General features: G+C 31.5%; 3 protein-coding genes and 2 pseudogenes across 3 annotated transcripts in view; 2 read left to right on the top strand and 3 right to left on the bottom strand.

Annotated features, from left to right (window-relative positions):
• LOC113867857 (myb-like protein X) overlaps positions 1–1,180 on the top strand; it is a 2,357-nt gene extending 1,177 nt beyond the window's left edge. The window contains exon 2 of the mRNA XM_027503355.1: positions 1–1,180. This exon is cut by the window's left edge and continues 92 nt beyond it. Coding sequence (XP_027359156.1) covers positions 1–1,149 — 1,149 coding nt within the window. The 3' untranslated portion in view covers positions 1,150–1,180.
• Positions 1,181–23,530: 22,350 nt separating this feature from the next.
• On the top strand, positions 23,531–25,633 carry LOC113866583 (annotated as a pseudogene).
• A 9,250-nt stretch (positions 25,634–34,883) lies between these two features.
• On the bottom strand, positions 34,884–38,702 carry LOC113866582 (annotated as a pseudogene).
• Positions 38,703–60,082: 21,380 nt separating this feature from the next.
• On the bottom strand, positions 60,083–60,901 carry LOC113866581 (serine/threonine-protein phosphatase 7 long form homolog). Its single transcript, XM_027501403.1, has 4 exons — positions 60,794–60,901; positions 60,616–60,709; positions 60,220–60,487; positions 60,083–60,131 (listed from the first exon to the last, which is right to left on the bottom strand). Exons 1-4 carry the CDS (start codon positions 60,899–60,901, stop codon positions 60,083–60,085), a joined length of 519 nt encoding a protein of 172 aa, XP_027357204.1.
• Positions 60,902–70,223: 9,322 nt separating this feature from the next.
• LOC113868043 (beta-glucosidase BoGH3B-like) overlaps positions 70,224–72,089 on the bottom strand; it is a 3,761-nt gene continuing 1,895 nt past the window's right edge. The window contains exons 6-10 of the mRNA XM_027503595.1: positions 71,579–71,822; positions 71,388–71,492; positions 71,106–71,288; positions 70,813–71,017; positions 70,224–70,711 (exon numbers count right to left, since the gene is read on the bottom strand). Of these exons, the coding sequence (XP_027359396.1) occupies positions 70,224–70,711; positions 70,813–71,017; positions 71,106–71,288; positions 71,388–71,492; positions 71,579–71,822 (1,225 nt within the window). The remainder of the gene's footprint in view (positions 70,712–70,812; positions 71,018–71,105; positions 71,289–71,387; positions 71,493–71,578; positions 71,823–72,089) is intronic.

Below are 72,089 nucleotides of genomic sequence, written 5' to 3'. Positions count from 1 at the left end.
GCTGAGGATAAAAGACCAGGTGATAAGAAGGAAGACAAGACTGAGGTAGAAGTGAAGGTGAAGAACAAATCACTAGAGAAAGAGATTAAAGATAAGGATGAACATAAAGAAAACAATTTAGAAGCTAACAGTAGGGATCGTGAAGAGAAAAAACAGAAGGAGAAGGAGGAAAAGGACAAGAAGAAAAAGGAAAAGAAAGAAAAAGATGATAAAGGTAGCTCAAACAAGATGAAAGAGAAAAAAAAAGATGGGAAGGACAGTGAAGAGGAGACGAACAAGAAAGAAAAAGAGAAGAAAAAGGAAAAGAAGGGAAAAGATGAAGAAGTAGACACAGAGAACAAAAAGGAAGAAGACAATGAAGGAGAGGATGGTGATGACAAGGAGGAAAAGATGGATAAAAAGAAGAAAAAGGAAAAGGACAAGGATGAAAAAGTTAAAACAAAGAAGGGCAAGGGAAAAGAAGATGGAGGAGAGGATGGTGAAGAGAAGAAGCAAGAAAAGAAAAAGGAAAATTACAACAAGGATGAAGAACCATTGAAGGAAAAGGGAAAAGTGGATGATGGTGATGATCATGAAGAGAATAAGAAGAAGAATAAGGATAAGAAAGAAAAAGAGGAGGAGAAAAAACAGGAAAAGAATGACAAGGATGAGAAAATCAAGCTAGAGAAGGATGACATAAAAACTGTTGAAGGAGAAGATGGAGACGAGAAGAAGAAAAAGAAGGATAAGAAGAAAAGGGAGGAGGAGGATAAGGGGAAGGATTATGACAAAGATGGGATGAAAGTAACAAGAAGGAAAGAGAAGAAATCTGAAGAGATGGTGGATAAGGAACATGGCAAAAGTGAGGTTGCTTCAAGGGAAGTGGATGGACCAAAAAATGAGGACAAAGAGGTGGAAGATGAGCAAAAAGATGATGCAAAGGAAATCAAAGAGAAGAAGAACAAAGAAGACAAGGACAAAAGTGGAAAGAAGAGAAAACTAACTGGGAAGGACAAGTCCAAGGATCTCAACAAGTTGAAGCAAAAACTTGAAAAGATTAATGAAAAAATAGAAGCACTTCTTGAGCAAAAGGCAGACATAGAGAGACAGATCAAAGAAGCTGAAAAAGAAGGTAATGAAGTCATGGATAAGGCCAAGGATGTGGTATAGTAGCCGTTTAGTATATGCTTTAATAGATGGAAGACCATGTATAATTGTCTGAACTTGATAAATGGTTTTATGTGAGCAAACTTGTCTTTTTGATTGTGTTATAGATGATACTTTTGAGTGAGTTAGGACATGCATTTTGATGCTTCTCCATTGTGATTTCATTCTCAATCTCCCTACTTAGGGTAAAGGGTTGTAACCATGTCATTTCCTGTTCGGAGAACAAATCAAATCTTACAGGAAATCCATTTCTGCAAACTGAGTGCACTAATGGAATGCTATTTGAGAAGGTGAATGACGAATAATTAATTATCAAGAGAAGTTATTTAACCACTGGAAACTGCGTATTAACAAATGTAAATAATTAATAAGTCATGCTTTTATATTGACCTTTTGTAATTTTTCTTTTTGTATTCATTGGATGATGATTGAGTTGTAGTTAAATTATTCCGAGTGATTCAACTGAATCATATCTCACAGGCCACACATTATATTAGGGTAAAATTTATAGAAACATGTATTCATATTGCGTATAATTTTAAAATATAAAAATTAATGGATCGGTAATTAACTGCAAAATTAATGAAGACATTTCAAACACCATGTTAGTAATTTGTATTCTTGAAAAGCAGACATTATTTACTGCCCATATTGTAACATTTGAAGAAAAAAAAAAGGTTTTAAGATTGAAGTTGGTCATGTATCATGCATAGTAGTGGATTTTTTAAAGATAAGATATTTTTAACTGATTTTAATAAATATTATTGTTAAATTTGTTACACAAGTTATTATTTTAAAAATATTAAATAAATATTTGAAAAACCTATTATTCAAACACGTCCTGAATCAAAGAGATAAATTATTTTATAAGTCTTTAACATCAATTCTTTGGTCAAAATGATGCATAATTTTTTAACACTTTGTAACCATGAGTTTCTTAGTGACCCAAACGAACAAGTAAATCTCACATTTATTAGCTCCTATAAATATATGATAAACCCTAATAATTTTGAAAGAATGAATTATCCTCTTAATTTTACTAATAAGAGGATATAGTCTATAAGATTTCTTCAAATCAGTATGATGCAAGTAGATTGCCAAAATAGAGTCCATTTCACCGAATGCTCTTTTAAATTTGAGATATCTAATTAAGCGAAACTTGGTTGGCAAACCCCATGACTCAACTATAATCATATTACAAAGACTTTAGTTGCTAACAAAATCTTTTAAGATCTCTCTTTGAACATCACGAATAAGGCTAACACAAGTCATTTTCCTACAACAGATAGAGTTGTCCACATTTAATTTTAATATATTATTGGGAGGATAAGACCAAACAATGATAGCTTCAATAATTATAAACCACTTGTAGGAAAAATAAAATTAAAAATAATGTAGTTCATATAGCTTAGCATATAACGAATGACTATTAATTTCCACAATTTCTATTAAAGATCCAAGAATTTTTGTTGTTCCACAACATCTACATTGCATTTCCAAATAAAATATTTTAATGGTTAGATCCATTCATATTACAATATCAAAGATTATGATAAAGTCATTTATTGAATATCTTTGCTGAGAAAGGAGCTCCAACAACCTTGTTTAATCAATTCAAACAATACATTACTAGCTAAATAACAATTATCTCAAAATATGCATTTAATTTAAAGGGTCAAATTGCATATGAAACAATCTACCATAAATTACCTTGTAAAGGAAGGTTCTAATTTGTTCAAGGCTAGAACAACTCCAAATAAACTTAAAAACTTTATTTAGATTCTCCTCGTGATTTTCATTACCATGAATAAGCTTTATAAGTTATTTTAAATTAAAGAACGAATCCAATAAAAAAAATCTAATATATTATTTAATCTAGAAAGAAGAATTGTATAAATAACATCACAAAATTGTTTGGATAAAAAGCACTTAATTTTATTTTAATATCTTTCTATTGGAAACAAAACAAAGCCACATGAAACCTACTAATAATGTCAAGAATGTAATACTCTGTAGTGTTTTTAAGACTAGGAATACCAACCATCTAATAGTGTTTTCAAAATTTTATTTGATAACGCAAAGTTACAGTAATACCTTTCCATATATTAGAAACATTCTAAGTTTTAATAGGACAATTATCTTGACCAAACTTATATGTCACTCACAAAGACCTTAGTCTACAATTTATATGAAAAATTGATAAACTTCCAATCTAATTTTTCTGATTTATTAACTTAATGTAAATCCTTAAAATTGAGCTCTCCATTGTCTTTAGGAGAGCAAATTTTATTCTAGAAATCAAGTAATATTTCTTATGAGATGACAGAGACCCAAATGAAATTTTTACACATTTTATAAATATGTCCATAGATCCTAAAGGATAATATAGGTCTACGTTAATAAAAAAATATTAGCTTAGGTAAGAGTAACCATAACAATGAAAGAAAGGAAGTTGACTTTGTAGGAAGATAATTTCTTTCTTATTACTCCATATAAAATGATTCATTAGCTCTAGAATAGAAAACAGGAGACCTTGAATAAGACTCAATATTAACTATATGTTGGAAACTAAAAGCTTGATTCAACTATATGATATTTTGATAATTAATATTGTTAGAGAAAAAAAAAACCTTTGATTTATCCATATTAATGCTTTGACTAAAAGGATTACAACAATGTTGTAGCACTTTTTGAATGGCAACATTTTGTTGAATAGAAGCCTAAAAAATTAATATAATGTTAGTAACCAAAAAGGAAGATAAGACATTTAGGACCTTCTTAACAATGTCCGCAATTAACTTTATTAGTGGTTTAATCTCTCAAGTCATAATACAAAATGTTAAAGGTAGAGATAAAAAATGTTAAGAAACTCTCCATTCCAATTGAAACACTTAGTAATAGAAGAATTACTATAGTAATAAATAAAGTTAACAAAATGTTGGTCAATTTTTTTTTTTAAGTGTTTTTAAGATTAAGTTTATGATAGGATTTTTCTAATTCTAATTTAACTATCATAAAACCTTTATCACTTTTTTTAAAAAAAAATAATGCACCATTTTTTTGAAGAATAATAATATTGTTAAGACTTTACCTTTCAAGAAAAAAGCTACATTGATTTTCAAAAGGAACAAGGAAATTTTTATTATGTTAGCTAGATTATTAGTTAGAATTTTATAATGTTACAACGTGAGATAGGTATTAATTAATCCTTTATGAAAAATCAACTTTGGGAATTAAGGTAGAGAAATCCTTACAACTTATCCATCACTAGAAAGCTCATTCTTTGTACAATTCCAAGTCCCTCAAATTAGGAAAAGAACATGAACTTCTTAGATGAACCTAAGAGGGTTAGGAACATAGTATATTTTTTTTATAAAAAAAATTTATTTCATTTTTATTAGATCCTTGATGCATTTATTTTTATGGTTCAAAATATATTTAATTGCTTTATTTTCTTATTAAAGATGACAACTTGATGAAAGAATTTATTATTCTCATCTCCCAACATTATTTGTTTCTCCTTAAAATGATGAAAACAATATAATTCCTCTTGATCAATAAATATTTTAATAATCTTGCAAGAGATTTTTGATCCAATTTTGTAGAAAATTATTTTCTTTTAAAGCTAATTTTCTATGGATACCTTTGATAGTCATATTTTAATACATCTTTCTCTCTATGTTTTCGATTTAATTGAGTCTTTTTAATATATTATTTTGATGTGTTAGTTTAGATTTGTGTTGGTAAGTCATTTAGGATTTAAATTTAAATCTTTCTTAATTTCCGTCATAAATTCTTGTTTTGACACAGTTTCTTGAAAAGACCATATCTAGAGCTACACTACTCGGAATTGGACAAAATTGGTGTCCCTGGAAAGATAAGAGAGAGATCTACAACTTCTCTGTTGCGAGAAAAGCCCAGTTCGAACATCTTCAGGCCCGAAACTGCGTCACAATGTTGCGGTCCTGCAATGAATTTTTCAGAATTTGGTTTTATTGTTGACATTACTTAATAAGGGTTTTAGGAACCTCGTTAGGAAGCTGGGCCTTAATTAAGCCCAATTATTTTATCTTTAAATAGGGTTTATGATTTCGCGTGGGGATATTCTTCCCTCTTTTTTTGCCTTAATTTTGAGAATTTTAAATAAAAGCTTTCGTAAGGATTCCTCTCGTCTCCCTCTCTTTTATTTTCGGAAACTTCATCCCCTTCTCTAATTGGTCGAGCAACATGATTATGAAGCAAGGCTAATTCATCAACCGGTTTAAGGTTTCAAAAACTACATTGCATTCGAGTTTCAAAATAGGTTTTATCGAATTCCTCCTTCCCTTCCTCTTTTCTAATTAGGTTAATTATGTTTTTCATGATATGGAATTTTTGTTGCATCCTAAATAGAAAGAATAGGTTAATTTCAGATTTGAATTAATTGGATTCACCTAATTTAATCAATCAATTGTTCTAAATTTTGTTGAAGCATTGGGTTTGCGATTGCGGTTCTTGTTTTGATGGAATTCATAATCTAGATTTAGATTTTAGGGTTGTTGATGCGCATTGAATTAGTGTGATTGGAAATTCGTTGGGATTATATTTGTGTGAATGACGAGAATTGCATTGTAGGGATTGAGATCTTGAATTGGTTGAATTTCATAATCCTTAATTTTCATTTTTGTTATTTTGTCGTTTAAATTCAAAACAAATCCTCCCCCAATCTAATTTGAGATTGCATGATGGAACTAAAAATAAAATGCATTTTATCTCCTTGAGAGATGACCTAGGTTTGCTTCTTGTATTGCACAATTTTTGAGAAAATCTAGCTTGTTTGATACCATTGCGACGTGGTTATCAAAATGGTGCCGTTGCTGGGGACATAAGTCATTTTGTTTTTATTTCATCATTCTGTGATTGTGTGTTTTTGTGATTCACTCTTTTGCGTTTGCGTTTTCGTGTGCATTTTTGTTTGTGTTTTCGTGTGCATTTTTGTTTGTGTTTTGTGTGCATTTTTGTTTGCTTTTTCATGTGCATTTTCTTGGGCGTTTTCGTTTTCGTCGTAGGGATTCTGTTTGTCTATTTTTTTTTGTTTATTACATTTAGTTTTGCAGATTTAATTCGTGTTTTTAGTGTTTAGTTGTGTGATTGGTGCCATTGTGGTCAATTGTGTGTGGCTGGATGCGAAAAACAGAGGACTAGTAGGAATAGAAAACATAGATGCTGCATAATTGCTATCAGATTTTACTGTTCATCGTGCACTGTTTACGTACTGTTCACACACTATTCATGCACTATTCATCTGATTTTGAAAAATTCCAAAAAAAATAGCTAGAGATTGAATTTTGATCTGAATTTTTGTGTCTGCATTTCTTTTAGTGTCTATTAGTGTTTAGAGTTGGTAGATTGCAAAAATCATTTATAGAAAAAAAAAGATACATCTTGGTGGCCGAGAAAATTTTTGCGAAACTTCAAAGTGGCATAACTTTTGCTAGAAAACTCAGAATTGAGCTTATTGCATATGCATTTGGGGTAGAAAAGAATTTCCTATTCAATATAACCCGTTCCGCCGGTTGAGGCTGCCCAGAATTTCAAAAATTGCTTGTTTTCTAAAAGTTTTTTTTCCAGTATTTATTGACCTATTTTTCTTGACTTTAGGCTTCTAGTTCCCATAGCAATTCAATTCAAAAAAATATGAAAATTTTTGTGGTGTTTTCCCATACCAAAAAGAGATTTATCATGGTCTCCCTTCATTCATATCTTGCATTTTGATGGTACTTGCTTTGTAAACTGACTTTGTGCATTCATTGAGTATTTTCTGTTCTTGTTGGTTCTAACCTTGAATGACCAGGGCCAACCCTGTTATATTGCATGAACCTGACCCTGAAATAGAAAGAACACTTCGGAGGATAAGATCTAGCAAAAACAGTGGTAGTGGTAGCTTACTTGGTGATTCTGAAACTATTACTGTTATTCCTGTTGTTAGGGAGAACATGGCTGATAATCCTGAGCTAACTTTGAAGGAATTGGCCACACCTAATGTTGTGTATCAGTCATGGTGTGTCCAATATCCTGAAGATGAAACAACCTCTTATGAGCTTAAATCTGGACTTATCCATTTGTTGCCAAAGTTTCATGGACTTGCAGGTGAAGATCCTCACAAGCATTTAAAAGAGTTCCATGTGGTGTGTTCCACCATGAGACCACAAGGAGTGCCTGAAGACCATGTCAGGATGAAGGCGTTCCCCTTGTCCCTGGATGGTGTTGCAAAGGATTGGCTCTACTTTCTACCTTCAACAATCACCACATGGAATCAAATGAAGAGGTTATTTCTGGAGAAATTCTTCCCTGCCTCCAGAACCGCTGCAATAAGAAAAGAGATTTATGGTATAAGGCAGCTGAATGGAGAGACCTTGTATGACTACTGGGAGAGATTCAACAAGCTGTGTGCTACCTGCCCTCACTATCAGATAAGTGAGCAATTACTAATTCAATATTTTTATGAAGGGCTAACTTTGATGGATAGGAGCATGATAGATGCAGCAAGTGGAGGAGCATTGATGGACAAGACACCACAGGCTGCGAGACAGCTTATTACAAACATGGCAGCCAACACTCAACAATTCGGATTCAAAGGAGCCGCTAAGGGAGAGAATGAGATAGCACTTGGTGCTGGTACTGGTGCTGTTCATGGTGTGGAAAATCAAAGGCTGGAAAACAAAATCAATGAGCTGACCACCATGGTGAGGCATTTGGCAATTGGCCAACAACAAGTGAATCTAGTAAGTGAGCAGCTAGCAAGAGTCTGTGGGATATGTACTTTCACTGAGCATCCTACAGATTCATGCCCTACCCTGCAAGAGACGGATGCGAATGTTTCTGGAATCTACACCAACCAATAGCAGCAATATAGATCTCCACACCAACAGCAGAATTATAACCCGTACTCCCAGACATATAACCCGGGCTGGAGAGATCATCCAAACCTGAAATGGGGGCAGCAGCAACAAGGTCAACAATCTTCATTTCAACCTGCTGCAGGCAAATATCAGCCTCCATTCAGGCAACAGCCACCTCCACTTTCAACACCTCCTCCTGCACAAAGGAGCGAGCCATCATTCCAAGAGATGATGCAACAGATGGCTGCAAACAACCTGCAGTTTCAACAGAACATGCAAGCAACCGTCCAGGATTTGAAGATTCAGGTTGGACAGCTAGCCACTTAAGTGAGTCAGATTCAGTCTCAAGACTCCAGTAATTTGCCTTCTCAAACAGTCATGAATCCAAAGGGCAATGTGAATGCTATTACCCTGCGAAGTGGAAAAGAGTTACCAGCAGTTGTAGCTGCAGCACCAGATTCTGAAAATGAGAGTAGTGCCACTGAAAAACATGTTCCGTTGCCTTTCCCTAGCAGACCAGCAGCAGCAAGAAAAAAACCAGAGTCGGACAATGAGTTGCTGGACATGTTCAGCAGAATAGAAGTAAATATTCCCCTCCTTGACGCCATCCGACAAGTTCCAAAATATGCAAAGTTCCTAAAGGAATTGTGTACCAACAAGAGGAAGCTAAATGGCAATGAGAGAGTGAGCATGGGAAGAAATGGCTCTGCACTCCTCCAGAATAAAAATGTGTCTGCAATCATTCCACAAAACTTGCTCCCTGAGTTGCCACAGAAGTGCAAGGATCCAGGAACTTTCACCATCCCTTGCACTATTGGAGAAGAAGTTTTTACAAATGCTATGCTGAATTTAGGTGCTTCAATTAATGTTATGCCTGCATCTGTTTTTAGATCCTTGTAGATTGGAGATTTGATTCCTACAGGAATTGTAGTCCAGCTAGCAAACAAGAGCACTGTGCAGCCACTTGGTGTCGTAGAAGATGTTCTTGTCAAAGTTGAGGACCTCCTTTTCCCTGCTGATTTTTATATTCTAGAGATGGAGGATGACCTGCCCAGCCATGCTACATTGATCCTTGGGAGACCATTCTTGAGGACGGTGCGAACAAAGATAGATGTGCATGCAGGGACCCTTTCTATGGAGTTTGGTGACAATTTGGTACAGTTCAACATTTTTGAGGCAATGAGACACCCAACAGAAAACCATTCTGTTTTTAGTTTGGATGTTATTGATTTACTTGTTGATGATTGTACAAATTTAGATGATTTGTTTGCTGATTCCTCAGACCTTACTGACCCATCATGTTCTTGTGATGATTCTTCTATGTGTGCTGTTTGTAGTGTTGATGTTGCAGGTGCAGCAGATATGGTTACACCAGTAGATGATTCACTACCAGCAGTTGATCTAGCTCCATCTCCATCAATAGAGCTTAAGCCTTTACCTGCACATCTGAAATATGCTTACCTAGAGGACAACCAGCGACTTCCTGTCATTATAGCTCGGGATCTCAAATCTGATCAAGAGGACAAATTACTGCAGGTCTTGAGAGATCATAGGAAGGCCATTGGTTGGACCCTTGCTGATCTTCCTGGAATTAGTCCTGCCATTTGTATGCACCGAATTTTATTGGAGGATGAGTTTCGACCTGTGAGACAGCCACAGAGGCGACTCAACCCTACTATTCTAGATGTTGTGAAGAAGGAGGTCACAAAGCTACTGGCAGCAGGTATTATTTATCCTATTTCTGACAGTAAGTGGGTTAGTCCTGTGCAGGTGGTCCCAAAGAAGACTGGGATGACTGTGGTGAAGAACCAAGATGATGAGTTGGTTCCAACTAGAGTTCAAAATAGTTGGCGGGTTTGCGTAGATTACAGGAGACTTAACCAGGCAACTCGCAAGGATCATTTCCCTCTTCCATTCATCGATCAGGTATTGGAAAGGCTGGCAGGTAAATCCCATTACTGCTTTTTAGATGGATTTTCTGGGTACATGCAGGTTCATATTGCACCGGAGGACCAGCACAAGACCACATTCACCTGCCCATTTGGCGCATTTGCTTACACTAGGATGCCATTTGGCTTGTGCAACGCTCTGGGCACCTTTCAGAGGTGTATGGTTAGTATATTTTCTGACCTTTTGGAGAGTTGCATGGAGGTGTTTATGATGATTTTACTGTCTATGGTTCTTCATTTGATGCATGCCTAGAGAATTTATCTAAGGTGTTACATAGGTGCATCCAAACTAACCTTGTGTTAAATTTTGAAAAGTGTCATTTTTTGGTCACACAGGGTATAGTCTTAGGTCACTTAGTCTCCAGTCAGGGTATTCAGGTTGATAAGGCTAAAATTGATATCATTGCTTCTTTACCTTACCCCACTTCTGTGAGAGAAGTGCGTTCCTTTCTTGGACATGCAGGTTTTTACAGGAGGTTTATACAGGACTTCAGCAAGATTGCATTACCATTGTCCAAGCTGCTGCAGAAGAAAGTAGAGTTTGTTTTTGATGAGCCCTGTCAGCTAGCTTTTCAGGAGCTGAAGAGGCGGCTGACCACCACACCCATTGTTCAGCCACCTGATTGGGAGCTTCCTTTTGAGCTCATGTGCGACGCATCCAACTTTGCACTTGGAGCTATTTTAGCTCAGCGGGTTGGGAGACTTTCTCATGTTATAGCCTATGCTTCTCGCACGTTGGATGCAGCTCAAGTTAATTACACCACTACTAAGAAAGAGCCTCTAGCTATTGTATTTGCCTTAGATAAATTTCGTTCATATTTGCTAGGCTCTAGGATTATTGTGTTTTCTGACCATGCAGCTTTGAAATTCTTGTTGAAGAAGCTCGATGCTAAACCTAGATTGATCAGGTGGATGCTTCTCCTTCAGGAGTTTGATGTTGAGATCAGAGATAGGAGTGGTGCAGAGAACTTGGTAGCAGACCACTTGAGTAGGATTGAGGGAGGGAATGTTGATCCCTTTCTTATTAGAGATGATTTTCCTGAGGAGCAGTTGATGCAGTTGCATGATATTACTCCTTGGTTTGCTGATATTGTGAATTACTTAGTTGCAGGTGTCTTTCCTCCAGATGCATCTAGAGCACAGATAGCCAAACTGAAAAGTGAGGCTAAATATTATGTTTGGGATGACCCTTATTTGTGGAGATTTTGCAGTGACTAGGTAATCCGCAGGTGCATTCCAGATCAGGAGATCCATTCTGTGCTTCAGTTTTGTCATAGTTCACCTGTGGGAGGACATTATGGATCATACAGGACAGCTAGGAAGGTGTTGGAGAGTGGGTTTTACTAGCCTACCATTTTCAGAGATGCACATCAGATCTCTAGCACCTGTGAGCAGTGTGAAAGAGCAGGGACGGCTATTACACACAGGCATGAGATGCCCCAGCAACCGATCATTTTCTGTGAGGTTTTTGATGTTTGGGGTATTGATTTTATGGGTCCATTCCCTGCATCTTTTGGTTACACATTCATTTTACTAGCTGTTGATTATGTTTCTAAATGGGTGGAGGCTAAGGCCACCAAAACTAATGATTCCAAAGTTGTTGTGGATTTTGTTAGATCCAACATTTTTTGCAGATTCGGTGTGCCTAAAGCCATTATCAGTGACAGGGGAAGCCACTTTTGCAATAGGAGCATGCAGGCTTTGCTTCATAAGTATGGGGTTGTGCAGAGAGTGTCTACAGCTTATCATCCCCAAACTAATGGACAGGCTGAGGTTTTTAATAGGGAAATCAAGCAGATTTTGCAGAAGATAGTCCACCCCAATAGAAAGGATTGGAGCAAATTTTTGGAGGATGCTCTTTGGGCCCATAGGATGGCTTACCGGACACCGATTGGGATGTCCCCTTACAGGATTGTGTTTGGTAAAGCATGTCATCTGCCCGTTGAGATCGAGCATAGAGCATATTGGGCGGTTAGACATTGTAACTTAGAGTTTGAACAAGCAGGTATGAAAAGGAAGCTTCAATTACAACAACTTGAGGAGCTTTGCTTGGAGGCCTATGAGAGCTCGAAGATCTATAAAGAAAAAGTCAAACGTTTTCATGATAGAAATATTTTGAGAAAGGAGTTCAAAGTGGGCCAACAAGTGCTTTTGTTCAATTCCCGCCTAAAACTTATAGCCGGTAAACTTAGATCTAGATGGGATGGTTCTTTTGTTATTACTAATGTGTTTTCCCATGGTGCAGTTGAGATTAAGAATGAAGTTATCGGTAGCATTTTCAAGGTCAATGGACATCAACTCAAGGAATTTCATCAAAGTCCAAAGTTGGAGGAGAAAAATGTAGAAAGCATAGCCTTGGAAGCACCAACCCTTGGACCTTGAGGGAGTTCTTTCCCCATTCTGTATTCTTTGAAATTGTCTTTGTTGTGTTGCTGCATTGAGGGCAATGTGATTTTTAGTGTGGGGGAGTTGAATGCATATTGTGTTGCTATTTTCTGTTTTCGTTTTTCTGGTTTGCTGTTTTCATTTTCTGTTCTGCTGTTTCTGTTTTCATTTTTCATTTTCTGCTATTTCTGTTTTGCTGTTTTCTATTTTCATTTTTTCTGCTGTGCTGATTTCTGTAGATTTCGTTTTCTGTTCTGCAGTTTTTGTTTTCATTTTCTGTTGCAGATTTCATTTTTCTGCTGCTGTTTATAATTCTATTTTCTGTTTTTTTGCTGTTTTGGAGTACGAATTCTGCATGTTTTTGTGCCTCTACTTTTCTGTTTTGATGATGTTTTGTTGGAGTAGTTACACAAATTTTCATTCTTTCCTTTTAATTTCTAGATGTAGGAATTGTGAAAGTTGTTACACCATTTTTAGTTGATAGGTTGCAATACTTGATATGAGTCATTTTTACATTTTTAGTTGAGCAAGTTACTTGAAAAAGGATGAGTTTGATTCATTAATGATAGAATATGAACCTTGTGAGAATTTTGAGCATATTTTACTTCTTTCTTGTGTGATTTCACTCATGTTGCTAGATTACCTTTGGTTTTGCCTTGTATCTTTTTGAAGCTTCTTGTCACATGCATTATTGATATGATTTAGGCCTTCTTTCAAAATGTAACCACTTTGCCAAATTGACTTACCTCGCATTAATTCCACTTGTTTACCCCCTTTGAGCCTTTATAACCCTTCCTTGACTTTAGCTCATTATGAACTATAAAAAAAAATAAAATAAAAAATTAAATAACCATGATGTTCCATAACCTTATGGATTAAAGGAGCTTTGGAATTGTTTTGGGAATGGGTCTTTAATAAGTGTGGGGGTACTTCTAGGGAATGCTTATTCTAAATTGTGGATATTGATGTTGAGTTGTTTGGTATTAAGTGAAAAAAAAAAAAAATTGTGTTGCAAGACATAGGATTTAGGAGATGTTTCAAGGGGTAATCCCTTTGCTTATTTGAACTTATTCCCTATTGCTCCTCTTTTCTCTTTGGTTGTTTAGCCTTAATATCTTTCTCACCTAACCTTTACCTTGGCCACATTACAAGCTAAATAAAAGTCCTTTTGATCTTTAATTGCATGTGTTTCAAGTTGTGGAAATTAGAAGCTTGTCAAAACTTAAGTGTGCTAGTTTTCATGTTGTGATTGAGTGTAAACACTAGCCGAAATTTTTTTTTTTTTGAGAGTTAAGAGCCATATACTACCTTGTGAGGTTCTATCATTGTTGAATCTTTCTTTATTTTGACTTGTCTTCTTGCTTACTCTTAATGTCATTTGTGTCTCATAGATTGTTTGTTGCCTTGATTCTAGAAGTGTTTGTTCTCTTTTTTTATTCTTTGCATTGGAAATTCATTAGAAAGTTTTGAGAATTTTTGTAAGTTTTGCCCCGGAGTGCAAAGGATTAAGTGTGGGGGTATTTGATAGTCATATTTTAATACATCTTTCTCTCTATGTTTTCGATTTAATTGAGTCTTTTTAGTATATTATTTTGATGTGTTAGTTTAAATTTGTGTTGATAAGTCATTTAGGATTTAAATTTAAATCTTTCTTAATTCCCGCCATAAATTCTTGTTTTGACACAGTTTCTTGAAAAGACCATATCTAGAGCTACACTACTCGGAATTGGACAAAATTGGTGTCCTTGGAAAGATAAGAGAGAGATATACAACTTCTCTGTTGAGAGAAAAGTCCAGTTCTAACATCTTCAGGCCCAAAACTGCGTCACAATGTTGCGGTCCTGCAATGAATTTTTCAGAATTTGGTTTTATTGTTGACATTACTTAATAAGGGTTTTAGGAACCTCGTTAGGAAGCTGGACCTTAATTAAGCCCAATTATTTTGTCTTTAAATAGGGTTTATGATTTCGCGTGGGGATATTCTTCCCTCTTTTTTGCCTTAATTTTGAGAATTTTAAATAAAAGCTTTCGTAAGGATTCCTCTCGTCTCCCTCTCTTTTATTTTCGGAAACTTCATCCCCTTCTCTAATTGGTCGAGCAACATGTTTATGAAGCAAAGCTAATTCATCAACCGGTTCAAGGTTTCAAAAACTACATTGCATTCGAGTTTCAAAATAGGTTTTATCGAATTCCTCCTTTCCTTCCTCTTTTCTAATTAGGTTAATTACGTTTTTCATGATATGGAATTTTCGTTGCATCCTAAATAGAAAGAATAGGTTAATTTCAAATTTGAATTAATTGGATTCACCTAATTTAATCAATCAATTGTTCTAAATTTTGTTGAAGCATTGGGTTTGCGATTGCGGTTCTTGTTTTGATGGAATTCATAATCTAGATTTAGATTTTAGGGTTGTTGATGTGCATTGAATTAGTGTGATTGGAAATTCGTTGGGATTATATTTGTGTGAACGACGAGAATTGCATTGTAGGGATTGAGATCTTGAATTGGTTGAATTTCATAATCCTTAATTTTTGTTTTTGTTATTTTGTCATTTAAATTCAAAACAAATCCTCCCCCAATCTAATTTGAAATTGCATGATGGAACTAAAAATAAAATGCATTTTATCTCCTTGAGAGATGACCTAGGTTTGCTTCTTGTATTGCACAATTTTTGAGAAAATCTAACTTGTTTGATACCATTGCGACGTGGTTATCAACCTTCAATTTATTAAAAACCTCTCTCTAAAGATTTAAAAACATTCTCAAAAGTTCACCTATCCAATCAATAATAAGATGCCTAAATCTATCATAATAACCTACTAGTTATTACTTATATCACAAACACACTATACAATTATTACTTCACATACGACATACACAATGTACTATTATTACTTAACATATGATATCACAAACACACTTTCACTACACACACTCTACTATTATTACTTAACATATGACATCACAAACACACTTTACTAACTTAGAGATTTGTCATCCTTTCTTTTCTTTTTCTAAATAAGTACAAAATTAATTCTATAAATGAACATTTTTAACCCATATTATAAATCAAGTTTTTCCTTCCTACTATCTACATACATACAAAACATAAATACAAGGGACTTATAGAGCTATACCTAACATATCACCTATCAAAATATACTCACCCAAAGAGTAAATCTATCCTAAAATTGTTCTTTACTTGCAAATAATGGTTGGTGTACAAGGTCGAGCAAAAATCTATCAAGCAAGACAATAGTCACGTGTATTGGTAGCATAACCTCAACAAACACATGGCCAATTGCAAGGGTCAAGATGCATGTAGCTTATGGACACCCACCCATGGTACATTACCTTAGTTATGTTGGTGTTAAAGGACTAGATCATTATCTAAGAATATCACTCATATCCTTGATAATATGAAATTCATTTAATGTAAGTGGTCATTATGAAGAACAAAGAGAGAAGAAAAGAAAGAACACATGGTTGTCCTAAGCAGGATTACAAACACATGATAGTAATTTAAGAAAATATTTTGATAATTTCATCCAATAAGACATTCATACACAAGATAAAAGTAGTACATATATAAATGCAATGCATGATGCAAATTTATTTACAAATCAAGCCTTTATTTCGTAAGTCTCATGCTATTCATTTGAGTCCAAACACACTAATGTGTCACTGTATTGCATTACCATCACTTATGAGACGTGATTAGAGGACTATGGTCTCAATGGTATTGAGCCTATGGCCAAAACAAAATTTAATCAATAAAAAAACACATCTCAAGTGACAAATTCAATATTGTTCCCTACCATGATCTTGGTAAGCCTTCAAGATGCTTTTCTGTGCCATTAGAGCAACATCCTCTCAGACCATTTCCAAGCTTCACTTTAGAACTTGGACAGTCAATATTCCACAGTTGTACTTAACTATAACTTTCATATCCAAATCGATAATATGCATATGATGCATGTTCCAACCAATCAAGATTTTTATCGCCTCAAGTTATTAGTACAAGGGTTTCAATCATCACATCGTCGCTTGTTATGCTTAAGACTTACCAATGTTCACAAAATTTCACATTATTATTTTCCACAATTTTCTAAGATTTTTATTTAACACCTATTTCATATATTTTAAAGGAGCATACATACATACACACACACATATAATGTCTCCACTATAACACCCTTACATTTTGATTCCAATATACATAATAATTCAACTCAAAATTGATATATTGAAATAAAGTTTTCTTTTATTCCTACACGTGCAATTTGTTTGTGAGAGGAAATTAAAAACTTCTGCGATTAATATCTCCATGTATAAATTAATTAAGGCAATAAAAAAATTTAAGTCATAGCTGAATAATTACATTATATTGAAAAGGTTGAGAACTATACATATACTAATGTCATTTATATACAGACAATATAATTATTTACAAATATTTGATAAAAAGTTATAGGACTCAGAATAATAAATTACATAATCAAAATAAACTAACTCGCAGGGCAGTCACAACCCATATTTAAAAGAATAAAGACCCAGTACTAATCGTCATACCACTCTTCTATCTCTGCTAGCTCCTGGAAATTTAGATCTTCATCCTCTTCGAGATAAAGATCACTAGAATCAGTCGTTACCTCACCATTCATGATCCACTCAAAAGTCACCTGGGTCAATCTTCCAAGAGGATCATGATCAAGATAGGTGATAACATACACCCAGTCCACCGGTTAGCATGATATTGTCTGCTTTGGGGGTTAATCCCTCACGGTTTTATTTCTCCTAGATATGACACACTAGGAAAAGGCCTCATGTTAGAAGGAAGGACGCCACAACTATTTAAAGACTGATAAGTCACTTCCCCCAACCGATGTGGAACTCATCATCCCCTCCCTCTTCGAGAGAGTCCGCCACGGACGCACCGATAAGGCACTTAAGCCGCCACGGATGCGCCGATAAGGTCCACCGGCTCCAGCCCAGGCTCTGATACCAATTGATAACAACCACAAACCGTGTCACCGAATTAAATGATCTTGAATTGAATTTCACACAATAAAAACGAAATTATTACGGCACAAATAAGAATTGAAATAAGAAGAAAATTAATAAAAAGTAAAAATAGAATAGAGATGGAAAATGGCGCCACAATCGCAAGATTGATAAGCCAAGGAACGATCGCCACAAGAGTTTTGCCCTCTTGATAAGATCAAAGAAAATTGGCTCACTCAAGAACCTAGAGTTACACGCTCTCACAAGAGTGTTCAATCTCAAATTATATTCAAAACTAATTAAAAGTGTGTTTACAAGAGCTTATATATGCCTAATGCTTGTAAACTAATACTAACGCAAACCCTAATGGGCTTCTTGTACCAACAAGCCTAAATTCAAATAAACTAAATAAAATAACAAGATTTTATCCTAAATAAAAACTAAAAATAAGTAATGACTAATATCAAAATAAATAAACTAAACATAATAATTAAATCCTAATAAAACTTGTTAGAGTTCAAATCTTCTAAGCATATGTAATTGATTATCTTGGGCTTTTCTAACTCTAAATTGAACTCCCTTTCAAATAAGACAGCAACAATCTTTTCTAAGTCTCCATTTATTCTTTTTGCCCTTACCCTTGTCATTGGTCCTTGAAGCTTTTCCAATGCCTTCAAGTCTTTGTCTTCAATGGGCCTTCCTTGATTCTCATCAATCCCTTTTTCTTCAAGAAAATTTGTCCTCAAATTTGACTCTTTATTACCTACATCAACGAGAAATAAATCAAATACATTAAAAGTAGCATTAACACCATACTTACCTAATAAGTCCACTTTGTATGTATTATCTCTAATCCTCTTTAAGATTTGAAATAATTCATCCCCTCTTGTTTGAAGCCTTGCATTTCCTTGCATGGGAAACTTTTTTTTGCACATATGTATCCAAACCCAATCTCTAGGTTCAAATTCTACTTTCTTCCTTCCCTTATTGATATACTTTGCTTGTTGCTTCACTTTCTTTTCAATTTGATATTTTATTTTTCTAATTGGAGGTAGACAGTAAGATACTTCTTTAGGGAAGACATCTTCAATTTAATTTTTATTATAAATAATTTTATTTTAATAAATTATACTAAAAATTTCATTAATATAAGTTAATACTAATTTATATGAATTATAAAATATGTTTTTATAAATTAATTATAAATTCTTCTAAACATACCTCTAAAATGAAATTTAGGCTTAGTTTATCAAATTTTAAGGCATGTTAGGGGAATTTAAAACAAAATCATTTTAAGTTAACTCACATTGTTGCATAAATATAAACATGTATTATACGCTTATCTAATTTAAAAGATAAGTATAATTGATTTTGACAAAATTAATTTAAACTATTGAATAAATTAAAAGATATATTTAAATCAAATTAAATTATATATTAACTTTTATTAACATATATACTTTTATAAAAAAAAAAAGAATTAGGTTTTCAATTTTAAGACAAATAAATCTTTTAACAATTTTTTTCTTTTCAACAGTAAATCAAAATACATTAAAAAATTACTTATATATATATATATATATATATATATATATATTACTCTTTTAATTCTACCATTTTTCATAAAATTTAAATATTGTGTAAATATTGAGGTGAGTGCTAAAACCTCAAAGAGAAATGTTGGTTAATACATTTTTTCAAACAAATTATTTTATGTGATAGATCAAAAGTTAAAATAATTTTAAAAAGTGATCAATTTATAAGGTAAATACTTAACTTTCTTACCTTATCAAATTACAAGACATGTATATAAGAATATATTAAAAACATATATTGTTAACATTTTTTAAATTTTAAATTGGTTTCTAAAAGCTAGAAAGTTCTTTAATTAAATCTTTTAAAAAAAATATATTAAGGTTATATTTAGTACAATCAGCTGAAAGTTATGAGTTTCTAACTTATAATTATATAAATAAATTATAGAATGTATGAGGTGTTTTTCCTTTAATATAACATTAAATGTAATATATAGCAGTCATATATCTTTAATTATGTTACTTAAGAATGTTTCATACATAACTCAAATTTATGAGCTTCAACAAGTAAGTTAAAATAACTAAATATGTGATTAATGTGCTCATATTTTTGAATTCACTACTTTTTATATCTTATACCATTTGTCCTAATATCAACTAGCATATTATAGAATATTTTTGAAACTTGTAATTTGTTTTCCTTATAATTCTCTGATATTCAATTATCCAACTGCAGTAAAGTAATTGACACACAAACAACCAACCAAACTTAATTGTTATTACAAAATGTCTCTCTTTTTATTGTATTTACAATATTACAATTATAATATACATGAACGTCACTCTGTGTCATTTCACTAGATTGTCAAACTCAATCTTATAAAATTTTGAACAAAATTATGCAAAGTCAAAAAGTTGTGTATATTTATTTATAATGAATAAGGAAGTTAATTTATACTAAAATATACTTTAATTGACTTCTGTTTCAAACTGAAATATATTAAATTTGACTTAAATTATATGGTATAGTTATATAACAGTCGATTTAATTTGACTTTTATGTAAAAAGTAAAAAACACTTCAACACAAGTTAATTATAATTTACTTTAGTTTTAACAAAAATCATAGGGTGAAGCGAAGTTGATATAAATTGACTTTTTTGTAAGAAAAAAAATAAGCGAGAAAAAGTTTATTTAAATTGACTTTTGTTTTAGTTAGATGTAAAATTTTAAGTAAAGTCAATTAAAGTCGACTTCTATTATCTTAAATTCAGGATAAATTGTATTTAAAATAAAACATTTAGGTAATAAATATTTTAAAATATTTTATTTATGTAAAAATCTCCTATTTAATATGATATACATTGTTAAAATTAAATTATTTATACAGAAATATTATTATTTTTATTTTTATCTATCATATTAATTATCTTATTATTGCATAATACTTTTTTTTATTTTTTATATTTAAAATTCTTTTAAAATATTAAAAATTGTACCTTCACGTCTATTGATCCTTTACTCTTACTCGTGTGTAAATAATTAAATCTAAATTACACTCTAATTTTTTTAATTTATTAAAAATTATATTTATGTTCAAAGTTAATTTATATTATTTATTTTAAAAACTATGTTAAAATAATATAAGAAATAATTTATCATATTTATTAATAAAAATAACATAAAATTAAAAATTAAAAAATGTATTTTTTATTTAATCATTTAAAAATATGACATGACAACTGACCAATAATATGAGAAACGTATTACTGTTACTTTTAAAATAAAAGTAAAAAATGATAAAAAAAAATTGTGAAATCAGAAGACTATTTATTTATTTATATACTATTATATTAAAAATATAAATATTTTGTTTTTGTTTTTCTTATCTTCATTTAAATTATTAAAGAATTGAGTATGTAAATCAATTAGTGTCAAATTGTTTTAATTAAATATATTATGTTGAATTCAAATATTGATTAATGTAAAAATATTAAATATTCAAAGAAAAAACTTTATTATTTATAATAGTCTTATTTCACTTTAAACAAAATTATTTTCAATATAAAGATACACATGATTAAAATAAAAAATTATATATAGCAAAAAAAAATTATTTTATTTTTCTTTACCTTTTTCTTTTTCTTTTTCTTTTCTCTTTACATTTACATAACATAATATTTAAGTAATTTTATTAGAATTATATTATTTGTATAGTACTTTAACAATATTTCTTATTTAAGTGGGTCACCAATTAAAAATCATGCCCTTGAGTCTTTAATACTATATATGATTCTGCCTTAACCCTTAACTACCTATAATTGTAAGTGACTACTCTCTCCAACACTATATTTATATAATAAAATATTAGATGTCCGTGTCGAGAAATATGTTAATTTTAGATTACTATGATTTAAAAAACAATTGTGTGAAAACGCTATAGTAGATTTACTTTGGCATTTTTCACCACTACAAACCTTCTAAATATAAACAGATTTTATTGATAGATTTTAAATAATTATAAATGAATTTTAGTGTTATAAACAGATTTATAAACAAATTTTGATGTCAAAATTCATATAGACAAATTTTTATAGGCAAATTTTTTATCTGTAAATCTGTCTGTAAATTTATAGACAATTTTTTTTATCTATAATAAATATATTTATTACAGACAAATTTTACCATTTGTAAAATTATAGATAAATTTTTTTGTCTGTAATAAATTAATTTATAACAATTATTTTATTCATAGTTCTTATATCACTTCATCAAACACATTTTCTATCATTTTTCTCATCTCATTTATCATTTCTCCGAAACAACACTTCCCATTCTCAAACACTTTATTCCCCTCACACTCCAATACTTCTTTTTCTTTAGCTCCAACCTCATTATTTCTCCACAACTTTACCTTTCTTTAATTTGATACATTCATGGTGACTCTCCCTCCTTCATTGTTGCTAAGTCCACTGCGGATTTCAACCTTCTTCTAAACTGCAAGGTGTTCAAAATTGACACATTCTCTCGTGTGATCTATATGTAATAAACAATTTATAACAAGTAAGTATATATCCTACATAAAAAGTAAAAAAACAAAACTAATTAAAAGTTAGAGTATAATACCAGAAATACAATGGCACAATTTGTTTACAAAATCGAAACTAAAACCAGTAGCAATGTGCAGGGAAGCGAAGATACCAGAGAGAGATCAGAGAGAAAGAAAAATAGAGAAATGAGAAAGAAGAAGGAGGAGATGCGCTTTTATACTATTTTTAATATTACAGACATATTTTTTCTTCTATAAATGTATTGATTAAATGTGGCATTTTATTAATTGACTTATAGATAGAAAAATTTGTTTGTAATCTCATTCATAGAATACTGTGTTTCATTTATGTAGTTATAGATAAATTTTACCGTTTGTAATTTGTACCTAATATTTCCTGTCTTAGTTTCAAATTACAGACAAAAAAATTAATCTGTAAATTTGTTTGTAATACAAATAGAAAGAAAATCAATTTGTAAAATCCATCTGTAAAATTATAGATTAATTTTTTTGTCTATAAAATTACAGACAGAGTTTTTTGTTTGTAAATCTATCTGTAATACAAAAGAAAAAAAATTATCTATATTTACAGAAAAATTTTATATACAGATTTTTTCTATCTGTAATACAGACAGATTTACAAATGAATTTATTCAAAAATTTAAAAAATCTAATTTTTAATTTTCTTTCTACAAATTCATCTGTAAAAGTTTGTTAGTAATTCACGTATTTCTAGTAGTGTTTATAAATTTAAGCACATAAAATTATCAATTAAAATATTTTAAAAAAAATTTAATTTAAGTACACTTATACTATAAATATTTTTTACAATGTCATTCAATTATACATTGCTATATAGTAAGAATTATTAATTTTTTAATAATTAATATAAAAATTATATTTATAATATACTAATAATGTATTAAAATTATTTTTTATTTTAAAAATAATGTCACAACTGACAGTAGCATAAGAAGAATAATTGTTACATCGAAAAAAAACAAGACAAAATTTTTTCAAGACAAAATACATCCGTTCCCGATAAATTTAATAAATTTTATTTGTTAGTTTTATTTAACCTTATAATAGCATGATAACATAAATCTCTTCTAATTTTTATCACGTTACTCAAATAAGAGAGGTTAGTTATGTAAAAAAGGTAACGAGTATAGTAAATTTTCGTTAAATCTCAAGGGACGTGGATATAATTTGCCCAATTATTTTGCACAACTTTAAGAGATAATTTTATTTTACTTTTTGTTTTATTTTTGAAAATTATTTTATATATATATATATATATATATATATATATATTTGAGTAATGCTAGCAACATATTTTTTAATATATTCTTTATAATACATATTTTATTGTTGACTAAAATTTATTAAATTATTTTAAATAAATTTTAATTAATAATAAAAAATATTTCAGAGAGAGTGTGTTAAATAATAATATGTCTCTAATATTGCTCTAACTTTTAGCCTATTCAAACAATGCAAGGAAAACGTGGAAAATATACTATAAATGGCAATGAGAATGAGGCTACACGGGGTGGTAGCTGCACAATCTTTCAACCAAAGATGCTGAGCGTTTCATCTTCTTACACAGTGATTCCCAGCGAGGCTACTCCAAACTGTAGTCTCTTACTGTCTGAGAGTGAGCAAATCAATGCTCCAACACATGCACTCAACATCTATAACTTCAAACCAAATCTTAGTCTCAATGAAATCCCCAACGTTGTTCACACAATGAGAACCTCTCTCAGCAAGATCTTAGTCCCCTACTACCCACTGGCTGGTCGGCTACGCATGACTAAAGGTGTGTTATATAATATATGAACAATATGTAATCATATTTAAATTGTATTTTAAGATTATTTTTCGTTTAATTATTTCTTAACTTTTCATATCTTTTCCATTACTTGATACTTTATTTTTGTTAAGTTAATATGTACAACTCTAAATTATTTGACAATTTTGGGAAAAAAAAATCCTATACTTCAAAAGTAAGTAAATTCTCAAACTTTTAAATTATTTTTAATTAGATCCTTCTATTAAGGTTCTATTAAGAGCTACGTATAATTTAGAGAATGTGTTTACTAGTTTAGTTATTTATAGTAAGTTTATAAGTGATTTAAAAACTTTTGATTTGTGAATGGAACCCAGACAAAATTTTAAACAAAGACCTACTTAAAATTATTTAAAATTTGAAATATCTACTTACAAACTTTTAAAATATAAAAAAATATTTAAAGGTTTTAAATAGTTAAAAAGAAATTGATTTGGCTTTTTTTTTTATTAAAATTAAAAGTTTTCAATTACTATAGTTTAATAATTCATTTATTTTTATCGCATTAGAACACATGATGTATGATATTTTTGCTTGATCTGCGATCATGAGGTCCAGACCAATCATGGGTAAAAATTTAGATGTGACGCGATATGAATGATAAGATGAACCACTCAAATTTTTTTCATGATGCACCGTACACATTTAATTTAATACATTCAACAATATGAGAGCATTGAACTCCTATTGTCTCTTTCTTTATAATACACAAATGTCCATCATTTCAACAAGGTGGAAGATTGGAAGTGGAGTGCAATGCAAAGGGTGTGAAGCTATTGGAAGCTTAATCCACAAAAACACTTGATGACTATGGTGATTTTGAACCAAACGACACCATCAAAGAGCTTATTCCCAACATTGATTACACTGAACCCATTGAGAAGCTACCACTGTTGCTAGTGCAGTTAACAAGATTCACTTGTGGTGGCCTTTGTGTTGGCATTGCCATTTCCAATGTCATTGTTGATGGAATTGTTGGCACTCACTTCATTAACTCATGGGCTATGTTAGCTCGAGGAGGTACGTTAGAGGAAAATGACGTGCCATGTTTGAGCAAGGTGGTTCTAAGATCACAGATGGCACCGTGTTTTGACCACAAAGAGTTCAAGCCATTGCCACTTGTATTAGGCCACTCTAACTCAATAGAGGAAAGTAAGAAGGAAACAGCACTTGCAATGCTGAAACTCACAAGAGAAATGGTGGAGAAACTTAGGAAAAAGGCCAATGAGTTCATGGAAGGGACTATGATGATGCATCCTCAGCATAGACCTTATAGTAGATATGAAAGCATTTCAGCTCACATATGGAGATGTGCATGTAAGGCTCGTGATGGGGGTGATCAAAATCAACCAACAGTGGTTCACATTGTTGCTGGCACTAGAAACAGATTGAAGCCACCTTTGCCTCTAAACTATTTTGGAAATGCCACATATCCAACAGTGACACCCACTTGCTTTAGTGGTGACATTGTGTCAAAACCATTGAGCTATGTGGCACAAAAGATTAGGGAAGCAATTGAGGTGTTAACTGATGAGTATTTGAGGTCAGGGTTTGAGTTTATTGGGAGTCAAAATGATGTCGGGTGGCTAAGGGAAGCCCCATTTCTTGGTAATCCTAATCTTACTATTTGGAGTTGGATGAGTAATATGCCAACTTATGGGCCAGATTTTGGGTGGGGAAGGCCTGTGTATATGGGGCCAGCTATTGTCAGAGGAGATGGCAGGGCATTCATTATGCCATGCCCAGAAGGTGATGGGTCTGTTTCCATAGCCATTCGTTTGCAAACTCCTCATGTTGAAGCTTTCAAGCAGCAGTTCTACAAGGACATAAATTAATTGGTTAGCTGAAATTTAAGTGTCTAGGTTTCAACTTCAAGTGTTGACACTGTGGTACTGTTGTTTTGAATTTGGTCTTTTGTGTTTAATGAAGAGTTCAGGTTTGAACATGTGGTAGATTATATATCCCACATGGTGAGTGCTACAAGTAGTGTTTGGTGAGGATCAGTTGAGGGTTGTCTTTCAGAAATAAACTTTGTTGTTAGGTGGGTGTGGACTCATGCTTTCGGTAGCATGGAATTCATCCTTGTATTTGCATGGCTGGTTAACAAAATAAAATATGTTGTTAATGGATGTGGACCCATACTTGTCCTATATAGGATGGATTTTGGGAGTAAATTTTTATTTTTTTTTGCATTATATATATATATATATATATATATATATATATAAATCAAAACAATTTTAAATAAAAAAAGTTTAGTTTTTATAAAAGTATATTTTAATTTTATCTTTTAACTTTCTTCTTCCTTTCCTTATCTTTTTATCTCTTCTTTTTTTATTCTTCTTCATTTCTTTCTTTAGGACCTGCTCAAAATTTGTCTTTGTAGCAATTCTTCGATTTATTTAATAAAATATTTAAAAATAAAGAAGAAAAGAGTAAAAATAAGAAAAAAAAAATGAAGGGAAGGGAATGAGTAAGTGTAAGAAACATAATCAGCTATTTGAAAGATACGAACAATATATACACAATACACATAATAAAAAAAAATAAAAACTTACCATAAAGTTAACATTTTTAACAAAAATAACTTATTTAAATATTTTTATAAATTAGAGGATTAAAGTGAAAAAATAAATATTAAAAAATGAAATTAAAATTTATCTTAGAACTAAAAAATAAAAATATTAATTTCTTTTTTTATTTTTACTAAAAATTATACTCTTAACGTAGATAAAAAAAAAAGGAAAGAAGAAAAAAACACATATATCACAAAATAACCACGTATTTGTAAACTGTGTTAGATCAATTTTGATAGAAAAATTATTCAATGCAATAAAAATAATACATTACAGTTAAGTTGAATTCTTAAATTATTTTTTATTTTTTTTTATTTTTTTTATTTGCATCATCTATTGTGTTGTTACTTATAAAATTTAATTTTTAAAAGTGTGTATATTACTTTCTAGAAATTAAGTTTTAAATTTTTATAAATAATTTATGAAATTTAATTTTAAAATGTGATTTTACATTTTTTTAAAAAATTTATAAACTACTTTCACAATTTAATTATTAAAAAATTTAACAAAATAAATTGTACGAATAACAATCTCCACTTCCATGATCTTATAGGAACCCTTTTTGGATGGGAATAAAATATGCACATGTTACTATATGTAGCCAAGCATCCACCAAAAGATTAGGTGGCCTGGATTCAATCACGTGGGAAGGAAGGAGACGAAAATAAAAAGTATAATTTAAATTTAATATTTATAAAATATTTTATTAATATATAATTTCTACTTTTCTGAATTATTATTTTTATTTTTTTAAATTGATATTAAAATGACACTTGTGATTATTTTAAATAACGTCAATTAGAAAATTAAAAATAATAAATTAAAAAAATTAATGACTATATCTAATGAAATATATATATATATATATATATATAATATATATTTGAATAAAAAATATATATTAAATTTTTTAAATGAATAAAAATAGGAAGGTGATGTCTATAAAATAAAAAATTCTCTTCTAAACATGAAATTGGAGGTTAAGATTTTTTTAATTATTTATCAAAATAAAATTATTTTTATAATATAATAAATGATACACAATTTTACAGACAAAATATAATAAATAATTCATATTTTATAAATTAAATTAAATATTTAATTATTTGAGAAATATGTTCTATCATTTATTTGTTTTTATTTTTTTTTCTAAGCTACATATGTAAATAAACAAATAAAAATTACTTCTTTATTCTATTCATTTGTTTTTGGCACAAATACTTTTAAGGAAAGGTTAGTGTGACATTGGATTCAGTAGAGCAAAATATTCAAGATACTTTTTTTTTAAAAAACTTTATAAACCTTAACTTCTAATGGATAATTCTAGACTAATCTTTATTTTCGTTACAAAATAACATTCATACACATCCTTAACATTAAATAAGATCTAGCATGTTTCGTACAACTTTATACTTTATTTTTCAAAATTCAACGTGTCTCGTATGATGTATAGTGTTATACCAAATTAACAAATTTCATATAAAAAAATTATACAAACAAAATAAATCTTTTCTCAGATTACACGACTTAAAAGAACTTTGTATAATTAAAATATTGATATTTTTTATGTTGTTATGGACATTTATTAAATAAATAAAATCATGCTAATATTTTATGGTTTACAAATATAACAAATAAATATTAGTTGACTAACCAATGGAAGTTAGTTCGAGTGACAAGCAAAGTGTATGCAAAAAATCTCCAATAGTAGATTCATCCACCACACTCAGGTGTGCGATCCGAATCAGATTCCCTTAAATACTTATTTTTCATCTCAGCCTCCAGAACACAGTATTCTTGTTAATGAAAGCTTCAAAAGAAGGAAGAAGAAAAGAAATATTAGTTGACTATATCTTACGTGAAAATCTGTTTTATGTTTCAAATTATTTTTGTTCATGATATTAATATTTTATGTTAAGTGTTTGCTATCAAAATTAAAAGACATGTATGTTTTTGTTTTTTTAAACTATTGCCTAATTGTCTATTATACATATTTAATATAGGCAAAATTACTCTTTTCGTCCCTTAAATATCCATTTTCCATCTCAGGCAATATGTATTCTTGTTAATGAAAGCTTGGGAGGTTAGGGTAGTATGCAAAATCAATAAAATGAAAGATCTACCAGAAATAGAAAATAAGTATTTAGAAAGTTAAATTATTTATGGTTTGAGATTTAGGGGTGGGTGTTTGGTGTTAGTGGCAAGAAGATGAAGATTTGAATATAAGAAGATGAAGATAAAAGGGAGAAGGAAGAAGAAAAATTGTCAGAAACTAGATCGGAGATAAGAAAAGAAGACGATGTACAGTAATATATTGTACACGTGGCACAAAATGACAAATTTTTTTAACAGAGTTAGGGTCTTTAACGAAAAATGACCTATTTAAAACTTTTTTATAAGTTAAAGAACTAAAATGAACAAAAAAAGTTAGAGGACAAACTTTAAAGTTAAGGGATGATAAAAGTAATTTTACCTTTAGTATAATATTAATAGTAAAGTTTATTCTACATAGAAAGGTATGCAATATCCTCTTAATCTTCTAAAGTGTTATCTATGGTACTTGCATGAAAATTCAACAAAACATCTTATACCTTTCTTAAATAAACAGTTATGATTATTATAATATCTTAAAAATTAAAACACATTTATATTTTTTTAAATAGACCACTAACCCCACTATCTATTATATATATTAATATAATATTAACAGTAATAATTATTTCTCATAAGAAAGGTATAAAATATCCTCTTAATCTTCTTGGCACCATAAAAATTTCCTATTCTAATATTTTAAATTATATTTATTTAATATAATATTAATTATTATGATTTTTATTCATGAAAATTCAAATTTTTACCATGTAAAAGACAACTCAAACTCACTAAGTATATAAATATTTGTTAACATAATATTTTACATATTAAAAAAATAAAATAAAAATATATTTCAATAATGGACTAATGCATGACACGAGTATAAATATTTAACAAAAAAAATTGTAACTTTTAAAAAAATTTACACATTACTTTTTTAGTTTTAAAAAATATTGAATTAGTATATTTAGTTCTTAAGATCTTGTTAAAGAATGAGCCACCTAAGTCCTTATTTTTCCAAACTTCAATAAGGATATAATTGGATCAACCAATTATCATTGTTTCTTAATTGTGAACATTGATGCTTTGTTGTTTTGACTATTTGTAAGTATGATTTATTCACTTATTAGAGACTTTCTTGTACCATTTGTTGTTTATAGTGAATTATTTCTTTGGTTTGGATGACTCATAATTTTTTACCCTTACTTTCAAAGGTTTTCTACATTGATAATTGTATGTCTCTTGTGTTATTCTATAGTTCTATTTTTGTTGGTGTTCCTCGTTGATTCTTGCAAGTAAGGGAATATTTTTCCACTACCTATTGTTCTCTTATTGTCTTTGTGTTACTGTGTTGACATTTTTCCATCATTTCCTTCCACCACCATGATTCCTTTTCTCTTGGTCCAATACCTCTAGATTCACCTAAAATTATCTTGGTGACTTATGTTCCCTTTGTAGTCATTTTGTCCCAAATGATATTAACACTATCTTGTACATCCTAGCTAATTGTTCCTGAAAGTCCAACCATTTCTCACTTTTAAGTAGCACCACCACTTAGTTTTAAGAATAATAACTTGTCAAATTCTTTATTTATCAATCTTGAAATGAACATCTAAAACCAAGACCCTATGTTTTGTAGTAAGACTCTCTCCTATAATTACTTTACAATTTTTGCAAATTCTTTTGTCTAATAACCTCGCTCTTAAAAGTGATAAGATGTTCCTCATTCTTCTTAAAACAAATGTTCATAATTTTAAAGTCGTATGCCATGGAGAAATCAAGAATAGTTGTCCTTCCTCGTTTAACTTTCCAAGACTAAAATCACAATGAATCCTTGTAAATTGTCTTGCTTTACAATCAACATGAACATTTAAGTCTCCACCTATGATAATATTTTTGATTGGTGGAACATTTTGAATCAAACTCTTTAAATCCTCTCAAAATTTTGTTTTCAATAGTTTATGATCCATCTTGTGAAGTATAAGCACTAATGATATTAATAGTGTCTTGTGCAACAAATAACTTCTAGGACATCTGCCTATCTCCAATTCTTTTAATCTCTATCGTGTTTTTTTTTTACCAAATATTATCCACAATATTGTGTCTTTGTCCAGGGTTTAGGATTGGGTTCTTGTCCATCTCAAGTCTTTAGATATCCTTCTCGTTCATATAATGGAATGTCTCATATCTTTCTTTTTACAGGGAATTGCAAAATCAAGTGACTATTTTAAAGTCACAAATGGATGAACAAAATAAAAAATTGATGTAATGATGAGTTTTTCATCCAGAACTTTCAAGGTCAACTACCTCTAGACTTAGCTATGTTTCAAACTTCACCGCTAATCCTTTTAAATTGAATTGTTTTATTAATATTACATATAAATTACATGACAATTTATATTTTTAACTTGTTCTTAATTATTACACCTCAGGTGTTTGATCAAGGAAGTGCACAACCAACTAATATGACTGATAATTCTCCTACAAATTCTCCAGCTAAAAAGTAATTCTTTTAGGGATTATAGGAATAGTTCATCTATGAATGAAAGATATGACATGTTTTATTTTAATTAGAACATTATTATAAGTGTGTATTATGCGATCTTTATATATGAATTTTGATTTTATATAAGTGTTTATGGTTTTTAAAAGTTGTTATGTTTATCAAATAAAGGAAATTGTATGATTTTTATGTGATATTATATGATATACAGATGAATTGAAAAAATTAAGCTTAATTTTAATTATCCAAATTTTATAATTTTTAGCATATGCATTTAATAGGGGTTTCAAAATTGCAGGCAATTTACGCAAATTAACGGAGGTTTAAAAATTGCATGTATTTTACGACGATTATCAAATCCAAGGTAATTAACAACAATTATTGAATCGTGAGTATTTAAGGACGATTATTAAACCCAAGTAATTAACAATGGTTATTAAACAGCAGATAATTAACGGCGTTTATCAAAAATCGTAGTTAATTAACAGAGGTTAGATAATTGCGGGAAATACAAAAATTACATACTGTTGTTCAAAACCATATGTAATATGTTTGCCACACTTAAATTAACTATGGTTTTGTCAATCGGGAGTAACATTGTAACACCCTCTTTTTCAATTATTTATTAATTTTTGAATTGTTTGATACTATATAGTGTTAGAATGTGTTTGGAAATGATTATATGTGTTTCGGTAGAAGTTTGGTGCAGGGAATCTTGCTCAGGTGAGACTGAGCGCCCATAACCACATGTTTTTAGGGCAAACTCACTCAAGCGAGAGCAGATAAATTTAGCTCAATTGTCCCCTTGCCTAGGCAAGAAGTAATCTCACTCAGACGAGCAGTGATCTCGCCCAAGCGAGCTGAGTCGCTCAGGCTTGTTATAATATACCTATGCTAAGGGGCTTGTTATTATATATGTTGTATCTGTGTACATGGAGTAACTAACGACTATTTACCTAGTTGAGTAAAATCTCAAGAAATGCTTGAGACATTATTGTCTGTGATCATAGTGCACTAGGAGTGCATGTTTGAAGGAGAGAAATTAAATGAATTACGATAAACCTGTGTGTCAGAATTATATGATTATTGTTGTTTTGTAAACAAATTGTGGAATGTGTTATAAAATGAACGTAAAATTACAAGGAAGAATAAAGAGAAGTATATAGAGAGGAAGAAAGAATCTCAATTTCATTTCACATATCCTCAATACAAATGAGATACCTATTTATAGGCCTAAAATTATAACTAGAGAATCGTATCTCTTTGAATAAGAATTAAATAAAACAGTTACAAAATCGTAAGTTACAAAGAATAAGGAGGAGTTATGAATATGGACATTCACTCATATAATAATTCATAACATAATGATTATATCTTCTTTTATGCCATAATTATGACTTTTTGTAATATGGTTTGTATATGATAGAATAGACGCTCATCATTACTAAAATTTTCAGGGAACCAGACTAACGACACCTCAAGAAAGGATTAGGCTGATAGATAGTTTTGTACATTGTAACCTAAATTATGTATTTAATGAGTACCAAAGAACATGTTATTTTAAGTTGGGTATACAAGTTGATGATAGACCTAGTCATATTATTATGTTAGAAATGGAATTATATTATAGTGTCCCTTTTGATTTTCTTGTAATTAATGGAATATACCATACCTTGTGTATATATCTCTATAGAGGTACAGTTAGAACCCCAACAACTATAATCTATTTGTGCACATACCATGATCATGACTATCTCGAAAGGTCAACCTAAGTTACTTTTGAGCAAGTTTCAGGTGTTGAGATTGCGGCTGATTCAGGGGATCTTTATCTTGAATCAGATGATGACCTTGATTCTGAGGATTTAGCAGAGATAGAGAGATGGCATGGTAATGACTAACATCAGGTCCTCAACGTTTTGGTTATATTTTGGGACTGCTCTGGGACTTAGTATATTTTGGTGATGTAATTATTATTTTAAGTCCTACATATTTTGATAAAAAATATGTAAATTATTATATTTATTATATGTAAATATGTGTTTAGTACCCATGCTTGTAAATTTATCTAGTATACTATGATCCTTAAATTTATTGTTTATTTATCAAATATCGTCTTGTTGGCAAAATTTGTAAATAATTTTACTCACAAATTTTTTTTAATTTAGTCATAATTATAGTGCATGTCATATGCGAAACTTCGTATTTTATTCTGTTTTTGTACAAATAAAATGCGCAGTTTAAGATAAAAAAATTTGGATGTCACAAACATCATTTATGGTGATTTAAACTCTCGTTAATATCATAATTAACCATAGGTAAACCATCCTTTTCTTGTAGTGAATTATGCCTACTTTGTTCTTTTCTTTAACTTTTTCAAGGTACAAAAGTTTAAAGCATATTGTATTGAGCTCATTAGTCTTATCTCCAACCCATTTTGTTTCTTGAAGAACAAATGATTTTAATCTTTCTACAAATCAGTGTCTACCATTTCCAATAACTTTCTTATCAAAATACCAATATTCCATGAACTAAATTAAAACATGCATTCCACGACTAACTTCTTTATCCATATTCGTTCAATCAAATGTGAGGACCCTTACTTATTTAACACTACATATAGGCACCAATATAGCGGTTCTAGCTCAGTTAACATTGTACTCGAACCATACAACACATTACTTTTGATAACAACCTAGCCTTAGCATAATATCAATGTAATTGATCTATATAAAATATTTTAATATGGTTTACATTGGTTATCAAAGGTTTAACACAACCCTCCTCCTTTACCCGAACTTAGAACTGACTATAGGATCATAAGCTGAATTAAAGTTAAAATAACTTATTTTTTCAAAATTTAGAAAATTTATATGAGAAAGTTTCTCAAAAAAAATAAAAAAAAATAAAGAAGCATAAGTTATTTATAATTTATAAAACAAATTTTCATTCATTTTTTATATATATATTTTTCTTTTATAAGGTGTTTTCTATGTAAGTTTATCCAAATCAAATGGGGAAAGGGGAGTAATTATGCCAATTCCCTTCTAAAAATATCTTAAGTATACACGTACATTATTTCCAAAACAAAGCTAGATATGACCAGGGCTGTTCTTGACTTTTTTGGGGACCCTAGACAAAATAGGAAATTAAGGCCCTTTAAAAAAATATTATAAAATGTAATAAATAAAATAAAAGTATATATTAATAATTTTATTAAAATAATACATTTTTAAGTGGTTATAATTTTTTTAATAAAATTATAAAAAAAATATTTTTTCATTCAAACAACTCTTATGTTATAATTAACTACAAAAACATAAAAAATTATAAAAAAATAGGTTTTATGAGTATTTTGAGATGCAAAATCATTAATAATAACATTAACATCAATGTTTTCTAAAACTTCTTTATCGATTGATAAAATTACGAGATCATTCAACCGTTCTTGTGACATTGGTGACCTTAGGTAGGTTTTTATTAACTTTAACTCTAAAAAACTTTTTTCAGTTGATGATATGGTCACAGAGACTGTAAAAACAATCTATAAATGATTAAAATATTTAAATAACAATATGCAGATTTGACAAATTTAATAACTATTTAATTTTTTGGAGAAAACTAAAATTCTCCAAGAACTTTAATGCTAAGAGGAGTAAAATTTTAGAATTAAATGAAGTTTTAAGTCTACAGAAATCAAGGAAATAACTAAATTTATAGCAAATGAGGTATGAAGAATTAAAAAGTTCTTTTATTTTTCTATTTTTTTAAGGCTCTAGGCGATCGCACTTCTAAACTACCCTCAGAACTGGACTTGGATACGACAACACCAATGTTATCATTATTATGTTAAATAGAGAATGAGAAAGAGAACTTTGATTAAGTTTAATAAATCACGAGTATCATGTTGAGTTCCTATTTAGCTTCGTGGGGTTTGGTTGTAAGGCCAAATCCAAAAGGGAAAAGTGGGTCATAATGAAGATCTCCAACATTCATTGGTAACTGATCAACAGTTTTAAACCATGTCCTTGGAAGCTTGCCAGTGAAACCATAGTCACCAAATAAGACATCAGTCACACCATGTCCCTCAGTACCAGGAAGCCAAGCAGCAACAAGGGCTTCAATATTGTCAAGATAAGGTTGTATAACCACAGGGCAACCAGAGATTATCACAAGAACACATTTGACTCCTCCACACACATTGTTTATGGTGTCTGGCCCAGGAGCAGAAATTGTCAAATTCATGCTGTCACCAATTGCTTCAGCATATGGTTTCTCTCCAACTACCACAATGGCATATGAAAAATCATTAGACTTGACATATTCTAAATCAGGATTCTCCTTATAGACCACCTTGGTATCTTTGTCCACAGTGTTCTTAATAGCACTGAGAATTGTGGTACCTATAGATCAGAAAAGCCATATCATTTCAATGTTGTATTTTGAGTACAAGATGAAGTTAAAGGGTATGAAGAAAAGTTGATATTTGAAAAAGAAATTTATGGTATACCCCTAGGAATTTTGTTACCACTAAAACCTTTCCATTGAATGGTCCAGGCCCCACATTGATATCCTATCCTAGATTATCAGCATGGCTTCCAGCAACAATAATTTTTTAAGCCTTTTTGGGAAGAGGTAGAAGTGGTTCATCAGCATCTTCACCATTCTTTAATAAGATCAATGATCTCCTAACTGCTTCTCTAGCCAATTCTCTATGTTTCTGTCATTGTCAAGTTTTGGCGCCAACACAGTTTATCATCATGGTGTATAATAGTTGGCAGAAAATATAGTGCACAAATGCTAGGTGTTTAACTAACCTTACACCCAAGGTAGTTAACTAGGCTGTAATCAGCCAATGGATTTTCAAATAGACCCATAACAAACTTTACCCTCAAAATTCTTTTCACTGCATCATCAATTCGAGTCATGGGTGTGATATTATTTTTCACTTGGAAGGTTAGGTCATCTATGAATTCTGTGTAGTTATAGGGAACCATTATCTGCGGCATCACTAAAGCAAGTATTATATGATTTGTTTTATGTGAGAAATCAGATCAGGTTATGTATAGAAAAAGCACTTGAAACTCAATTGTTTACCATGCCAATTCCAGCATTAACTCCAACTTGAATGGAATACGAGTAATTACTATGAAGTGGGGTAGTAAGCTTATCAATTCCCTGGAAATCTGATATGACAAAACCCTGCAAGAAAACAAAAAAATTTAGGCCTCATTCAATGTGACAGATTCATAATTCTGAATTCTGTGGTCATGATGAGGTGAATATTACCCTGAAACGGCATGTGTTCTTGAGAAATCCAGTGACTATATCATGATTAGCATGCATCTTATTTCCATTCCAATCTGAGAAAGAGAGCATGATGGTTGCTACACCCTTAATGATTGAGTTATAGTACGCTGGCATATGAATGCTAAGCAATCCATGTCTACTTATCACCGTGTTGTTCTCATTGATTCCTCTTGTGGTTCCACAATCACCAACATAGTGCTTAGCACAATGCAACTTTCTTTCTGTGCAAAGGAATGCCAATAAATCAATCACCAACACACAGAAAAATGGGATCGTTGTTATGCCTTGGGAATGCAAAACTCCATTAAGTGCAAAATTTTGAAAAATGCTACATTGTCCTATTTATATGTCCAGAGAGAGAAGAAATTATATCGAATTAGGATACAATTCGGAGGAGGATATAGCGGAGGAATAGAAAGGAGAGAATATATTTTTTAATTTTAAATTAAAAATTATATATCATTTATGATAATAAATACATAATTAATATATTAAATTTATACTTTTAATTTTAAAAATATTTATTTAAAATACAAAATTTGTCTTTTCTTTCTCTCTCATCCTCCAAAATCCTTCTCACATAATGCAAGTATGCCCTTTATTAGTGGTTTTTACTTTGATTTTCCGATTACTAACCTTAAACGTAAATGCTTTATTTATTGTAATTAGAAATATAGTAACTAATATTGTCTTACAATTTTAGATAGATAAATAAGAATAAAGGAAAAGACTAGAAAAGAAAAATGGATTTGAGTAAGAAAGATCCAAAACTAGTAATAAAATCAATAAAAGAAGCTATGAAAGTCAACATTTCATATGATTCAAATTCTAGTAAGTAAAAAGACAGAAACCAAGGATATGAAGCATGAGTTCTTACTTTCCAGGAACAAATGGAACACCCTTTCGTGAGTTTGCAGGAATGTCACCTTGCAGTCCTGGAATGATATCAGTCATAGCTTGAACTACTTTATGATCTTCACTATAACTTTCATAACATCTGCCCCACCTTGGATCTCTACATACCTATACAAATAAATATATTGGGTAAGTTAAGTGACCCTTTAGAAGGGGGCAAAAAACAAATATATGGTATAGTTTAAATTTTCTCAGTTACTTCTATGCAAGGTGCAAACACATAAGGAATTCCAGTTGCTCTAACTTCAAGAGCAGTTGCTTCTCCAATCTTCTTTACTAGTTGAGGGTCCCTGCCAGTTCGGAGATTAAACTTCATCATGAAAATACAGAAACATAATTGAATATTTACATCTTTGCTTTACATGTCACTGATCCCCAGCTATGGGTAATGAACTTTTTGTAGACGAAAGTGTAGGATAGTCACTGCGTCATAGGGACAAAAGAAATAGACCGGAATAAGGAATAACATATTACGGAATAAGACATCCTATGAAGAATACACAACATTAATCTTAAGACAAATGTCATTATTATTATGACTATAATTTGGATACATGACTCAACAACTTTATACAAATGCATACACACTAATATTATTAAAAAATTAATAAAATAATTTTAAAAATTATTGCAAGGAGAATTATTACACGTGTAATTGTTTATTTGTGCTGTCTACATTTCAAGTCCGGATTTAACTTTTCATGCATCAAAATCATATCAGTGATATCCCAACAATACACTTTGAAACACTCAATCAGTCAAGCATGATTGAATATATGAAACTCTTAATTCTAGTCTAAAGAATTGAGAATAGAATTCCCCCTCATCAAAAGTATAATACTCTGTATAAGCATATATATACTGGTGATTCACCTTGTAGCTCCTAGCCCAATGTTGTGAGGAAAATTTGTAGCATTAATGACATTGTTTTGGCCATGCACTGCATCAATCCCACGCATCATAGGAATTCCCAACCTAGTTGCTAAAGCACCCTTTTGAAAATCATTTACCATGTTAATTGATAAGTCTGTAATTAGACCCTCTTTTATAACCCATTTATTCATATTTGATCTTTATTTTAATTGGATTTTACACTAATTTATTTATTAATTGTGCAGTTTGATGTAAAGAGACCACGAGTAGATTTCTGGTGCATTTTGGGTCCAAATGAATGGGCTTAAAAGCCTCACAGCAGTAAGCACGCCCAATATATTTGTAAAGAGACCAACGTAATGCACGATCGTGCTGCATGATGGTGCACGGCCGTGCTTGTTTGTGTTTAGCAATTTTAAAGGAGTTCAGATTCTATAAATAGGAGGAAGAAGGCATCGTGGAGGGATCTTTTTGCTGAGCACGAATTTACACATAACCTTCCCTTCGAAATCTCGGATCATTTCCACCCCTCTTGTACGGATTGTTAGCACACTCTTGGCGGGACTTGGAGCTTCAAGTGATCATACTTGAAGACTGAAGATTTATCTCATATTCTAGTTTACTATATCTCTTCATTATGGATATGTTATTGATTGTTTTAGTGCTTTCTTTCTACATGAGTAACTAAATCCATAGTTAGGGCTATGTGGATTATTGTTTATGAATTTATAGGATTTTGATATTTGAATATAAATTTGAATTCTGTTTCGTGATTAGAATTTATCTTATTACTTCTCACTCTTAACCCTAATTAATTACATCGTCAGGTGATCGTACCTCGATTAATTAATAGATCTATAAAATAAAACGAAATGAAAGATTAGGTAGACCAAACCAATCGTCTTCTAATCGTTATTGAATTAACAAGCTCATAGGATCCTTACGCTTTCTTAAATTGATGTCTTGCACAACCATTGGAGATGTTAATTTAGAGAAAAGAATATTAATATTGCATGACCATTGAATATTAATAGTATTCGTATGAATGATTAGTAATCACAAGGAAATCGAATTTAGATCTAAATAGAAAAATAACATAAAGGATTGAATGAGAACACCCTACGCCCTAGGTTTTTCTTTGATAAGTGTAACCAAGTCGTGCTTTGTGTTTCTTACTCTTAGTTTTATAATTGATTTTCTAAATTCTTATGTTGATTATTCTTGCATATTTGAAGCTCAAACAATTAAATTAGGAAATTCTTAGTAATTGGTAAACAATCCTTGTGGGACGATAATTCGAGAACTTAAGTTAAGAACCCTTTATTACTTCTTGATGGGTACACTTGCCCTCCGAACAAGTTTTTGGGACCGTTGCTGGAGATTTTTTTTTCAATATTAAGAAAATCTCAAATCTAATTGATTTGAGCAATTTGTGTTTTGTTTTATTTTAATTCTGTTTTGTTCATTGTTAGATTCTTCTTTTATATTTTTATAATTTTTGTATTTATTTTATTTTCAATTTTTTTATAATTACTTTTGATGTATGCTCACTTGTTCTAAGTGCTCTACAGCTTATTTGTTTGATCTGGAGATTGAGAGAACAACACGTAGACAACGAAAAGAAGTGAGAGAGCAAAGAATGGTAGAGGGAAGGAGATCGATCCAAGACTACATGACACCCAATGCTAGAGGCACTCCTGGAAGCATCGCGTCACCTAATGTGGAGGCAAACAATTTTGAGTTGAAACCAACACTCATAACCATGGTTCAAAACTCCATACAGTTTGGGGGCATGCCTAACGAAGATCCCAATCTGCATCTGACAAAGTTCCTCCGATTGATGGACACCATAAATTACAACGGAGTCTTCAACAATGCTATTCGACTTCGCCTGTTCCTATTCTCAGTATCTGAGAGGGTGAATGCATGATTTTTCTCACTCCCAGCCAATTCCATCACAACTTGGGAGGATCTTACTCAGCAGTTCTTGGGAAAGTACTTCCTCCATCAAGATCTTCCAAGTTGATGACAGAAATATGCTGCTTCCAACAGTATGAGACAGAATCACTATTTGAGGCGTGGGACCGATTCGGAGAATTGTTGAGAAGATGCCTGCACCATGATTTTCCAACTTGGAGGCAGGTGCAAATCTTTTATAGTGGCCTATCCATCCATAACAGGGCCACAATTGATGCTGCCGCAGGAGGCTCTCTTATAAGGAAAGACCCAGATGGCGCATACAAATTGATAGATGAAATGGCATCCGCTAGCTTTCAGTGGCACACAGCTGACACATACAACCACAAAAGAAAGGAAGCTACACCAGTCTATCAAGCGGAGGGCAGCAACCCCCTTGTAAGCCAAATGGCAGCTCTCACAAAGCAACTGGAGTGCTTAATGAGAGCATAAGATCAACCCACAAAGTCAGCGCATAATACATAGTTTGATCAGGAGGAGGCAAACTTTATGGGTTATAATTATAACCCAAGATGGCGCAATAGCAATACGACTCCTTGGGGAAGCCGCCAAGGAAATCAAAATGCGCCCTATTGACTCCTCATATGCAAAATCAAGGAGAGAAGATAGAAAGAAAAGAAGCTCCCAGATTTCAATCCAATTTCCAAGAACAGATGATGCAATACGTGCATAGCTCTGACAAGAGAATGATAAAACTTGAGGCTCAGATGGAACAACAGATTAAGAGGGAAGATAAGAGGTTTACAGAAATCAGAGCTGAGATGAGGACTTAGTCTTCAAAGCTTGAATCCCAGTTCGAGCAAATCACTAGTCTCCTCAGTCAAAAAGCAATAGGAGTACTACCATCCCAACCAGAACCAAATCCTAGGGAACAAGCTAAGGCAATCACTTTAAGAAGTGGGAAAAACTTGAATGGAACGCAAACACATAAGTCATGCACGCCTGTGCTTGTTGATCAGCACGCCCTTACATCACCCTACACGCCCATGTTGACTGAAAAAGAACGGTCGTGCTTTGAACAGCACGCCCATGCAGACAATGAAGAGACGATCGTGCTCGTACCAAGCAAGGTCGTGCTCACTGAAGACACGGCCGTGCTAAATGATGAGCAAGGCCGTGCTTCCCACTCAGATATAAAAAAGGAAACAAGGGAAGATGCATCAGTGATGCCAAGGCCAAAAGTTCCATTTTCACAATGGTTGATGGGTAACCAGAGAGACCCTCAGTTCAATAAGTTTCTTGGGATCCTTAGAAAGCTCCACATCAATATCTCTTTCGTTAAAGTCATCTCACAGATGCCTAAATATGCTAAATTCCTCAGGGAGATGCTAAGCAAAAAGAAGAAATTGGAAGAATTCTAGACATTCAGATTGAATGAGGAGTGCTCAACAATATTACTAAGGAAGCTGCCACCTAAGCTTAAGGATCCAAGGAATTTTACGATTCCATGCACTATAGGCAACTCTTATTTTGATAAAGTGCTCTGTGATTTAGGCGTGAGCATTAATCTAATGCCATTTTCTGTGTTTAGAAGGTTGGGTATGCAAGAACCCAAGCCAACTTCAATTTCTCTGCAGCTTGCTAATCGCTCGATAACGTATCCTAGGGGCATAGTGGAGGATGTCCTGGTCAAGGTAGATAAGTTCATATTCCTTGCAGATTTCATTGTCCTTGACATAGAAGAGGATGACGAAGTACCCATCATACTAGGAAGGCCTTTCCTAGCCACAGGAAGAACGATAATAGATGTTCAGCAGGGGAAGCTTACATTAAGATTGAATGATGAGGAAGTAGTATTTAAAGTTTTTAATTCACTCAATAATCCCTCCACTTTTGATTCATGTAATTTTGTGACAACTGCAGATGCTACCTCCCTCTCCCTGAATGTGCCACAGCTACAAGATGAATTAATAAAAGATGCATTGGAGAGGATACTTACATTGGAAAAGAGGGATCTACATGACACTGAAGAAATAATAGATGATATCTTAGCATTGAACAGTGGAGTGCCTGGAAGATGGTTCGGGCGAAGGATATTTGAAGATCTAGGAGAACACTCCCAGAAAAGAACCAAGCCATCATTCGAAGAACCTCCTAAACTAGAACTCAAAGCTCTTCCCTCAAATCTTAAATATGCCTTTTTACACCCTCCATCTCACTTACCTATAATTATTTCTGCCAATTTGATAGGTAGCATTAAGGAGAAGCTTCTAAGAGTACTGAGAGAGAACAAGGAGGCTTTCGGGTGGAGCATCAATGATATTAAGGGCATTAGTCCTTCCATATGCACTCATAGAATTCACCTGGAGGAGGAGTTCAAACCATAAGTACAACCCCAGAGGCGATTAAATCCCAATCTGAAAGAAGTAGTGAAAAAGGAGGTAATTAAGTTGTTGGATGCCGATATCATATTCCCAATCTCTGATAGCCCTTGGGTGAGTCTTGTGCAGGTTGTACCAAAGAAAGGAGGGATTACTATTATGCAGAATAGGCAATAGGAGCTCATCGCCGTCAGAAAGGTAACTGGATGGAGGATGTATATTGACTACAAGAAGCTTAACGAAGTCACTAGGAAGATCACTTTTCTCTATCATTTATTGATCAGATGTTAGAGAAGTTAACTGGGCATGAACATTACTGTTGTTTAGATGGCTATTATGGTTATATACAAATACCCATAACTCTTGAAGATCAAGAAAAAACTACTTTTACATGCCCTTGTGGTACATTTGCATATAAACGAATGTTGTTTGGATTATGTAATGCCCCCACTACCTTTCAAAGGTGTATAATGGCTTTATTTTCAGATTTTTTAGAGCATTGTATTGAAACCTTTATGGATGATTTTTCTATATATGGCACCACATTTGATAGTTGTGTACATAACTTGAATTTAGTTTTACAGAGATGCAGGAAAGCCAATTTGATTTTAAATTGGGAGAAGTGACAGTTTATGGTTGATGAATGCATTGTTTTGGGGCACAAGGTGTCAAGAAAAGGTATTGAAGTAGACCCTGCTAAAATTGAGGTTATTTCTAAACTACCTCCCCCTACAAGTGTCAAGGCAGTCAGGAGTTTTCTATAGCATGCTGGGTTCTATAGGAGGTTTATACAAAACTTCTCAAAAATAGCAAAACTCATTTCTGAATTATTGGCTAAAGATGTAGAGTTTAAATTTGATGAAGCATGTTTATCTGCTTTCATGAAATTAAAAGAGAAATTAACAATTGCTCCTGTGATTGTGGCCCTTGACTGATTTTTACCTTTTGAGCTAATGTGTGATGCTAGTGATGCAGCTGTGGGAGCAATTCTAGGACAAAGGTGAGGTAAGGTGTTTCAGGCCATTTACTATGCAAGTAAAACCTTGGACGACGCTCAGCGTAATTACACCGTTACAGAGAAGGAATTACTTGTTGTTATCTTTGCATTTGATAAATTTCGTTCTTATTTGATAATGTCCAGAGTTGTTGTCTTTACTGACCATTCTGCCATCAAGTATTTGTTGGCAAAACAGGATGCTAAACCAAGGATTATACGGTGGATTCTTCTCCTCCAAGAGTTTGATGTAGAAATTAGAGACAAGAAAGGGAGTGAGAACGTTGTAGCAGATCATTTGCCTCGATTAGATGCTTTAGTAAACAAACCCACAGTGAAGGAGATCAAGGATTCTTTTCCTGATGAGAGGCTCCTCGCAATCTCTAAGGCACCTTGGTATGGGGATTTTGTAGACTATCTGGCAGGTAATGTAACTCCTGAACTACTTAACAAGCATAGACTTAGAAAGTTTTGGTCTAATGTGAAGCATTATATTTGGAATGAACCTTACCTCTTTAAGATTTGTGGGGACAATATGATTAGGAGGTGTGTTTCAGAGAGTGAAGTTAATGAGATTCTTAACCATTGCCATTCTAGGGAGGTGGGAGGTCATTGTGGCCCATCAAAAACCGCTCATAAGGTCCTGCAGTGTGATTTTTATTGGCCTACTTTGTTTAAAGATGCTCATTTATATGTTAAGTCATGTGATAGGTGTCAAAGAAGTGAAAATATAGCTAGGAAACATGAAATGCCTCTTAGTAATATCTTAATTTGTGAATTATTTGATGCCTGGGGCATAGACTTCATGGGGCCTTTCCCCAAATCCATGCATAATGAATATATATTAGTAGCTGTTGATTATGTTTCCAAATGGGTAGAAACTATAGCATTACCCACCAATAATACTCGAGTTATGATTAAATTTCTAAAGAAAAATATTTTCACTATATTTGGCACTCCTAGAGCTATTATTAGTGATGGTGGCACCCACTTTTGCAATAAATATTTTGATGCTCTTTTGACAAAATATGGTGTCACCCATAAGGTGGCCACTCCTTATCATCCCCAAACTAGTGGGCAAGTTGAGATATCTAATAAGAAATTGAAAAGAATTTTAAAGCGCACTGTTAACAACTCCAGGAAAGATTGATCTCCGAAATTGGATGATGCACTCTGGCCTATTGCACTGCTTTCAAAACCCCTATTGGTATGTCCGCTTATCGTTTGGTTTTTGGTAAAGCATGTCACTTACCAGTTGAGCTTGAACACAAGGCCTACTGGGCCTTGAAGTTCCTAAATTTTGATTCACAGGTCAAAGGTGAAAAGAGATTGTTGCAACTCAATAAATTGGATAAATTGCGTTTTGAAGCATTTGAAAATGCCAAGTTATACAAAGAGCGTACTAAGAAGTGGCATGATAAACACATTTATCATAGGAGTTTTCAAGCAGGTGACAGGGTTCTGATCAATAACTCTCAGTTGCGACTATTTTCTGGAAAACTGAAATCCAGGTGGTATGGCCCCTACAATGTGGTCAAGGTTCTTCCATATGGAGTACTAGAAATGTCCAAGCATAGAGAAGAACCTTTCCGTATCAATGGGTTGAGAGCGAAGCTATACATAGAGAATGTGATCCCTCCTGGTCACATGATAACATTTTTACTCGCCCAGGCAAGATGTTAGGCTCGTGACATTAAACAAGCGCTTCTAGGAGGCACCCTGTGTTATGTTTTCTTAATTATGTCTCTTTTCTTAATTTTATTTTAAGTTTTCATTGTTTTTACACATAATGAAGAGGGTAGACGAGCAATGCACGACCGCGCTTTCATACAGTACGAATGTGCTCAATAAGAACATGGGCGTGCCTCCCTTGAACACGCCCATGTCAGAAAAGATACTTTGGGAGTGCTTTCATTAAATAAGCACGACTGTGCTTAATATATGCACGACTGTGCAGATGAGCAGGATTTGAAAAATAAAAGGGGGGAGAGATGCACAGACAGTGCACGCCCTTGCTCCCCAAATAGAGCACTCCCACACACTCTTCTCAATTCTGCCTCTTTTCTGTAATTTTGGACCACATTCATACTCAAGTACGTGTTCATTCTTATTAATTGTGCATATTTGATGCTATTTTGGTACGAACCCCTTTCCCTGTGTTCTGTCTTTAGAATTCTTTGTCTCTGCGTGCGCAGCACGACCGTGCATATGAACAACACGACTGTGCATATGAACTAAGGTTTTAACACAGTCGTGCTTCTGATGAGCATGGGCATGCTTGATTTACAAGCACGACCATGCTATCTAAGAGAACGAATGTGCATGTTCACCAGACTGACGTGCTCTCTACTTCTCTTACAGAAAATGCCTCCTAAAAGAGCTCCTGAAGGCACCTCCATTGCGCCAACAGCTTACGAGATTCAGTTTCGAGGTGACCAGGGTGCAGTAACAGGATACTGCAAGTGCCTGGACACGTTACTAGGATTCGAGTTCCTCCCTACATGCTATCTGGACGAGAATGTTCTTCAAGAACATGGTCTTTGGGAGGACGTCTCCAGATACATTGCAGCCATAGGATGGGAGGGCGTCCAGGCTGTGCGAGCACCAGCATATAGGGAGCCAGTCTTGGAGTTCTTGAGCTCTGTCACATACACCGATGATTTGCGGGTGCATTTCCACATGACCACCTAGCGCGACATGACGTTGGCACAGTTCAATGTCCACTGTCGATTTGAGACAGAAGAGTCAGTCCAGATGGAAGCATATAGAGAGGCATTGGTAGAGATTCCTCCAGGCTATTCTGAGGACACAACTTGGCAGGAGATTACTGACACCCGTGTGACGTCTATAGGGCCTGACTCGCGAAGAGCACAGCCATTCGAGATACAACTCTGCAAGTGGTCCACAGGTGGCTTGTGCATTCTATTTTTGCATGCAGCCAGAGCACAGGTAATGTTAGCTTTCACCACTTGTTCATTTTGTGGTGCATGCTTCACCAGCGCCATGTCAATGCTGGGCGATTCCTTCTACTCTCATGCATGGGCCTAGGAGCACGTCTGAGCACCGCGAAGACTGGCTACATTTGTGGTGGGTCCTTCATCTCTTGCCTCACCCCCAACCTTCAGCGAGTACACCGGAGAGACACAAGGATTACCGAGATGACCCCACTGACTGCAAACACCTTTTACCAGATGGGCATATTAGTTCGAGCAGGAAATGGGGAGTTCGTATTGGTCCCACCCCACGCACCAGGCAGAGAGGAGCCAACAGTACCAGAACAGCAGCCTGAGCCTCATCTTCCTGACGAGGATAGTAAGTTTCATGATGCTCCAATGGAACCACTCGCATCCCCTGCTACTACTCACCATCCAGATCTACAGTAGTTGTACCAGCATATTAATCAGAGGATGGATAGGTACGAGACTCAACTGGCTGAGTATTCTGCATCGGTCTATCAGCGCCTTGACCAGCAGGAGACTCAGATTGCAGAGCTGCTCCACTTGTTCTAGCATCATTTCCCCCCTCCCCAGTGACTAATGAGTTTTATGATTTCTTTTATGTCTTTTCTTTTAGTTTAATATCTATTTTTCTTATTTTTTATTTCATTTCATGTACTTGAACTCTAGCTTCTTTTATATATTTGCTACTGTAAGCTGATCTACTATGCGGGTACTTTGTCTCCATAACATTGCAAATATTTGGAGGTCAACAGTATGAGCATTATCAACACCCGATTCTACCAGGCAGTATTTTTCTTTTTTTTTCTCTTATCTTTACTTTATTTTATTGTTTTTATTTTTATTTTTATTTTTTTCAAACATAGAGGACCATGTTTTGTTTTAAGTATGGGGAAGTAGTTCCTAATTATGATTGTTATTGCATGTTCTCTTGAGTGAAGTATCTATGTTATTTTTGTAATAATTTAAAACTTTTTCCCTTACAGAACCCAATTTTTCCAGATAGAAGAGCATGTTGAGTAATTATTATTGGCATTATACTTTCATTAGGAAACTAATAATTAGCTAAGTTCTTTACTTTTATGCTCTACATTAGACTTTAACCCACAGATGTGAGTTTTGAGCCTTAAAGGGGATTTCTATCTTAATATAATTAATTGTACCCCTTTTCTCATTGTTTCGTGTGATTATCTCCTTAGGATTTGTGCTCTAGAACTTGACTTGGAACCTACTTAAGACTTCTATGTTAATTGCATGTTTTTAATGTAATTGAGGCATAATAAGATTTTTATTCTTGGCCTTCAGCTTGTTTGAAATACAACTAGTTGCCCACTTTGAGCTTTATTGATTTTCTTGGTCCCTTGCACTAAATTTATAAAATATGATGATGACCTTGAGTTTATGAATGGAGCAATTGAGTTGTTGAATTGTTTGATAAATTCTCTTCTATATCTCTCATGTGAAAAAAAGAAAAAGAAAAAAAGGGTTATACATGATTTAAAGAAAAGAAGAGTAAAGATATTGTTTACATATAAAAATATAAAAAATTACTCTTAGAGCTTCATTTGTAAACTTAGGGGATGTTTGTAATTGTTATAATTTATTACCTCTTTGTATATTCCCTTTCTTTCATTTATCTTACCTCAATTATTATAACCCCTTGGCCACATTACAACTTGAAAAAGACCTCATAATTTTTAATTGCATTTAATTTATTTAGTGGATAGTCAATTTATAGTCAAGCCTATGATAGTATACTTTTCTTTAGGGGAATTGAGTGATGTCTCATTTTGTCCCTTAGTGAGAGAGGAAAGCAGAGTACCTTAGTTTAATGTTTGAGTGAAAAGTATGGAAATATAAGATTCTAATTGAGAATCCTTTTGATTGCTTAAGCTCGGTGATATTACTCTTTCTCTCTTTATCTCGGGTTCCTTTTTTGGTATTATGTTTTAAGTTATTATGTTATTCTCTTAACTAGCACTTTGCTTGAGGACAAGCAAACAGATAAGTATGAAAGAATTGATAAGTCTGTAATTAGGTCCTCTTTTACAACTCATTTATTCATATTTGACCTTTATTTTAATTGGATTTTACACTAATTTATTTATTAATTGTGCAGTTTGATATAAAGAGGCCACGAGTAGATTTTTGGTGCATTTTGGGTCCAAATGAATGGGCTTAAAAGCCTCATAGCAATAAGTACGCCCAGTGAAGCATAGGGGTGCTTCGACGTAATGCACGACCGTGCTGCATGATGGTGCACGACTGTGCTTGTTTGCGTTTAGCAATTTTAAAGGAGTTCAGATTCTATAAATAGGAGGAAGAAGGCATCGTGGAGGGATCTTTTGTTGAGCACGGATTTACACATAACCTTCCCTTCGAGATCTCGGATCATTTTCACCCCTCTTGTACGGATCGTTAGCACACTCTTGGCGGGACTTAGAGCTTCAAGTGATCATACTTGAAGATCGAAGATTTATCTCATATTCTAGTTTGCTATATCTCTTCATTATGGATATGTTATTGATTGTTTTAGCGCTTTCTTTCTACATGAGTAACTAAATCCATAGCTAGAGCTATAGGGATTATTGTTTATGAATTTATGGGATTTTGATATTTGAAACTAAATTTGAATTCCGTTTCGTAATTAGAATTTATCTTATTACTTCTCACTCTTAACCCTAATTAATTACATCGTCAAGTGATTGTCACTTAATTAATTAATAGATCTATAGGATAAAACAAGATGAAAAATTAGGTAGACCAAATCAATCTTCTTCTTCTAATTGTTATTGAATTAACAAGTTCATAGGCTCCTTAGGCTTTCTTAAATTGATGTCTTGCATGACCATTGGAGATGTTAATTTAGAGAAAAGAATATTAATATTGCATGACCATTGAATATTAATAGTATTCGTATGAATGATTAATAATCACAAGAAAATCGGATTTAGATCTAAATAGAAAAATAACATAAAGGATTGAATGAGAATACCCATATACCCTAGGTTTTTCTCCGATAAGTGTAACTAAGACGTGTTTTGTGTTTCTTGTTAGACAATAATTCAATAACTTAATTTAAGAACTCTTTATTACTTTTCGATGATAACGTTTGAATGCATGGATATGTCCTTATCTCCATTAAGGAATGTTATCTTTCCAAGAACAGAAAGAATGTTATGCTTTTGAAATTTCAAACTTATAGTTTAATTTGATTTAATTATGCATGTTTAATTTAGACAGAATCTACTCAAAAAAATTCAAAGTTCGATAATGTTCTACCTATTTCCTCCATGATTAACACTTACAATTTTAACGGGATAGAAAATCACCTTTTTCACCCAACAGCACAATTTCTGTTTTATTTTTCCAAATTGGTGTAAAGTTTGAAAATATGAACGGAATTAGTGTAAATTGTATATAAGAATTATAATATATAATATGTGAGATGGTCATGGTTAGCACAATTTTAGAAAAATAATATTTTATAGCAAGTAGTATATTAGAATGAAGCTTTCACCTGCTGCTTCAAATGAAATCTGAATCCTTCAAGTTTTACTTACATGCTAGGTAAAACGTGTTACCTTTTTTTTTTTTTTCAATAATAAAAAAGAATGTTACGCTTTACTCGATTTAAATTTTTATATATTGTTAAATTGTAAGTCAAATGGTAAAACACGACTTAGAAAATTCTTAAAAAATTTAATTAACTCTAACTCGTATTTGGTTGATACCAGTTTGATTTTCTCTATTAAAATATGCAGCAGTTGTATTTCTAATATACAACTTGTTATAAAATATTATTTTTAAGTCATATACATCATATCTGACTCACTTTTTTTTATATCATATCTTTTATATACGACTTACGCTAATTTATTAGTTTTTTTAAAATTTACATCAATTTGGTAAAATACATGGGTAAATTTGGCCAAAATTTATTCGTACGAGTGAGGCTAATGTCCTCTTATTTGTTGCATAACGTAAAATTTGAAGAAAATAATATTTTTCAATAGTAATTAAAGTGTGAGCCGTTGATATTTTTAGATGTAAAATAAATGAATGATTAAGATTTATCAGTAAAACAAATTAAGGACTGCAATAATTCATATGACTATTTTGAGTTTTATAACGTTGATGAAGAGTAAATCGATAAATTGTTGTTTTCTCTCTTTCCTACCTCTATTCCTAACTAGATTTATTATTGTTGCCTTAGTTGAAACTCTGAAACTGGTTGGGTTGGGTAAAACTCAAATTTGTTGATGTTGTCGAGAGATGAGTTGGAGTTTTGTAGCAGGTGAGTTAACTCATGATAGATGTATCAGATTTTTCATAAGTAAAAAATATATTTTATATAAAAAAAAACATTACTTTCTATTCAAAACAAATGGAAAAAGTAGTAAAAATATTTTAATTTAATTCTCCTTAACGTCGTAAACTTTGAAAGAACATAACTTTTAATATAAAAAAGATATTTATGCAAATTATATATTTATTTAATTTCATATAACTTTTTGATATTTATATAACTAAAACACGCAAAAGAAGCTTGGAAAAATTAGATTCCAAAATTTTAATGTTTTTTAAATTTTTTAGTACTTTTTTTTTAATTTTTTTGTGTAAAAGATTTAGTTATACATGAATATTTGATATTGTGAATCATAATTTATAAAAAAAAAATAGATAAAATGAAAATAAAAGAAAAAAATATGCAGAAAACGAAAAAGAAGAGAAGGAGAACTGATTTTTTGTCTTTTATTTTTAATTATTTAATCTTAATTAATAATAGTTCACAATATTTAAAAAAATAAAAAAAATATTTTTATCTTACTGCATATAATAAATGGAAGACATTAATCTCATCTAGGAATATAAACTAAGCTAAACAATTTTAATAAAGAACATAAGCTACATTTGATTGGGAGAGGAGGAGGAAAAGTCACTTTATGAATTAAACAATAGCGTATAACATTATTTTTCATAAATAATAGCGTATAATATTATTTCTTGTATGAAAGTTGATGATAAATTAACATATTTGAAAGAGAAAGGAATATCGAAAAGTACTATAATTTGAGGGGTCAATTCTGATTTGTTTCAAAATTAATTTCAAGCACTCATTTGTTGTGTAACACCCTAAATTTTCTTCATTCTATAAATAATTTTTTAATTATATCAACTTTACTCAATAAAATACAAGTAAAACATAGAGACTCTGGAACTAAAATTTTCTTTAACAAAATTTACCAAAATGAGTTTGATTGGTAAATAATCAAGTAATATAAAAAAAAAATATAAATTTTTTTAGAATATTTAGAATAGTTTTATATGATTTATAAGAGGGTTAAAAAGATTCAAAAATAGAAAATAAACAAAATTACAAAATTTGACCAAAATGACCAAACTATCCCTAAAAACACCTAGAATGGAGGCCCTTTTTGGGTAAGCAAATGAATGAGATAAATTCTAGAATTTTTATGGTAAGTTATTGGACCAAATAGGGTTATGTAAATTCAAGAACCAAGCCAAAAATCTGAGCACAAAATTCAAACCAAATTCCTCAAAAATAGCCCACATATGATGTGGAAAATGGTCCATTTTGTGCCAAAAACTTGCAAAATTTGTAACCTACCCAACCCAATTAAATTTGCACGTTTTCTTGGCTTGAAATAGAAGCCAATTGACCAGTAATTGAAGTATGAAAGAAGCTGGAAGGAAGTAGCCAATAAGATAGAAAGGCAAGTCAAGCAAGTTAAGGTTTCATGATTAAGATTTTGAATAAGTGCAAGACTCAATTTCCATCCAATTTTGAACTTAGGAACCGTGACTACCCAGCCAAATGGGACTAGAAGATACATTCTAAAGTAACTAAAAGAATTAAAAAGCAACCAAGAAGATTTGAGTACAATTGGATAAGGAATCTAAGGACAAGAATCATGATGGAGGGCAATTTTGGCATTAGGAAAGATGTCAATGTGTAGGCTTATGAGAGAAGCTTCAATTGGACCCCAAATTAAATCTCCACACTTGTTACAAGAGGGAGTAACCGTGAGGGGCCAAAGGAGAGAGAGAAAGAGCCAATAAGAGAAGAGCTTGAGTCATCTAAACTTTCAAGAAATGATGAAGGAATATTGACTCAAGTCAATACATTATCCCTTGCCAAATTTCCTCATTAAATCATGACCGAATCCTTCCAAAGAAACTAATAATTGGAGGAATTAAGAGGAAAGAAACTAGACTTAGCAAACCAAAGAACTAGATTCAAATTGGACAAGTACAAAGTCATAAAACATTACATCATCACTTGAAAAATTGCTAACCATGCTTTGAAACTTTGGGAGCAATTTGAACGTAGATGGGAAGCGATAAGGAGACCACCTTGTGTAGCAAAAATACTTGCCTAAAACTCTTCTATTTAGTCACAAGCCACCCATAACAATTCAGCTAAGACAAAATTTTAGAAACCCATTCAAGTAAAGTGCCATTTCACATACGAATAGAGCAACCATGCAAGGGAGAGAGTTTCCAAACTTAACAATCTTTAGCAACCTTCAAACACTTATACAATCAGTGCCACACCTATCTCTTGAACTTCAGCAAGTTGAATCATCCATCAACTTACCATAAAAGTCCTAAAGTAGACAATAAACCCCCACAAAATCCACAAAGCAATCAACTTTCTTGATGGAAGTCTTGATCACGTGGAAGAGGAGATAAAAGGAGGTGGAAGATCAATTTAAAAAGGATTAAAAGAGTTAGAGAAGGAGAGAAAGAGGACTTCCCAAAGATCAAGCCAAGAATCAACCAACAAATCAAGTAAGGGGGAGTACTATTTCATAAATTAAGGAAATACTTTGCTAAATGAATTTTTGAGTCAAAGGGGAGCCTTTAACCCTTTTTGTATGATGAAATTTTTTTGATCTTGGTATACATATGAAAGAAAAATTGATTGGAAAAAGAATACACAAGAAAACAACTAAAATAGCAAAAACAGAAAGTTTTGCAGAAAAACTGAAATTAACTGTAAAACAATATTTTAATGGAATTTTGTTAATGACTTTGTTTGCTATGTGTTATTTTCATGAATCCATGATATATTCATGTGGATTTAGGCTTTGGAATTGATTAGATGGACTTTGGGAATTTTCTACAAAATTGCATATTTTCTGTCATGGATAAATATGAGTTTTCTGTAAAATTTGTTTCTAAGGGTGTATTCTGAAATTTTTCTCTTTGATCTATGTTGTGTGGTTTTATTTGAGGATAATTAAGTAAGATATATGATTTTATCTTTGGTTTGGATTATATTGGAGTTAAAAAGTATTTTTGGGACATTATTGAAGATTTTCATATGAAACTTTAATAAGAAATGGACTAAAATTAGAAAATGACTATGAGGAGGACCTATGGAACCTTGAACATATTTGGAACCTTTGGAATATATGATAAATATGATGAAAACAATTATCTAAGATTAAATTTGAAAGATTAAACCTTAACATGATGATGGACTATGATTTTGGACTAAAATATACCTTAAAAGTGCAAGACACTTGACCACGTGTGGTAGAATCAAGAGAATATTTTAGAACTTGTGGAGACATGGTTCAAGACCCATAAGCTGGTTAGAAACGTTCTGCACTATCAAAGAATTACCAAATAGATTGAAAAAATGACCTTTTTGCAATTAAGATAAAGTAAAAGGACTAAACTACAAATAATGTAACATATGAGAAAACCTTTGCAAAAAATTTTTTTAGTATTTTATTAATGTGTATAATTATATTTTGAAACTTTTCCCACTATTTTTACTTTTTTTGGATTTAAATTGATTTATTTATGATTTTTCTAAGTTTCTACTACATGAAAATAGTATTCTGGGAGCAGTGTGCCTTGATTCAATTTCATTTTAATTTCTCTCTGTGGTGTTATTTTATCTCTATTTTTGTATAGAAATATACCTACTTATGGACCTTTTCTCACTGGTTTCATTTGATTTGGATTTGAATCAAAATAGATATGAATTTTTTGAATATTATGATGTGTGTGAATGATTTCCTGAGAACAGCTCACTATAAGTTCTCTGTCTTAAGTTCCATCCATAATATTATTTTATTTATTTATTTTTACAAAATTAGACTTCATAAGTAAAATATTCACTCTAAGTTTGCATAAATTGAGGTTAAATTTAAATACTTATGATTTTCTCAATATGCTATTGTATTAGAGTAACGTTTTGTGCATGTTACTGAGAAACCTATTTTCATTTTAAAATTTATAAGTGGGGTTATTTTATTATTTTTTTATGAAAAAAGAGACTATAATAGAGATATTCTCACTGATTTGATGAGTTTTGGACTTAAAAGAAAATAGTTATGACTTTTCTATTTGACTGATTCTGAGAAGTATGGTACTAAGAGTGACAGAGAATGTTTAGGACTTGTTCTGAAATCTGGAAGCCATAAATTTTTAATTATATTTTTATAGGAAACTAGTTAACCAAAGTGAAATAATTCCACTGATTTCATGAATTTTGATGATGAATTGAATAACTTATGAGTTTTCCAATATGTTGTTGTTAAATTGTACTATTCTGTGACATGAACTGAGAAACTAAAGCACGAATTGATGTCTAGGAATAGTTTTATTTTGGAAGTATTTTTACATAAAAATAGACATGTTAATGAGAATAATCTCACTGGTCTCATGTGTTTTGGATGAGAATTGAATTTATTATGAATTTTACAATATGCTGGCTATTTAGTGAAATGATCTGAGAACAGCAGAGGTAAACTGAAACTTAATTAATTCTTTGAAAGCTTTTGTATTTTGACTGTAATTTTATATTATAGTAGACATTTAAAGGAAGAAAACCTTGGTGATTTCATGATGTTTGGGCTTGTATCGAATTAGTTATGAATTTTACAACTTAGTTCATGAAATCTGGAAAAATTTTATTGTTAGCCATGTCCATGTAATTGATTGTTCTCTTGAAATAGAGATGTTATAATGTGTGTAACGTCCCGAATTTTGGTAATATTAATTATTATTATTATTCTTATATATATATATATATATATATTCATATGTGTGTTGATTTATTTGAAAATGATGTTTTATGTATATTAATTACATGGATATGTGTATGTATGACTGGTTGGGCTGAAATGGGCGAAGTGCCTAAGTGCAGAGCGAGATACTAGACTGTTCTCGCTGCAGCGAGAAGATTCTTGCTGTAGCGAGAAGGCCCTAGAAGGAAGGACCAGAATTGTCGCCTTCTCGCTGTAGTGAGAGACGTCTCGTTGTAGCGACAAAGCGACAGTTTGGAGTGCATTTCTGGATGCAGTCTCACTGTAGCGATATTCTGCAAAAACTATAGTGCAGTTTTCTCTGGGTTTTTTCACTGCAACGAGGTCCCTTCGCTGCAGCAATAATATCTCGTTGTAGCGAGAGTGTCGCGACTAGAAAATGATTTAAAAGGGGCTAGGGTTCGGGGAGAGTAATTTCTCCCTCTCCCTTCGAAATCCCTTCGATTCTCTCACTTCTAAACCCTATTCCATCGATTAATTGCCTACAAAGCCATTTGAAAGCAAGATTGGAGCTCAGATTTGTGTGGGAAACGCTTGGAGGTGAGTTTTAAACGGTTAGGGTTTTCATTTTTCCTTCCCTTTCTCTGTTCTTGGTAATTTTCGGGGTTGGCTGAAAGCCATGTGGGGAGCATTTCTGTGGTTGAGTTTGGGCGTGAGTCTTCAATCCAAGGTAAGGGAGGATTCTACCCTACTCCTTTATGTGTGATTTGCTGAATATTGTGTTATGGATGAGTTAGTGGATAGAATATTGCTGAGATATGTGATGTGGGCACTTGTGTCGTTTATACATGTGTGTATATCTGAATGAACATTGTGAAAATGTGGGCCCGAAGGCCGTGTAATATGAATGAAAATAGGCTAGGAGCCGTGTGTCTTGAATGAATTGTGGGCTATGTGCTAGCGTAAGTATGCATGGGTTCATGAATTGTGCTTATGGATGTGATAATGTTTCCTGTGCTTGTATTTATTTAATGTATTGGAAATGTGCTGGAGGTGAGACTCTATGCTTAATTGTATGTTTTTGTAGTGTAGAGTACTCACCCTTACATTCATTTTTCAGGTAATCAAGACATCAGTACTGGACTCAGTGAAAGGGGTGAATGAAACTGTTATAGGACTAGGATTTTAATTTAAAACTAATGTATTTGAATGGGTCCTGTAGTAGTGACTTGATAGAAATTATAACTCCTTTCCTTATTTTAAAATATTTGATGAAACCAAGGATTGACAACCTTATTTGAAATAAAATTTATTTTATTCCAAATTTGCGAAATTATGATTTATTGAAATTAAACATAAGGTGTTACAATGTGTCTGTTAGACAATTAATGGTTATGATATTATTTGTGTTTGTGATTATGAAAGAGGTTGAATACGCCACGGTACAGGCGAGGAGCAAATAGTGTTGGTCTTACCATAGGGGATAGGAGAGTGCCTAAGACTTACAAGAGACCAAGTCTAGCTAACTTGTGTCGTAGGCAGTGGGAACTTTGCTAGCCTATCCTGATAGACACTAGAGCATACCAAGATTGGTTTGAGTGTGGGCTGCTGGTAATGATCATAAAATGAGAATTGTGCACTTATGTTTTATCTCCGAAAAAGGGAGAAGATATACCTATGACACTAGCCGAGTTGCAGACACGAAACTCTCAATCTCAACCTGAAAACAAAATGTTGGATAATTAATTAATTACTCTATGGAGAATGCACGGACAAAAGACATTGAATGATTGTTGCTTGATGCTTGAATGTTGTTTTGTTCATTTAAGCACAAGTATGGGGATGCCTGATATCGTTGATGCCTAAATGATGTTCTGTTCATTTAAGCATATGTATTGCCTTGTATTATTGTTTATGAAGGTTTGTACTCACCCCTCTTCTTTATTTTGTGTCTTTTGACAATGTTATAGATATAAAATGACTCTCCTCTAGATGGACCAAAGGAGTAGGTGATGAGCTAACTAGGGAGTAGCTTAAGATTGTTGCAACTAATTACATGTTTAGTGATTTGTTTTTAAGGGTCACTATGTAGACCTTCGGTTCTTTTATGATGTAATTAATTGAATGACAAGAAGAAATTTAGAAGGTTTGTAACCTATTGAACACTATAATATTAGGCCAATGTATGATATTAGTGCTTTTGTGTAAAAGAGTTAGTTGATGCTTTAGACATAATTGACTCTTATATATGTTATGGAAAAAAAAAAAAAACTTGGGTATTTTCCTAAGAAGTATCAGAAAATGGAGACTGAACTATTGGAAGTAGGGACGTTTTAGTCGGTAAGGCTATAAATGAACCAAAGATATCTTTAAACGGTAAAAGCAAAAACCTTATAAAAAGAATAACAGTAACACAAATTTTTTATCAAGAAAATAAATATATTTAAGCAATCAACTTGAAAAACCCCATGATCTAAACCTTATAATAATATATGTGTTGTATTTTTAATAAATATGAGATATTTTAATACTCTCATTAGCGGCTTTTTTGCCTGCGTAGGTTTAAAGGAAAAACAATTTCTCCATATAAGGTTGTTTTGTAACAAATACTGTGTCTAGGGTGATATAAAAGTGTCGTAAAATGTTCTGGCGATACAATGTAAAGTGTTGGCCATGAAACTACTGACACTAAGTCTAATTATTGCTACGTGGCATATGCGTCGGCTCGTTGTACTTCAACACATGTGTGTCAATTTTCTTTTTGGCAACACTTGTGTATCGGCCGATAGAATGCCGACACTTGCGCTGTGTCGATTGCTTTGATGCTGACACTTCTCTCGTTCACCTCTTTACCCTTTGGAAAAAATAAAAAACAATCTTTTATCTAGTAGTTTTTATCCAATTAAAATGCATATATATAGGTGGATGAGTGTGTATTAGTTGCAAAAAATTTTGAAGAAGCTGTCGAGTATAGAAGAAACTGAAGGTTAGAATGTTATTAATTTATAATTTTAATTTTTTAATTATCACAATTAAGTTTGAATTAATAATTTTAATATTATTATGAATTAATGAAATTAAAAATATTTGTAGTAATTAATTAAATTATTTAATGTTAATATAATATTATTAAAAATATAAATATAAATATTTTTTTATTTTAATATTTTTGTAATATTTTTTGTTACTATTTGTTTAGGTATACTTTTGTAATATTTTTTGCTGTATTTTTTAATTTGATATGCAAGATGATTGAAATTGTGGTTATTTTATATTGGAATGGAAGAGTGTATGAAGGAAACGAGGGTATCATATTTGAAGGAAATAAGAAGATGATTAAAATAGAATGTGGAATTAATTTTGAGATGCTGAAAAAAATACATACAAAATTGAGATTGTGCAATAGTAATGTAATTTCTAGACTGATTTCACGAATTTTAGTTGATGCAAGGAGTGAAAACTACACAATTTTAGATATAGGTGATGATGAAGACATTGACTGTATGATAAGTGCTTGTCAAGAACGACATCAAAGAAATGTAGTTGAGTTATATGTGGATATTGCGGTTAGTGAAACTTCTCAGGTAAGTGAAACTTCGTTATGTTTGTCACTCTCAATTGTTAATGCTAGTGACAATGAAGAAGAGTAGGCAATTGGAGGAAGTAATGTATAATATTTATTTAAATTATATGATGTTTAAAATTTTATAATTTATTAATAAATATTTGTTGCTGCATCTACAGATGAAGAAGATGAGTATGATGATGACTATGAAGATGAAGGAGAAATTCCTTTAGATAGTTCTTTTGATACTAATTTGGATGATGGTTTTGATTCAATGATGAATATTCCAAACACTGAAAGAAATAACGATATGCAAAGACAATTTACAGGTACAATTTTATATAATACAATAATTGTAAAATATTTTTAACTAACATTAGTTGAGTTTAATACAAATTCTATAATACCCTTTTGGAACATAAGTTCACACTACACTGCTATTAATTGGGAACATCTTGATCAAGAATTAGATTTTTCTGAGTTGCATTCGTCACAATCATTGATACAAGGAGATGCATTATATGTTGGACAACTCTTTAACTCTAAAGAGGAGGTAAAAATGGCGATAAAATATTATGCAATGAAGAAACATAAAACATTTTTTGTGGTTGAGTCAAAAGCATCAACTTATTTTATCAAGTGTGTGAATCATAATTCCGGGTGTCTTTGGAAAGTAAGAGCATTACTATCCAAAAATTCAAATAAGTGAAAAATTACGAGATGGGTTGATATGCATACCTGTGTAAATACTATAATTTCTCAAGACCACAAAAAGTTATATTCAAATTTATTTATTCATGCATTCTTGGTACGTGAAACTCAATTGAGATTATTTTTGTTTGTCTATTTAAAATTATTTTGAAATGATCATTAGCTGAGAATTGTTTAATTTTATTGACAGGTATGGTAAAAGAAGAACCTTCAGTTCCCGTTTCATTAATCCAAGAAATAATAAGTGGACAATTTGGGTATTCAATTTCATACAAAAAAGCATGGAAAGCAAAGTAAAAAGCAATTGTGACAATATTTGGTGATTGGGATGAATCTTATGCAACATTGCCAAGATGGTTAGAATACATGCAATTACATGTTCCAAGGTCAATTTACAAAATTGAGACCAATGATTATGTGAGAGGTAACGTAATGGATAATAGATTCAGAATCCTTCATCAATTATTTTGGTCGTTTAGGCAATGTTGTGAAGCCTTCAAGTTTGGTAAGCCTATAAAAACATAAATATTAGTATGACTGTTTGTAATAAAATACTGTTGTGTAAATATTTAATGAAAAAATGAACATTATAGGCATACCATGCGCCATAAGGAAGATCATTCTGTGTGTAAGGGGGATCACCTGGAGCTAGAAATGGAAACCTATCCCACACCCACATCATCACAAGTGGAGTCAATCCTCCAACACCAGACCGATCAATATTTATAGACATGCATAACTCTCTGTATAGGAATGCTAACGCTGCAGCTCCCCAACTATATTGCCCAGTTATCTTCAAATCCTCAAGTAAGGGAAGGTACCTAACCGGGACCCTGCTACTAGAATGATCAGCTAACATAAATCTACCTATAAGTATCAAAATATAAGCTCTAGCAAAGCGAGTTAGCTAAATGGGATTTTGGTTGTGCAACCCAACATGGGAAAAATGTTCATCCAACCAAGTAAGTTTCAAGTTGCCCCCATAAATGTAGAACTCGGTGGTCTAATTCCCAACAAATCTTCAACGATTTGTGCCCTGTCACCTCCTGTAGGGGCAATAACTGGTCTTCCATCAATACGAAGACCCATCTGAATAGAAATGTCTTAAAGAGTAATAGTACACTCTCTAAGAGGCATGTGAAACGTATGGGTCTCTGGCTTCCATCTTTCTACCAAAGCTATAATCAATTGGCGGTCAATAGAAATACTAGCCAATTGTGCTACTCCAGCAAATCTTGCTACTGTCAAATGAGGAATAATCTCTATTAGAACTCCTTCCATGCCAGCATATATGAAATGACCTCTCCTTACTCTCAATATTGGGTGTTCACGGTCATCGCAAATATGCTCTAAAACATGAATAGACTAATAGCGCAGTAATAAATTATCTTTGGGGCCGAGATTTAACACCCTACTATGAGACGAAGATGATGCCATCTAAAATCTATTTAAACAAGTAAACTATAAACTTTAAATTTACAATATAAGCAACAAAATTTAATAAAAACAATTTCATTTCAGTATTAAACAATTTGTACCTTAAAATAGACTATATCAATTATTATATTAACAAAAAAATTCTTTTACTAAATTTACCTACAATTAGTAAATTTACAACATAAGTTTCAATAATAGCTTACAACAAAAATGATATTTTCAAAATATCATTATAGAAAATTTAACCTCTAAATTCTTACTAATGTATTTAAATTGTTTTTTTCTCACTTAAATTAACACATAAATTTATTATTATTAATTAAAATCATATAAATAACTACAAACTTTTTTAAAATATTTAAATCTCTAAATTACTAATTATCTAATTTTTTTATTTTCAGTCATTTATATTTTAAAATAACATTTTTAATTTTATTTAACTTAAAATTTTATATACTTATCTTTTTTTTCACTTAATTCCTTATTCTTTTACTCTAAAATTGTTTCTCCTTTAATCCATGCGGGCAAAAACGCCCTCATTAGCAGAGTTAAACATTTAAGATTAAATCAATTCTGATGCTATACTAAAATATAGAACTTAACTTATTCTAAGAAAATTATTAAAACTTGATAAAAAAAAACATCTTAATTATTTTTCTAACCAAAATATGAGATATCTTATTATGGTATGTCTCTCACTGATATTTTATTTTATTTTCTACAACTTTAAGTGTTAGCTAGTAATTAATTTTTAACATCTTAAGTTATTTAAAAATAATAAAACAAAGTTATTATCATGTCCTTATAAAATAAATAAACTGCAAAGCTATTATTTCGACATACCATAATGCAAACATCATTATATATGAATTCCAATTGGATACCCGACAAAAAGGGCTTGTGAGGTTAGAGGGTGATATTTTCTTTATCCAATTTTCACATCAATTAATTGGAGAATACTGATTCGTTTTGGTGAAAAAAGTGGGAGAACTGTTACTATTGTCACTGTGATTTACCTCAAATAATGAGTAGTTCAAGTCATGAGGCATGTTACAAATATGAACAATGCCTTTTTTATTGAACTCGATGTTAAATTATGATAACTATCCAAGTAGTCTAAGTTGGATTCATATTAAAAGTTTATGAAGTTAAAATATGATGCTCACTAAGTTGTGTATCACTTTTTCTGGAAAGTGTTGGGTGAAGCACTCTTGTTTGGTTGTTCTCTTTTCCTATGCTATGCAGCTTCATGCGTTAATAAATAATTAACATTTTAGTTTTTAAAAACATTACCTCTTTTGATTTTAGTTAGATAAAAACTTTCTTTAATTATAGTCTATATATTGAAAAAAAAAAACACGTGATTTTAGTTCTTAAGGATTAAAATTACCTATATTTTTTTTATAGTTTTAAAGGTTAAAATCAAATAATTTTTTATAAAAAATTAAATCAAAAGATATAATATTTCTATAGACTAAAATGTTATTTTAACTTAGTTGCTTTTTAGAGCCATTTGTCATGTCTAACGCTAATCATGGATATAATATTTAGATTGTCAAGAAATTGATTTGGATAAGTTAAAAAATTGCCAAAACTTAATTAACATTATTATAATTTAGTGTTGAAAATCAGTTTGAACTCGTTATTGTATAAAAAATTTCTTTTTTTATTGGGTGGTTATAAAATATTTTTCGAATAAATAAAGATTCATATATAATATTTATATATAATTTTTTAATTATTTATTACATGTTTTTGCTTTAATGTAAGATGTCTAATATGATTATTTTATATAATTTAAAATTTATGTTAAGTTTTTAAAGTTATTTATATTAATTTATTATTGAATATGATACATAATATTAATATATATTTTATTAAATTTAATTACATTCTTTTCTTCCGATATAGATTATGAGTGACAAGTCTTTAATTTTTTTTTCAAAAAAATTAAGTCTCTTTATTTTTGTACAAATTTAATATCTCAATCTACCTTAAATTTTTATTTTTTCTTTTTTTATTTCAAATCTTTAAAAATTAAATTAATTAAGTTGTTTTTATCCTGAAAACTAACTTATTAAAATTTTAATTTTTTTCAAAATCATAAAATTTTTCCTCTTCAAACTTAGATATATTCATTAATATATGCTACCAACAAACTAGCAAGGGGGATGAATTGTTTATGCGTATATCAATCTTATGATACTTTCTCTATGATGTTAAGCCTTCTTAGAGATTTTAATAAGATCTTAAGTCGGTTAGAAGTTCATGATTTTTTTTTAACACATAGAGCACTAAAATTTCTATGTTGGTCTCTAATTGCAATTTGTTAGATATTAATCCCATCAATAATAAGTATACTTGGATTATTAGGAGACAAAAATGTCACATTAAAGCTAAGAAACCTAATAAAACCTTGAAGGACCAATCTCAATTAACTTGGTTTTTAAAAGCCTTTGTAAAAAAATTGTGTCAGTTTTTTACTTAAATCATTATCTTCTCCTTCATTGGTGTAAGGTGAAAACAGGTAAAAAGAAAAAAAAATATTATTCCAAGCAACATGAACAACCCATAAAAATTTTGATAAAAATTGTAAATGATACTTAACATAAAGACAGTCATAGAGTAATTGAAGGTTTCAGTGTTGTTTATCAATATGTTATTATGTTCATCATGTAGTAATTAAGATACTCAATGTTGTTCCTTTGTCATCACATTTATTTGTTTTTTATGTATGATGAAACTATTTATATACATGCATAAGCTTGTAAATATGGTACTTGACTCCCAATGCAGGTTTCTAGAAGAGACCAAAGTATTTCTCATTTTGTGTGCCAATGACATCTTGCTACTTTGCAAAGCTTTCAACACACAAATGAAACTAATAATTATTACATTAAATGATTGATCTTTGTGCAACATTTGACATGAAAGTGAACTTTTAAAAATTTAAATTTATTTTTCAAAAGTTGTTATTAACTAACTAACAACATACAAGACTTTCTAATATTCTAGTTTTAGAAATGCATCTAATCTAGAAAAGTACTTGAGTTTCTCCTACAAGTTGTGTGTGATTAGATTAATAAGTTACTTAAATTGACTATTTGGTTTGAGAAATTTGAAGGATATAATGGAATCACCGAGTTAGTTGGAGTATAGTTACTCCAAAGAAGATGCTTGGTGTTCAAGGTTGCAAAATAATAAAAAGATGAATACTACCTTAATTAACAAATTAGTATAAAATTTATTATATGAAAAAAATAAATTATATGTATATGTTTAAACACATAATTATCTTAAGGATTATTCAATTTTCTCTAACCTTGTAAAAAACAACTCATCATATTGTTGAAATGTATCATCAAAGCTACCAACAAAATTTGAGATGGATATGTAGATCATATTAAAACAAGAGGCCATTTTATTTTGGTATGATATTTAGTTATGTAGTGGCACACATTGCCTCTAATATCCTATATATGGTGCATATTATTAACTCTCAACTTAAACTATTATATGTTTGGTTTAATAACTCTTATAATCTCTTGAAATCATATACCAAAATTCCCCAAGATGTAAATTTAAGGATCATGAGACTAAAGATAAACTCCTTATAAAGGTTGCGAGTAAGGAAGGAAAATATAACACCAATTCTATTTATAATTGTTGCAAAGACACAATAAATCATCACAATATATCATGCCTTAATCCCACATTTTGTGTACTCATATTCCTAAACAAATTTATATTTTTTGCATGGTTGACTCTACACAATGTCATACCCAAAAATCACTAGTGTTTCAAGTGCAATGTGAGCTCATTCCTTGCTCAAGATGTTTCTCTCCCTATGATAATTTTCATCTTTGTGTAAGTGATCGTCCAAATGCTAAAGAGTTATGGTTGCACATTAGAAATCTTAGAGCTCCCTTCTTTTGTCAAATGGATTTAGATTTACAAGATATTATCTCATTATAATGCATCTTTGATGTTGGAGCCTCTTTGGTGATCTTAGAAATGAAGAAATAACATGATCTTTAATAATAAGTGATGGACTTATGTGTATATCTTTCAATAAATCCATGTATCTCAGGCTAACTTTACTGCTTCTTTGTTCAAACATCACTAGCAATAATTCTTGGATCTCTCCACCTTTCTTTTTGTTAAATTGAATGTCAAGAATTACTTCTTTTCCACCAATTGTTACATGATAGGGTCCACATAGATTCATCTAGAAGACAAATTTCAAGTTTTCTATATTTTACAAGTATGGGATATGCTCTTTTGGCAGAATTCATAACCCTTGAATGGAAACTATATCATAATTGATTTTTGTGCTTATAAACATGTGATTTTCAAGAATAATTAACTATTAGAGATCAATCCTTTTTATGGAGAGACGGGTTTTAACTTTCACATCTACTCAATGCTTATTTAAGAAATTGTCAATTGGCTTCACAACGATTATGATATTAGAACCCTCTATATTTTTAAGGATACGAACAATGTAGTAGATGTCTAATCATGAGGACAATTCTTCTATGCAAATTTGGTTTTCCCCTCTGAATGGAGTGCATTATTTTATCCTTCAAAAACCTCTTTGTAATTTCTTTGTTGCCCTTTTATTTCTAATTATGCCATGAAAAAAAAGGAGAAAATTTAAAATTTAAATATTAAATTAAAAATAAATACTAATGTAAAAAAAAATTATTTCTCATGATTAGAAAGAGAATCATCTCTTTAGTCTCCCCATTTGAGAAAGCTCCTAAAAATATTTCTATTTTAAAATTCATACAAATTATATACATAGTTATCAATAGTGACTACTATTGCGGTGGAGTGGAGTGAAGCTGCACAACACTGTTATTGAGATCCAATAGCATCACGATTCAAAGGAGCGACTATCATGTCGTGAATCGTGGCTGAAAGGGGCAGAAATTGCGGTTGTCGCGGCCGCTATTCTATTCTTGTTGAAGTTCTAAACTTGCCCTCTGTTTTTTAACGTTGACGACTTTTAAGGGGACAATCTTGGGATTTTGGCCCTTCTTATTTTTTGATATCTTCTCCATCCCTCTTTCTTGAGCCCTAAGATTCTCATTTCATCTCTCATTTCTCCTTTTATTTCATCTTTATTCTCTACGATTCTAGTGCTTTTGGCGGCCTTCATCTCCAGCGAGGCTTCTAACATGATAAAGATGTTCTCTAGTCATCTTCATCTCTAGTGAAGCCTTCAACATGACCTAGATAGTTTTCAGTCATCTTCATCTTTGATTGTCTTCTTCAAGTTTAGCAAAGCTCCTGACATCACGCAAACATTTTTTTATCATCTTCTACATCTTTGACAAACTTTACGGCGAAGCTGCACATTTTCTAGCGATTGAACATTTTTTTTATTTTCTTTATCTTTTAATAATTTCAAAGCTTGAAGTAGAAGTAATGATTGGTCTTTCCAATTAGTTAGAAGGAATTGTCTTTATTTCAATTTCTTTTTGTGCATTAATGAAGCCACCGAAAAATAATTTGGATAAAGGTTGGCAATAGAATAGTTTGAAAGACATAAGCAATAAAATGTTTGTTACTTGTGACTTTTGTGGAAAAACTACTATTGGCAGTATTACTAGAGCAAAGAGACATCATAAGTAACATTAATAACAGCTCATGAGAAGAAAAAATATGAAAGAGACATATTCACTTTAGCCTGATGAAGATGATGATGAGGAAAAAGAGATGCAAGAAATTCAAAATATTTATAGTGTAAAAAAGACCTGCAACCTCAATTGCTACATCATCTTATGCTAGTGGTTGTATTGCCACCAAAAAAGGAAAAAATGTTATGGGCTCCTTAAATTTATTATGGTTGAAGAGTTCAGAAACAAGCATCAAATCACCAAAGGTAAAAAGACAAACAAGTATAAATTATGCTTACAATGTTATGCACTTAAAAAGTTTGATGGTTGAAACTATTGAAAATCATGGTCCACACCTAAAGCTTCCTAGTTATTGTGAGTGTAGAGTTTTTCTTCTTAAAAAAGAGTTAGAGTATACAAAGGAAATGTTGAAAAGTCATGAAGAAAAAAGATAAAAGTGTGGATGTTCAATTATGTCAGATGCATAGACAGTTAAAATAAATAGAACATTGATCAATTTTTAAGTAAATTATCTAATTGGTTCTATGTTTGTAAGAACATTGATGCATCTGCTTATATGAAAACTAGAGAAAAGTTGCTTTACCTCTTGGATAGTTTTGTTGAAGAGATTGGAGAAAAAAAATGTTGTACAAGTAGTTATTTACAATGGAAGTAATTATGTGTTAGCTGATAAGAATTGTTCTTAACTCTCAAGTAATATAATTTAAACAACTTATATTTATATTTTATTAATTTTTAATTTTAGATTATTCAATTTAATTTTAGATAAGTTGTTGCAAGCTAAAAGACCATATTTGTTTTGGACTCTATGCGCTGCTCACTGTATTGGTTTGATATTGGAAGATGTAAAAAAAATACCAAGAGTCAAGAGAATAATATAAAAGGAGTTACTCTTATGGACTTTATTTATAATCATTCATTGACTTTCAACATTATGAGGATGTTCACAAATAAAATTGAATTGGTTAGATATAGAGTGACAAAATTTGCGACAACACTCCTCACATTATAAAGGTTGCATGATAAAAAATAAAAAAAACCTTAGAAAAATAATCTTCAGATGAGTGGTTAAAGTCTAAAAAGTCAAAAAAATCAAAGAAAAAAGCACTACAGACACTGTGCTTATATCTTTTTTTGGAATGATGTTGTTTTCAGTCTTAAGGCTATGGGGTCACTTGCAGAAGTTATGAGGCTTGTTGATAATGAAAGAAAGTCTGCAATATGTTACATATATGAAACAATTGATAGAGCTAAATAATGCATCAAACAAATATAAGGAGAATTTTGCTATAATTGATAGAGAATGGGAGTGTCAATTTCCTCATCCATTGCATGTTACAAGTCATTATTTGAATCTCCAAATTTTTTATAGCAATAAAAAAAATAAAAAATAATCCCAAAGTTGTGGAGGGCCAGTGTAAATGTATTAAGAGACTATGTACAAGTGAAGATGATGTAGACAATGCTACACTTCAGTTGTCAGAATATATAAGAGCTAAATGTCTCTTTGATTTGAGTGGAGCAAAAAGGCAAAGGGCTACAATGGCTCTAGCTAAGAGATTTTTTTAATTTTTTATTGTAAAATATGTAGATATAAGGCAAAAGGCTAATAAGTTATTGCATAACCTGCAAGTGAATGGTGAAAGAACTATTGAGTACATACGCCACGTTTACAAAACATTGTCATTAGAATGTTGAGTTTAACTTGTAGTTCACCTGGAAGTGGTCGAAATTAAAGTACTCTTGAGCAAATAAGTAAATATCATGTAATTTCAATTTAAAGTGCTTGATCTAATAATATTAAAAGTGCAAAACTAATATATTTTTTTAAGGTAAAATAGATTCATTTTAAAAAGTGAAACAAACTTGAGCATCAAAGGTTACAAGACTTGATTTTCATTAAATATACCTAAGCTCATTTTAAAACGAGAAGCAAACTTAAGCATCAAAGGTTACAAGACTTGATGTGGTGGATCCTATTCTCTTAAAGGGTGTTGATGATAGTAATGATTGGTTGCTAGAAGGAACTGCTGAAGATGATGAAAATGTTGTAGATGAATTAGTGTTTGATGATGATAACTTGACTTGAGAAGTTATTGCCAATGCAATTGGGACTAGTAAGCCTATAACCTACATTAGGCAACAAGCTAGATTAAAATACAAGACAACTACAATTACTTTTTCCTCTAAATATAAGAAAAAAAGGAAGAAAACTATAGAACAAGAAGAAGAATGTGATAATAAAGACTCTAAAAAAAGGAGGGGGAAGAAGTCCTCTACAAAAGTAATGATAAAAGTAAAAATAAAAAAGACATAATAGATTTTAGAAATAAAGATGATAATAATTATTAAAATATTTCTATTTGAATTGAATATTTAGTATTTTTAAACATTTAAGCATTAGAGAGTTGAATTTATTTGGTTCCTGTATTTTGTTGTTACTTGTTAATTGTTATTAACATTTAACATGTGTTTTATTTTTTTATATTTTTTTTGGCATACATGTGTAATATTTTTAAACTTTCACTTTTGATCATTAATATTGCATATGTCTTCAATTTGGATCTTAATTTTATATTTTGCAGTACAAATATATGTAGCTTAATTTATATTAAATATATTTAAAATGTCTAAAATAGTAATCTTCCTTTTATCTGCTATTTCGCTATAACATTTTTTTAAGTCAGCTGCTACTAGTTGAAATTAACTACTATAATTTTATATGGAAGTTAATAAATATTTTATTATATTAAAATTACATGACATGATAAGATAGAGAACAAACTCCCCGAAGTACTTTCATTTAAGAAAATTAAAAACTTTTTTGATTAAGAATACTTGTCCTCAATAGAAGTTGATATGATATATTAAAAAATTTAAAATAAATATAATTAAATATATTCCAACAATCTTATATTTTAACTAATCTACAGTTAGGATCTTTGGTTTTCTTCCTTTTTCTTTTTCTTTTGTGCTAGATTTTAACACACTTTCATTTGTGCTTTTATACATATATATATATATATATATATATATATATATATATATATATTAAAAAGAAAAAATACACACATGATATGTACATCGCTTTAGCAAATGCTATCAAAAGTAAAACTTTATAATGTCACTAATATTTGTCATATTCTATGTTCATGGTGTTTTCATACTCCATTGAGTATTAGATTTATTTTTATCTCTACTAATGTGGAAAAACTAGATCATATGACGAGAAATAGAATACTAGTTCCTAAAAGTATGTCTGATTTAAAATCAATAAACACTGTCGTTTTAAAAAATATTTAAGGTTTAACAGTAAGAAAAAAGAAATTATATATAACTTTGATTAGTGGTTTAACATTTAGAAGTATTCTAAGCATTCGAGCACCTAGCTTCCAAAATTCCAAGTTTATTGCTCAGGACATACCAATCTGTCCATTATCTGAAAAATATAACTTCATAGAGTGCGATAAAGGAACTAGAAATACTAAAAAGTGGGTAAATGGAGATATAATTTCCAATTCCTAATTAGCTTTATGGGGTTTGGTTGTAAGACCAAATCCAAATGGGAAAAGGGGGTCATAATGAGGATCTCCAACATTCATTGGTAACTGATCAACAGTTTTGAACCATGTTCTTGGAAGCTTGCCAGTGAAACCATAGTCACCAAATAAGACATCAGTCACACCATTTCCTTCAGTACCAGGAAGCCAAGCAGCAACAAGGGATTCAATGATGTCAACATATGGCTGGATAACCACAGGGCGACCAGAGATGATCACAACCACACATTTGACTCCTCCACACACATTGTTTATGGTGACTGGCCCAGGAGCAGAAATTGTCAAATTCATGCTGTCGCCATACATTTCAGCATATGGAGTCTCTCCAACTACCACAATGGCATAATCAAAATTATTAGACTTGACATAGTCTAAATCAGGGTTCTCCTTAAAGACCACCTCGGTATCCTTGTCAACTGTGTTCTTTATAGCACTGAGAATTGTGGTACCTGTAGATCAGATAAGCCATATCAATGTTGTAATATTAGTACAAGATAAAGTTCAAGGTTATGGAGAAAGGTTGAGATTTGAGAACGAAATGATGGTATACCACTAGTAAGGTTGTTGCCACTAAGACCTTGCCATTGAATAGTCCAGCCACCACATTGATATCCTAGATTATCAGCATGGCTTCCAGCAACAAGAATTTTTGAAGCCTTTTTAGGAAGAGGTAGCAGTGGCTGATCAGCATTTTCACCATTCTTTAACAAGACCATTGATTTCCTCACAGCTTCCCTAGCCAATTCTCTATGTTCCTGTCAAATTATAGAGCCAATATTGTTTTTTCATCATACTAAAAATAGTGGGTAGTTAAACAGTATACACGTTTGGTGATGAACTAACTTGACTCCCAAGCTGGTGGACTAGGCTGTAATCTGCCAATGGATACTCAAAAAGACCCATAACAAATTTAACCCTCAAAATTCTCTTCACGGCATCATCAATTCGGCTCATGGGTATGAGGTTATTTTTCACTTGTAAGGTTAGACCGTCTATGAATTCTGTATAGTTATAGGGGACCATTATCTGCAGCATTACCAAAGAAAGTATTAGAAGATGATACATGCTATGTCAACTATCATTGAAGGTTATACATAATCAACAAACATGAAACACATAGTTTACCATGTCAATTCCGGCAGTGATTCCAGCATGAATGGAATATGAGTAGTTAGCATGAGGAGGGGTAGTAATCCTATCAATTCCTTCCCAATCTGATATGACAAAACCCTACAAGAAACCAAAGGATTTCAGGACAAGTTTAATGTGACAATTCATAATTTCAAATATAATGATCTTGATGAGGTGAGAATTACCCGAAAATGTAGAGTGTTCTTCAGAAAGTCAGTGATTAGAGTATGATTAGCATGCATCTTTTGTCCATTCCAGCTTGAGTAAGAGATCATGACAGTTGAGACACCCTTAATGATTGAGTTATAGTAGGCTGGCATGTGAATGCTGAGCAATCCATGTAGGCTTATCACTGTGTTGTTCTCATCGATTCCTTTTGTGGTTCCACCGTCTCCAACATAATGCTTTGCACAGGCTGCAACATTCTTGCTGTGCATAGAAATGCCAGTACATCAAATGACAGTGCATAGAAATGCCTTAGTAATGCAAAAATTCAGTTAAGTGGAATAGTTTGAAATATATGATGGGGAAGAAAAGAAAAACATTCTATTTGAGTAAGATAGATCCAAAACTGATAATAAAATCCAACGAAGAAGGGGTGAAAGTTAACATTTTATATGATTCAAATTCTCATGATTAAGTAATAAGGAAGAAAAACTATGAATATAAAACTAAACTGATTCCTGCAAAAGCATA

The sequence above is a fragment of the Abrus precatorius genome, unplaced genomic scaffold, assembly GCF_003935025.1.
Source record: "Abrus precatorius isolate BTA unplaced genomic scaffold, Abrus_2018 Scaffold5, whole genome shotgun sequence".
NCBI lineage: Eukaryota > Viridiplantae > Streptophyta > Magnoliopsida > Fabales > Fabaceae > Abrus > Abrus precatorius.
The sequence above is the reverse complement of the archived record's forward strand: the minus strand, read 5'-3'. Positions and strand labels throughout refer to the sequence as shown.

Bases quoted from the DNA above. Each gene is read 5' to 3' on its own strand.
- LOC113866581 (XM_027501403.1), bottom strand. From the start codon at position 60,901: ATGGAAGGAGTTCTAATAGAGATTATTCCTCATTTGACAGTAGCAAGA. The intron at 60,710-60,793 runs GTAGAAAGATGG...ATTTCTATTCAG, and splicing joins GCCAATTGATTATAGCTTTG to ATGGGTCTTCGTATTGATGG. The intron at 60,488-60,615 runs GTTCTACATTTA...TGATACTTATAG, and splicing joins GTTGGGAATTAGACCACCGA to GTAGATTTATGTTAGCTGAT.